This window comes from Papaver somniferum, chromosome 10 (assembly GCF_003573695.1).
Source record: "Papaver somniferum cultivar HN1 chromosome 10, ASM357369v1, whole genome shotgun sequence".
NCBI lineage: Eukaryota > Viridiplantae > Streptophyta > Magnoliopsida > Ranunculales > Papaveraceae > Papaver > Papaver somniferum.
In genome coordinates, this window is record NC_039367.1 from 96,418,955 (window position 1) to 96,491,043 (window position 72,089).

Consider the following 72,089-nt stretch of genomic DNA (forward strand, 5'->3'; position numbering starts at 1 on the left):
CCTAACTTCTCTCTTCGTCGGGTTAATGATTGTCTTAGTCAGGGAGAGGTTGTGATTTATATCTGTGTGATATTTCTCCCCTACATTTTGCCTCTTCTCGTGTTATTATTATCTAAGAGGAATGATGCGAGAATCCCTAATCAATGCTCTGTATCTGTTTTGTCTCTGTTCAACGCATCTTCGTATTTTCCGCGTTTTATTGCACGTGTTTCTAGTCTCCTCGACTTCTGGTGATGTGTCTTCATTGCTCTCTGAATAAATACCCATGGGAAGAGAGGGTGTTTTTTCTCATTCTTCTCACGTTCATTCTGACTTCTTCTCCTCTCATTGATTTCTTGACTTTCATGGTAGTTTGGAATGTTTCTCCCTATTGTTGTTGTATTGTTTCCTCGGTAATCTCTTTCCTCGGTTCTTCATATTTTGTGTTTTTCTTGTTGTCTTTGGGGTTTTGATGTAGTTTCGTTTCTTATTTTGATATTTCTTTTCTCCTTCAGATCTGGATTTTCCAAGAGTTCTATATCGAGTTTTCACCATGATCGGGGACCTCCAGTAGATATGCCTCTGTCTTTTAAGCATGACGGTATTTCCTCTCAGTTACTCAATGCCATGTTCAGTTTTCAAGTCGCTATTCATAAAGAGTTGTTTGTCGAGCTCGCTGGAAGGATCACTCTTCGGAAAGGGCTATCCACCGATTCTGTTGGAAGGATCTTCTTGGTTGTGGTTCGCACTCTGAGCTTGGAGTCACCTCCGGTCACTCTTCGGAATGGTTGAACCGTCGGATCTGTGGGAGGGCTTGTTTTGCTGCATGCGCCTTGATAATGATCCCAATTACTCTGGTGGATTTGATGCGCTGGTGGTGGTGGTGGGAAGTCAAGGAATAATTGCATCCTGCACTTTATGCTTATCCTTCTGACTGGTGTTGTTTAGAAATAGAAATAGATATTTATTCTAAATTGCTCTGATCGTATCACGTTGTAGATGGGGAAAAACGATTTTCTAGTTTTTAAGGAATTGAGGAGACGATCGTACGGAGGAGACTCCTCGAACCGAGCGAAATGTTAAACCTTACACAGATGCACCGCTGCAAAGGGGGTGCAGATTCGAGAGATCAATCTGTAGTACTCTGGCATAAATCAAGACAATGACCTTTCCATAGTAAATTCGGTCACAAGAGAGGATGGGTTGATCTGTAGGAGGGAAGCTGAGAAATGTGTGAAATCAATGGTAATCAAAGATTGTGGGTGTGTGAATTCCGAATACGATAAGCTCTGAGTGATTGAAATTGCTCAATCGAAAGTAGTTGCTCAATTGAAGAGTTGATGATCTCGTGTTGTAGATGATACGTGAGATTGATGATACTGATGATGATGATTCAATCATGATTCAGAGACTTATTTATATTGCTGGAATTGTAGACACCATGATTCCATGAAGTGTGACAGTTGATGGAATCAAGGAGTGGGGAAGTGGAGTTCGTGTTTGAAACCAGTTGCTCAACGTGTGGAGACTTGGTCGATTTTCCACCCACTACCTCGTGAATTCCTTCAACTGATTGCACGACTTGCTCACATTCCATCACACGTGACGTAGACCGCCAGACCAAAACCCGAAGTGATATCCCCCCAAGTGACACGATTGACGTCTCGTGGTTTGTTAGTCAATTGATGACTTCGTGGTTTGATGGGACGATGAGTCCATGTAGTTGCTGAGTGTCGAACATGATGTTCTGAAACTCATGAATTGAACATGCCATGAGACAGAGGTATAATTCTTACCATGAAGTGAGCAAGTGTTTCTCATTCGATGGATCGCTGAATATTGATTGTTGAACCAATATTCCTTGGTTTGAGAAAATATTTTTCATCTGAGCAAGTGTTGCTCATGTGATAAATTGTTGAATATTTGATCGTCTGAGCATGTGTTGCTCATCTGATGGATTATTGGCAGCGTACCAAAAATATTAATTAGAATACTGGTCGTTGAACCGAGCATAATTAATAAAATTAATGACCATGAGGCCGTCGTAAAATTATTAAGGTTGGAATCTGGAATGATGATCCTTGGATTCAGAAACCATAATTTGATCAATTGATGATCAATTCATGGTTCGTCAGAAGTTTAACCATGGGACGAAGGAGGGAGCGACTACATGAGACCGTGGATCAACCATGTAGTGTCCGTATGCTCACGTGAGCAAATACGAAGAACTCCTGAAGAGTTGACGATTTGTTGGTGGAAGAATGATTAAATGCTGGCTTAATCATTTATTCAAAAATGCTCGTATGAGCCTTAGGTGAGAAAAACTAATTAATTATGACGAGGCGAGGGACCGGCCATGGAGTCATGAAAACGGCCCTGGGTTGTCACGTGACCGCCTGACGATCACTTCATGAAAATCCAAAGTGTTTGGAAGAGTTTTGTACCTAATACGAGTAATTGTGCAAATTAGGTCAAAACTGTGAAAATTGATGAGACCGGCTTCCGTGAGCCAAAGAGCCAATCTTGGTCGGTCAAGATAGCGTTCTCGTCTCCCCAAGGCGTCCGCATCTCAGTCCTGAGAATTTTGATATTTTCTGACGTGGGATTGAGCATCCATTCGAGAAACTGAGGAAAACACCATGAGATGATGAAAAATAATTATAAATAAGGAATGAGGAGGCGTGGCACCGCCGTGGTCAAGGCATGGTCGTCCGGTCGTGACCACGCTCCCTTAGTGCCTTTTCCTAATATTTTGATGATTTTATGAAAAATTCATGAATTTTGAGAAATTTGATGAATTTAGGGAGTTTCCATGAATTGAAGGAGTTTTCATGAGTTCAAGGAAGCAAAAAATATTAAAATAATAAAAACAAGGGCGCATGGGACCGTGGGAGGCATGGCCGGCCGGCTTGGGCCCGGTCCCACGAGTTTCCGTAATTTTTATGTATTTTTGATGAATTGAGGGAATTTTTCCTAATTTGAGAGAAATACTATGACATCAAGGAAAACTAATAATAAAATAATAAAACAAAGGGGCGTGTGGGACCGGCTAGGGAATGGCCGGCCGGCCAAGGTCCGGTCTCACAAGTTTTTATAATTTATTTTATTTCATTATTATTTGATGATTTGTGCAAAAATACCATGAAATCAAGGAGTTTTTTCATGAAATTAGAGAAATAATAATATAATAAAAATAAGGAACCGTGGGTGTGGGGCCGGTTGGGACCAAGGCATGGCCGGTTGGCCAATGGTCACGCCCCACACTCCTTTCCTTAATTTATTATTTTTTTTATGGATTTATGGAAGTACCATGAAACCGAGGAGTTTCCTCGAGACGAAGGAGATTTGATAAAATGAGAGAATTTTCATCAAATCATGGAAAATAATAAAAATGCATTAAAAATATAAAACTGGCGTGGGATTGACCACGACACGGTCGGTTGGTCGTGTGTCCGTGCTCCCAGCACCCTGGTCAATATTTTTAATTATTTATTATTTTCTTCTCTATTTTGCATAGGTTCATCGTTTCGTTGTATTTTTGAAATACTCGTTCGTGCGGTGACTGTTAGTGTATCGTTGAATACACCTTCACCATTTGAATCGGGGCTTACTTAGAGGTAGCTCAGACGCCCGGTTGTTGATTATTTATTACTAATTGTGGAATTCAGTGGAGAATAATTCACAAAACTGAGTAATAAGATGTTTATTATTAATTCATAGGATCAGCTGAGGATTCGACTACGAATTCAGAATAATAAAGTGAGCATTACCATTCCATGGGATCGTAGATTCGACCATAGAATCAGAGTAATTAAGATTTATCTATTACCATTTATGAGACCAGTTGTGGATTCGATCATGAAATCGGAGTAATGAGATAATATAGTTATTGCTATTCTATGAGATCAAGTGTGGATTCGATCATAGAATCAGAACAATTGTTATTGCCATTCCATGGGACCAGTCGTGGATTCGACCATGGAATAGGAGCAATTAGGAATAATTAACTTTGTGGCTCTATACTAGCAGCAGAGCAAGCTGTCTAGGAGCATTAATTATCCCGATATGAGCTTGTCGGTAAGTCATATCCTTTATATAGTCAGGGTAAACTCGTTGTTTGTTCCTGAAGACGTTATCGCTCTATACTAGCAGAGCAAGCTGTCTAGGAGCCGTCCATCTCGTGATGCTATATAGAAATAATCACTGAAAGTATTCAGTATTCATGAGATATGCGTTGTCCAGTCGTGAGACTACATATCTACATGTACTCTGAGAGAAGTACTCTCCGTTGAGAATTCGATGAGAGACCCGTGTCTCGATACTCACGTCTGATTGCTGAATCAGAGCTTCGTATGAGTTTGAATTTAGCCTTTGTCGAAAATCCACCATCTACATTAAGTCCCCTGCTTACTGAGGAAAGCTGTGTTCCTCAGTCAGCATTAAATGGTGATTTTCCGGCCATAAATAATAATACCAGTAATTGAACTTAGTCGTAAGTTGAGACGTTACCGGATTTAGAGAGCATGAGCAAACCACGACTTGATGAAGGCTTCAATGTCATGATTGGAGCGTCGTTTGATGAGCATAAATTGGTGTTGAACCGCTGGTTTGGACGACGAGTCCGTGGTCGGTTAGGATTCGCGGGTCGGGCCCAATAAGGAAATCCTTAGAAAATTAGGTTTTGGAAATAAAATTGATATAAAAGGGATTAATCCTTTTTTTTTTTTCCTCCCTCACGACCACACCTTATCAACTCTCATCTTCATCACGCCAGCAGAGGAAGTCGCCGAGTTCCAGCGCCGCCGCCGCCGTCGCCGTTGCCGCCGGCCAATTTCCGGCCGAACTTTCCAGGTGCGTTTTTTTTTTTTTGATGTTTGCTGATCTATGACCCATGAATTTTCATGCTTTGACATGATGAAATAATACATGTGTGTATATTAGTGTGAGTTTTATGAAAAACCCTCGTTTTTGAAAACGTACGTTCGTTCGATCGTTAGTTTTGAAAACTAACTATAATCCCTGATTTAGGAGAGATTTTTTAGTATATGAACCTAGGTCCAGTGATAAAACTTAGTGTATGAGTTTCATGTGTACCAAGGTTTTATCATAAAAGAAGTGAATTTTCATGAAATCGGAATAATCCTTCGTTTTAAAGACAAATAATGACACGAAGGAAAATATGTATGATGAACTTGTGTCCAGTGATAAAATTTTGCTTATGAGCTTTCATGTAAATACAAAACTTTATCATATGTATGAGATGTGAGCTTTCACAATATTTTTTGAAATAAACCTTCGTTTTAAAGACAAATAACGACGATACGAAGGAAAAATTTATATATATATGCAGCCGTGACATATATTGTGAAAATATGATGATATATTTTATTTGCATGAATTTGTTTTCATTAATAAAATCTTGAGAATTTATGTAAGCAAGTTGCATTAATTGCTTTTTTTCGAAAAATCAAAACGTGGGTTTTGAGGAACCTTCGAAGATAGACAATATATTTATGATGAAATATTTTATTGTTGTAAACTTCATAGGTCAGTTGTGTGAATGTTCACATTATGAAAATTGTGTCCGTGATTTCATGAAAAATCAGTTTCGGAAATTAAATAAAGTTTCGTTCGTTTTTTGCAGTTTTCGAAGAGACGAACGATTTTGAGGGTTAACTCTAGCATTACTATCACTATTGTTAGTGGAAGTATAAAAGGTAAGAGTTAAGAGTTACCATTTTTTTGTGTATTTCCTTGATTTATCTGGACGGCATACTGAAGTAGAATGTAGTGTGAACCTTTTCAGCTACTTAGCAAAGATGTCCAATTCCCAAGCTGACGACGCCTCGAGGGAAGAGATGTGCGTTGATGATGGTATCTCCAGAGATGAGACATGCATGGATGAAACTTCCGTTGGGGGAGACGAAGAAAATCCCTGGGATTAAGAATGTCCCGAACATAGATGATGCATTCTTTGAAAAAGATATTCCAGGAGCTGAGCAACATTTGAAATCCCCAGTGTATCGTCTTTTGATAAATCCCAGAACTGTTACTCAGAAGAAATTGGTGACTCCTAAGACAGTGATTCGATTTTGTCTTGAACGAGGGTCTTCACCTCATCAATCATAGAGTTTAAGCTTTCTCGACGACCTTTGGAGAAATTTGCCGGCTGGGCGAGGCATATGTTGGGTTTTCCTCATGTGAGGACTATGCTCGACCAGGCGCAGGTGACGAGAGCTATTCAAGCTTCTGGAGAGTTGTTCATTTATCATGACGCAAGTGGTATTGTGGCTCTGTTTGCTCGCTGGTGCATTCCCACTCACACTTTCATATGTAGATGGGGAGAGTTTACCATTACCTTGGAAGACGTGCGGCTCTGATGCATCTCCCATCACGGGAATCTTCCTGGGGATCTTTCAGATGAGGAGACCGCCGTTTCTCATGTCTTGACAGCTGCAATGGAGAAAGCGAATAAGGCTGGTAGTAAAGGATGCTATGCTTCCTGGTTGACACACTGGTGGCCCAAAGACGAGGTTTCTGATAAACCCATCGACGGTATGTTACCCATTGCTGCTTTCTTATGTTTATGGTTGTCCAGAGACGTTTTTGAAGACAGTGGAAACTTGTTGAAGCCTTTTGTGATTCCCTTTGCTATTAAGATGGCTCAAGGTGAGCAACTTCCGATAGGTAGTTTATTCTTAGGCTCCTTGTATTACAACCTGGACTCCTTGATTATAGACTCCAGTGTGTCGAACGGCTCTATGAAGATTGAGTGTTATGCCAACACGATGTTTCTTCAAGCTTTGATGTGGGAGCATTTTAAGAATTATGCACCTACTCCACGTAATGTTCTGCAAGGACCGAATACTGATGCGCGCCATACTTTCCCTGAGAAAGATAATGCTAGGATCATGCGTTGGTCCACAAGCAGCCTCGTTCTAAAATACGTTTATTGATGTGTTAGATGAAGAATCTGAGTTCAATTTTCGCCCGTGGGTGTCAGTCCCTGATTATGTTTCTCAGCCGATGACTTTCAATACTGGAGAAGGCACGAGTTTGACGTCTGGTGCGCATCTGAGTGATGGCGAAAGATCTTTCATGTTGAGTTGCACTCCTGGTCATTTGCTATCAGTCACGTTTGGAGAGCTTTCAGTGGAGGAGTATAACATTGATAGAGCAGCTCGACAAATGGGTATGGATCAGTGTGTTCCAACCATACGGAGGGAAGCCATCAGTTGAGCAACTCAGGACTCATTTGGATCATACTCACGTGGATGGGAGTAGCTACTGGTTTCCTGGTTCTGATAGATTCGCCTATGTAACCCCAGGTTATGTAGAATTCTGGGATCAGCACAACTTGGGCGTTTGCGTGGCTTTGTAAGATTTCCCAGACCTCCATTCAAGGATCTTCCTTCGGCTGAGATGATTTCCAGTCGACCAAGATTGAAGTATCTTTCTGGTGATAAACGAAAGTCGTCTCCAGGATGCTCTCAGGTATGTTTTTCATATAATCTTCACGAAATTATAAGAACTGTATTCTGATTATATTACTGGATTTCACCACAGGACGGTCGTAATATACGACCTCGAATCGGTGTAGATTTCTCAGAGACTGAGGCGGTTATTCATGGCGGAGAAGGCAGGCATAAAGGTTATAAGTTGTTACCCAATACCGTAAAGTCCCCAGTTGGTGCTTTGGTGAGTTCCCAATATTTCTCACCGTGACTTTCATTGCTATTAACATTAGAATCATGAAGCCAATGTTGTTAATTTTGTTGCAGAATTTTACTCCATCGAGTCTTGAAGGTCTTCAATTTTCTGCTACTGAACAAGCAATCGCTGATTTGAGTGACGAAGAAACTGTAAGTATTTCTTCACATGTTCAAATGTGGTGCTTCATGATGAAAATATTGATTGTAAAGGACGTGTACAGGAGGATGTCGTCATGGAGATGGAGAATTCTGGAACTCAATCATCCTCTGGGAAGGGAATGGAGGTAATTCCCAAGATTCGGAGCCGGATGGAAGTGATGTTCCTCTTGTCGTTGATGTGGACAATTCCAACCCCTTGGACACTTTGGAGACTCCTCAAGTAAGTATATATCCTGTATATTCTTCATAGAAGTATAAAAGTGTGACTTGTGAATGAATGAATGATAAGTCATTGTGAATATATGAAAACTTAGTCGAATTTCATCGTCAGAAAATTCAGAACCCAGCTTTTTAGTAAAAACGCTGTAAAATCCTCGTCCGGAGTCGTATTTTGATGACCTGCATGTGCAAATTCAATCCCGGAAAATTTCCAAGCTTTCACAAAGAAGCTTTTTAAGTTTTGAGTACGTTCAGAGCCTGAAAAAGACGAAATAGTAAACTTCCAGGAGACTTCCAGAACTTTTTCAGATTGCGCATCACTTGATATTTTGGCCACATCTACTCACTCGTTCATAGGATTGTCATGAAATTTTGACATGTCATAGGGGAAATCCATACGAAGAGAATGGAATACGACCCATCCTCAGATTCCTTGTAGTTTCTCCCAGTTGGTCTCCTAGTACAGGGAGGAGTTCAGTTTCTTCGGTTGGACTCATCGTAAAATGTGTTTTGATTACTTTCATGTTATTTGATCGTGCCTTGAATGTAGTATGATGAACCTTGATGATGTTGCCTTGCTGTTATACTGTGTTTCATAATCTCCTTTGGATTCGTGATTCTAACCTCATGTAATCTTCGTATTAGGTGCTAAATACCGAAGTTGAGGATACTGGAGCCCATGATGACAACTCTAACCCTTCCGAAATTATTGATGAAGAGACAACCATCCCTGCACTTCGAGGCCATGATATGGTCGCTGCTGATGTTATGGAAAACCAGATGGTTGTTGCCTCAGTGATAGAAGAAACCGAGATAGCAGCGGAGAATACCGAAGGAACTGTTGCTTTGGTCGTGGGAGCCGCTCCAGTGACCGAGAACCGTATAATAGTGTATGAATATCCAACTGCAGGGGTCGCTTTCGATCCTCCCTTTAACACTTTACTCCCGTATCATGAACTGGTCGGCGGATTCAGCGTTCCCATTAGATATGCACACTTGTACGAGACGATATGGAAGAAGTTTTCCCACATGGTCGTTGACAGGAACCCTGGGCGTGCTTATGCTTTAACCATGCAAGTATGCGTTATCTTGCATTTCGTGAGTGATATGCATACGAGACCCAGGAATACCGTGACTCCAGATATACTCTTTGATTGGGAGTTTAACTTGGAGAATTCAGAAAGACTTGGCCTCAACGTGAAATGGCTTCGTAAGCAAATAAACATTATCAAGGATTCATGTGAGAAGAACATACCCTTTCCCAATGATGTTGTGAAGGAGAAGGAGTACAAGATTACCAAGTTGACCGAGGAGTTGAACAAGGAGAGGGCGGCTTTGCAAATCTTGAAGGATGCTGATGAGCGAAAGCCTTTTCTTGCTGATCTCTTGAACTTCTGAACTTCTGAGAGATGTGAGGTTTATACTTGGGTTTTGATATTTAGATGGTTTTGGATTGACTGATGGTTGAGGATTTTCTTGTAGATTTGATAGAGATTTCTTTTACGAAATATGAACTGAATTTTGATAAATTGCTGAATTCAAATACTGATTGCAAGTATTGCAAATGTTTTGGAGGAATTGAAATACAAATGAAAGAAAATCCTAAATGTTAAATCCCAACCATGAGTGCTTCAAACGCCCAATACCTTAAATGTCCAATAATTTCAGATAAACGCCTTGAGCCAATTTTCGTGAATTACTGGTAGGGTTCTGCCATCTGTGTTGGTCAATTTGTAGTATCCTCCGGCCACGGATTCAGCGACCATGAATGGTCCTTCCCAATTGGAGTTCCTTGTAGAATGAAGACCGCGCTGAACTGCTTTGAGAACCAGGTCCCCTTCATGAAACTTGTTAGGCTTGGTCGATCGTGCCTTGAATATCTTCCGCTGATTCGGAATTCCCTGTTTGATGGAATTCCTCGATTGTGGCCCGTATGGACACTCGGCGGAAGAGAGTATCCAGCATAGTGTTGATCATGCTTAGCCAAGTCTTCAGCAATAAACCTCTCGATGGAGTGACCGATTTGAAGAAGTTCTGAACCCAACCATTGAGTGTAATATTGCTGAGGTGAAGTTACCCACTCGTAGCTTTTGATGACTGCTAAATTATTCATGGGGAGAAGTCCTGGACCATAGTAGCGTATTTGAACATTGGTAATATTGGAGCAAGAGGAGGAATAAGACTTGCCTGAGCTCGAAACCTTCTGACAAAGGTGTGCGGATTTCTCCAAGTTCCTGCGTAAGTCCCATCAGAGTTTTACTTCTTCCAGATGCTCAAACGGTGGTGCGTCCTCTGCTTCGTCTTCCGACTCGGAATCCTTGTCGATGACAGGATGTGTTGAAGGCATCGTTGTCCTTTCAGCATGAATCCAAGTTCTCCCAAGGACCATGTCGTATCCAGGGTCTTCCCGGATTATGAAAAACTTGGCCTCAGTGCAGATATCTTTCCGTAACTTTGAGAGTGATGAAGCCGTATGCGTTTCTGGAGATTCCTTCGTGGTCCCTGATTGCTATGGGAGCGTGGGTGGCTTCCCGTCGAGTAATACCAGCAGCTCTGAGAGTTTTCAAAGGGATGATGTTGACGCGGGGTACCAACATCGATGAACGCCCTCTTGAACTCATTTCCTTTAATGTGCACTGTGGTGAGCAGTCCCCAGTCATACATTTCTGTGTCGGTGGCTGAAGGTCGGTGGGTCTCTTGGATCAGCGGACGTCTTCCGGACACGATGTGGTTCCACAGCAAACATGTCTTTCCTTTGAGCTTTCGAAAGATACAACAGCTCGCAGACATGTTCGATCAGAGATTGGACCGTTTCCTTGACAGGAGGTTCGGAGATGGTAAAAGTTCTGACTGGGAGGGGTTTTTGTGCACCCCCTCAGTCCCCAGGTTGAGCTCTCCTGATTCGACCTTTTCTTTGAATATGCGCTTCAAAATTTTGCAATCACTCGTGGGATGGCTGACGTATCTATGGAAGCGACAATACCGAGGATTTTCCATGGCCTCTTCAGTTGGTTCCTTCTTGACATAAGGCAATTTGATTGCGCCGTCTTGAATCCAGGCATCGAGTAGTTCATTAACTTCTTCCATTGAACAGGGAAAATCAGGTGCTTCTGGATCTTCCGTATGCTGAGGAGGGATTTTCGAATTCTCCTTCTTGTGTGTCTTTGAAGGGGTGGAGGAAGTCTGCTTGTGTTGTGGTTTGCTTTTCGCTTACTCCCTTCCGCGACAGCATTTGTTGAAGGTTGCAGGTTATACTGCTTGTTGATCAGACGCCTGCTTCCTCGAGTGTCTTTTGAATCTTCAGTCTTTGTAGACTTTGCTCTTTCCAAAAGAGCGGGTGCAGTGGTTGCCGACCTCTTCGCAGCTTCGTGAAGCTCTGAGAAAGTCTGGAATCGAAGGTTTTCTAGCAAGGCCTGTAGACCGGGAGCATGCCATTGATGCACAAGTCCACCAGTTGTTGCTCCGTGACGTTTGGGTCATGACAATCCAGGGCTTGGACTCTGAACCTTTTCACATAATCATTGGGATTTTCACTGACCCTCTGAAACATTCTTCCAAGGTCGGAGAGGGTGACTTGTTCTGACACGAAGAAGTATTTCCTGTAAATGCGTTAACCATTTCTCCCCAATTGTTGAGTCCCTGGTGATGTTGTTATACCAAGTGTATGCTCTGCCTTTCAGAGATTTTGAGAATTCCTTGAGATTATGTTCATGTTCTCCAAGGGCTTCGAGAAAACGAGAGACATGTTCCCGAGCATTGCCAGTTCCATCATATAAGGTGAAGGTTGGAGAAACTAAACCTTTGAGGAGTGGAATCCTCTGCGTAGCGGAAGCATAAGGAGGTTGATGACGATGGTCATGCGATGTTTTGTCTTTTCCATGGTTCTCCAAAAGGTGCTCCAGATCCTCGCGAGTGATGAAATTCAATGATCCCTTCGCTGATGAGCTGTCTACGGCAGTTTTGTGGACACCGTCGTCTTCTACTGTATGGATTGGAATTACTTCAGGACCGTCGTATGAGGATTTCTCCTTCTCCTTTCCCTTCTCTTGAGTTTTCTCTGACATCTTGTCAGTAAGAGTTTTGAGATAATTACACAGCTCCTTATGTGTAGCATCCATGTCAGTCTGATGTTGTGTTATGCTTGTCGCGTGGTTGTTCTTCGTGTTTCTTTCTTCTCATCGCGTAATTACTCTTCGCCTAACTTCTCTCTTCGTCGGGTTAATGATTGTCTTAGTCAGGGCGAGGTTGTGATTTATCTCAGTGTGATATTTATCCCCTACATTTTGCCTCTTCTCGTGTTATTCTTATCTAAGATGAATGATGCAAGAATCCCTAATCAATGCTCTGTATCTGTTCTGTCTCTGTTCAACGCATCCTGTGTAAAAATTCCTTAGGTACTACTATAATCTTTAAGAAGAAAAACACAATATTCAATTGATCTTGCTAGTTTTTATAGAGTAAATAAAGATCTATCTTTTGATAAAACTAACAAAAGACACAGTATATGTATTATTTTTATTATATGATTCATGGATAATTTAGTAATTAGGTAATAACTAATTATTAACTATTTATGAAAATGTTTTATTTTTCCAGGAATAACAGCATGTCATTTATACAAGATAAAGTATATGTATTATTTCCATTATAGTGGGAGCATGTAGTACCTATACCTCCCAGCAACTAACTCCAAAGTAAAAGAGATACATGTGTGAAAACATGATATCTCGTAACCCTTGTTTTGATTGCTGAAACTTTGATATTTAAACTAGAGATAAACATGAGAGGATTTCGAAAATAATAGCAATGGAGAAAGTTATGGGGAAGAAACCATGATAGTAATAGAAAATATTGATGTTATCTTTGAGATTTTCCTTCGTATTAGCTGGAGATTAATCTTCCGATGCAGTTCAGTTTTAAACCATTGTATTCAATTCTTTCAAATCCAATCTTCATTACTACTTGGATGAAAATCAATAATTTTAATCCATGGACATCGATTATTCTTGATAATAATTGCTCCATAAACAATTAGGTCACACTTCATTAACAAATATTTAATTAAAATTCCTCATATCTGATATATTTTTATTTATATTTTGTTTCTTCCCAAATAAATATAGTATAAGTTATATATTTGAACATCTTCAAACGATGGTTTAGTTTTATGTTCAACAGTTGACATACTAGATACTATGTATCTAATCTTGTTTTTAAGAAATTGGTTTTGTTACAAAGCCACTTGATCTTAGAGTATTTTATTTTCGGGTTTGATTTCTGATTCGTTTGGAATCGATTAAAAAGTGACTCGTATAGTATAATTTGTCAAAAAGAAGAAAAAGAAATCAACATCGAAATATACTCTTCTGATATATATAAATGTAGTTCTTATAAAGTTTTTTGTGCTCGAGGTATTATTATGCCAAAATGCTTACAACAAAGAAATAATATGATTGGACATGATAGATCCTTGTATTGGAGTGAAGGACAAGGTAATAGAATTGTATCTCTTTCCATCAAAAAAGACGCTGATCTGCAGAGTTTCTTGCCAAAGTAAAGTTTGATTTGGAAGTACCTGCAAGGAGATTAGCCAGGACACGAGGAAGTGTGTTTATGTGGTTAAAGGTATTGTAATGGGAGCCGCCGAGACTCGAACTGTATGGGAAAACCTGGATATTAGAAGGTACGTTCTGAAGCACAGTGTTACCGACAAGACTGCATTTTCATAGACCAGAAGAGAATGATCCTAGCAACTTCTGCGATCTCGCCACTAATGAAGAAACAATTTCTGCTTAGGGTTCCTTTTACCGAGCTCCGTGATTTTTTTGTTTTTTCTTGGTTAGCCGCCTTTCGGTTCCTTTGTTTGTATCGCTTTGAATTTTGGATTTGATTAGTAGGGATTGTCAGATGACTTGATGGATACTGCCATTTGGAATGGGTCAATTGTGAACTAATGTGATCTCCATATAAGTTGTGATTACCGAATGTCGTGTAGTTGCGGAAAAGCACACAACTACACCCAATGAAATGATAAGAACACTAAGTATAAGTCATGGAGTAAAACTTAAACGTTAATGATATTATACACTTCTAGACACTAGATATGATCTTCAAGTAAGCTTTTCTATGAAAGATATGAAGTTCTTACAAAGTATCACAAGGATTCAAGCTCATAACAATGGAAATAACAAGTAGGATAAAACCCTAAAGATGTCTTTCTCTTCTTCTATAATTGAAATTATCCTTACTAATTGACTGAATTCTCTCTCAACCTGCCTCTCTATTCCTTACTTGAATCCTTATATACGTTAATATCCTGATAGAAGACAACTGGATTCACGTGAAAAATATCTGCTAGCTGATATCTGTTCAATCTGTCTTATTCGCCAGACTTTAGAGAGATGTCGTTGTCTCTTGCGTTGCTATTTTGTACTCTTCCTGATAGATGTTGTGCTATGCTTGTCGCGTGGTTGTTCTTCGTGTTTCTTTCTTCTCATCGCGTAATTACTCTTCGCCTAAATTCTCTCTTCGTCGGGTTAATGATTGTATTAGTCAGGGAGAGGTTGTGATTTATCTCAGTGTGATATTTCTCCCCTACATTTTGCCTCTTCTCGTGTTATTCTTAACTAAGAGGAATGATGCGAGAATCCCTAATCAATGCTCCGTATCTGTTCTGTCTCTGTTCAACGCATCTTCGTATTTTCCGTGTTTTATTGCACGTGTTTCTAGTCTCCTCGACTTCTGGTGATGTGTCTTCATTGCTCTCTGAATAAATACCCATGGGAAGAGAGGGTGTTTTTCTCATTCTTCTCACGTTCATTCTGACTTCTTCTCCTCTCCTTGATTTCTTGACTTTCATGGTAGTTTGGAATGTTTCTCCCTACTGTTGTTGTATTGTTTCCTCGGTAATCCCTTTCCTCGGTTCTTCATATTTTGTGTTTTTCTTGTTGTCTTTGGGGTTTTGATGTGGTTTCGTTTCTTATTTTGATATTTCTTTTCTCCTTCAGATCTGGATTTTCCAAGAGTTCTATATCGAGTTTTCACCATGATCGGGGACCTCCTATGGATATGCCTCTGTCTTTTAAGCATGACGGTATTTTCTCTCAGTTACTCAATGCCATGTTCGGTTTTCAAGTCGCTATTCAGAAAGAGTTGTTTGTCGAGCTCGCCGGAAGGATCACTCTTCGGAAAGGGCTATCCACCGATTCTGTTGGAAGGATCTTCTTGTTTGTGGTTCTCACTCTGAGCTTGGAGTCACCTCTAGTCACTCTTCGTAATGGTTGAACCGTCAGATCTGTGGGAGGGCTTGTTTTGCTGCATGCGCCTTGATAATGATCCCAATTACTCTGGTGGATTTGATGCGCTTCTGGTGGTGGTGGGAAGTCAAGGAATAATTGCATCCCGCACTTTATGCTTCTCCTTATGACTGGTGTTGTTTAGAAATAGAAATAGATATTTATTCTAAATTTCTCTGATCGTATCACGTTGTAGATGGGGAAAAACGAATTTCTGCTTTTAAGGAATTGAGGAGACGATCGTACGGAGGAGACTCCTCGAACCGAGTGAAATGTTAAACCTCACACAGATGCACCGCTGCAAAGGGGTTGCTTTAGATTCGAGAGATCAATCTGTAGTACTCTGGCATAAATCAATACAATGACCGTTCCAGAGTAAATTCGGTCACAAGAGAGGATGGGGTGATCTTTAGAAGGGAAGCTGAGAAATGTGTGAAATCAATGGTAATCAAAGATTGTGGGTGTGTGAATTCCGAATACGATAAGCTCTGAGTGATTGAAATTGCTCAATCGAGAGTAGGTGCTCAATTGATGAGTTGATAATCTCGTGTTGTCGATGAGACGTGATATTGATGATACTGATGATGATGATTCAATCATGATTCAGAGACTTATTTATATTACTAGAATTGTAGACACCATGATTCCATGAAGTGTGACAGTTGATGGAATCAAGCAGTGGGGAAGTGGAGTTCGTGTTTGAAACCAGTTGCTCAACGTGTGGAGACTTGGTCGATTTTCCACCCTCTACCTCGTGAATTCCTTCAACTGATTGCACGACTTTCTCACATTCCATCACACGTGCCGTAGACCGCCAGACCAAAATCCTAAGTGATATCCCCCCAAGTGAAACGATTGACGTCTTGTGGTTTGTTAGTCAATTGATGACTTCGTGGTTTGATGGGAAGATGAGTCCATGTAGTTGCTGAGTGTCGAACATGATGTTCTAAAACTCATGAATTGAACATGCCATGAGACAGAGGTATAATTCTTACGATGAAGTGAGCAAGTGTTGCTCATTAGATGGATCGCTGAATATTGATTGTTGAACCAATATTCCTTGGTTTGAGCAAATATTTTTCATCTGAGCAAGTGTTGCTCATGTGATGAATTGTTGAATATTTGATCATCTGAGCATGTGTTACTCATCTGCTGGATTATTGGAAGCGTACCAAAAATAGTAATTAGAATACTGGTCGTTGAACCGAGCATAATTAATAAAACTAATGACCATGAGGCCGTCGTAAAATTATTAAGGTTGGAATCTGGAATGATGATCCTTGGATTCAGAAACCCTAATTTGATCAATTGATGATCAATTCATGGTTCGTCAGAAGTTTAACCATGGGGCGAAGGAGGGAGCGACTACATGGGACCGTTGATAAACCATGTAGTGTTCGTATGCTCACGTGAGCAAATACGAAGATCTCCTGAAGATTTGACGATTTGTTGGTGGAAGAATGATTAAATGCTGGCTTAATCATTTATTCAAAAATGCTCGTATGAGCCTTAGGTGAGAAAACCTAATTAATTATGACGAGGCGAGGGACCGGCCATCGAGTCATGACACCGGCCCTGGGTTGTCACATGACCGTCTGACGATCACTTCATGAAAATCCAAAGTGTTTGGAAGAGTTTTGGACCTAATACGAGCAAAGAGCCAATCTTGGTCGGTAAAGATAGCGTGCTCGTGTCCCCAAGGCGTCCGCGTCTCATTCCCGAGAATTTTGATATTTTCTGACGTGCGATTGAGCATCCATTCGAGAAAATATGCCAAAATTAGGGTTTCGACGAAACTGAGGAAAACACCATGAGATAATGAAAAATAATTATAAAATAAGGAATGAGGAGGCGTGGGACCGCCGTGGTCAAGGCATGGTCGTCCGGTCGTGACCACGGTCCCGTGGTGCCTTTTCCTTAATTTTATAATACTTTTGATGATTTTATGAAAAAATCATGAATTTTGAGAAATTTGATGAATTTAGGGAGTTTCCATGAATTGAAGGAGTTTTCATGAGTTCAAGGAAGCAAAAAATATTAAAATAATAAAAACAAGGGCGCGTGGGACCGTGGGAGGCATGGCCGGCCGGCTTGGTCCCGGTCCCACGAGTTTCCCTAATTTTTGTGTATTTTTATGTCTTTTTGATGAATTGAGGGAATTTTTCCTAATTTGAGAGAAATACCATGAAATCAAGGAATTTGATGAATTCAAGGAAAACTGATAATAAAATAATAAAATAAAGGGGCGTGTGGGACTGGCTAGGGCATGGCCGGCCGGCCAAGGTCCGATCCCACAAGTTTTCATAATTTATTTTATATTATTATTATTTGATGATTTGTGCAAAAATACCATGAAATCAAGGAGTTTTTCATGAAATTAGAGAAATAATAATAATAATAATAAAATAATAAGGAACTGTGGGGTATGGAGCCGGTTGGCCAATGGTCACGCCCCACACTATTTTGCATAGGTTCATCGTTTCGTTGTATTTTTGAAATATTCGTTCATGCGGTGATTGTTAGTGTATCGTTGTTGAATACACCTTCACCACTTGAATCGGGGCTTACTTAGAGGTAGCTCAAATGATCGGTTGTTGATTATTTATTACTAATTGTGGAATCCAGTGGATAATAATTCACAAAACTGCGTAATAATATGTTTATTATTAATTCATAGGATCGGCAGAGGATTCGACTACGAATTCAGAATAATAAAGTGAGCATTACCATTCCATGGGATCGTAGATTCGACCATAGAATCAGAGTAATTAAGATTTATCTATTACCATTTATGAGACCAGTTGTGGATTCGATCATGAAATCAAAGTAATGAGATAATATAGTTATTGCTATTCTATGAGATCAAGCTGTGGATTCGATCATAGAATCAGAACAATTGTTATTGCCATTCCGTGGGACCAATCGTGGATTCGTCAATGGAATAGGAGAAATTAGGAATAATTAACTTTGTGGATCTATACTAGCAGAGCAAGCTGTCTAGGAGCGTTAATTATCCCGATATGAGCTTGTCAGTAAGTCATATCCTTTATATAGTCAGGGTAAACTCGTTGTTTGTTCCTGAAGACGTTATCGCTCTATACTAGCAGAGCAAGCTGTCTAGGAGCCGTCCATCTCGTGATACTATATAGAAATAATCACTGAAAGTATTCAGTATTCATGAGATATGCCGTTGTCCAGTCGTGAGACCACATATCCACATGTACTCTGAGAGAAGGTACTCTCCGTTGAGAATTCGATGAGAGACCCGTGTCTCGATACTCATGTCTGCTTGCTGATGGTATTTTTACAGTGGTTATAGAAGTGGTAAGAAAGTGGTTCATTAAGACTTGTGAAGGTTGTGATTTTAGATGTAAATTTTAAGAATAAAGAAAATAAAGCAAGTAAAAGTTGATGTAAAGATTAAATTAGAGAAACCGGGGTTCAGGATTTCACCATTCACCAATATTCATGTGATTCAATGTTAATTTTTATCATGCAATTCTAGACAATATTACTCCAATTTAAAAGAACTTGTGATTCTAATCATTGCCTTAACTAGATTTTCAAAACATTAATTGTTAATCGCAAGCATGCAGTATCAAAAGTCCTAAACTAAGCATACTTCATCAAGAGAAAACACAACTAATTAATAAAAATCATTTACTCAATTTTCATTCGGTTTAAATAATCATAAAAGAATTGCGTAAATAATTTTAAATAAATTTTACCACATAATTATTGGAAGAATGGATTCCTCCATCGCCCCGAAGGTTGGGTTTAGCTCCTCATATTATTCACTCGCTCAAAATATTGGTTCATAGCTCAAAAGTGTATAAAAAGAGGTGAAAAGAGCTAATATACGGGGATTCACAACAGTTATAAGTGTTGCAATTACACTGTTACAGAGAACGATAAAGATGAGCTGTCGTTTTTACTCTAGCAAATAAGTCTTCCTACAAAGTGTTGCTGTTACTGTAGCATGGACGACAGTTTTTGGTGGGTCGTCGTTCTTCGTGTTCTTCACAGCACCAGCAAAAAACTCGTCTCTGCAACTCTGATTTCACGCCTCTGTGATGCTCTAAACTCCGCCCAAACTCTTCATAACCCCTCTATGCTACCCAGAGCCTTATTTATACTCAACAGGTCTAAGAATAACTCCTCATTACTCCACAAAATCTCCCATTATACGGCAGTGAAGAAAAATGTTCTCGGGAATATTTTCTTCCCTGATTTTTCTTCTCATGCGTCTGTTTTATCTCAGCACACTCCTTACACGCTAAATACAACTCCAAGACGGAGTAAAACTCGTGCACGCATGGAATATTCACGTAATCTTTTTAACAGAACCCCATGAAACTCTCATGCTCTGTTTTCTCTAATACACGTAACCATCCCACTTTTCTCGATTCCAACTCATATACCAGCCCTGTTTAGTCGAAACAGGGTTATCCACATATCTCATTGAATCCGGCCAAAGCTTATTGAAATTTAATGCTGAAAATATGACCAAATATCCCGTGAATATCACACTCCCTGTCTTGCTTCGAATGGATTATCCAGCCAATTTTATTTGTATCCAAATCCCATAGCATGCCTGTTTCACTCATAGGAACAAACCCAATTAATCTGAGCCATTGAGTCTCACTCTTTCACGCCCAAAAATCCGATCAAAAATCTGCCTTTGTTGCTGCCATTTTTCTCGCCAAAAATCAGTTTTGAAAGGTAGAAGATGGTTATCCCTTATCCAAAATATGGGCGCCTTTAACAGCTGGGGCGCATGGGGGTGCCCTTATCCAAAATGAGGGTGTCTTTAACACTTTTCTGGGGTGCCTTTAGTAATTTTCTCCGGGGGTCCAAATAACACTTTTCGAGCAACTTATTCCGCGCAAATTTATTTCTCCAAAAACACCTATCCAAACACAAAAACACCATAATTAGTACAAAATCGAGCACTAACAATACAGAACATTGAGGACAATTCAGACACAAAAATGTATTTATCAAATACCCCCAAACTTATTATTTGCTAGTCCTCGAGCAAATCTAGAAAATAAAAAGACCGAGTTGTAAACTCGAGAGGGTTTACCAGAGGTGTACCCACAAAACCATGACTTCTAATTGGTCACAAGTATCCAAAGAGCTATGAGGACATACATATTCTCAACCTATCTCCAAGTAATTAGAATGCCAGAGAAATTAAAGGTGTCAGCTCTAAAGCTGACTGAAGAAAAGGGGAGACACATCCGCAACACTGCTAGATAAAGAGATATCCGCTATACAGCTAGATAAACATTGTAAGATGCGTCCGCTGCTTTACAACTGGATAAGATTAGGATAGAGATAAAGATGAGAGGGACATCTGCTACACAGCTGGACTAATAACGTGTGATGAGTTAAACCAGTGCTAGAAAGATCTTGTGCCAAATTGAAAGCGGACTAACAAAGCAACCAAAATGCATCTTTCTTCGACTCTCTCATAGTACGCAGTAAAAACAACGTCTTCTTCGGTCCTCAACTGTTTATGATAAACTCTCGAACCTCGTAGAACCTTGACAATTTAACTTTTCTCCTTAATTTCTTGCTTGAAACTTACTTATAGAATTCTACTTCTATGGCCTTATTGAACAAAACGTAACGATGATTTTTTCATTTTTCATTTTTCAATTTTTCATTTTTTCATTTTTTTTTACACAAAAATTACAAGACAAAATTTATATGGCCATGAGAGAAGAACTTTAAAACTTGGGTCTTCGCAACTTATGATGTCTTGGTATCATGAACTTCAACAACTTATATCATTTGCTCTTATAACTTCTTGTAACTAAGTCTTCAACTTTGATTTTTGAATCATTATTTTCTATTGTTTCTTCTAAACCTTAAACGTATTCAACTTTCTTCATAGATTTTGATGTCGTTCCATCTGTTGATAAGTTTCTACTGAGAGAGAGTCGTAATCCAGTAACTAAGACTACATGATAGGTTGCTTTGTCTTTATGGCATTTCCTTATGACCTACTTTCCTTTCTATCATGGATGGTTAGGTTCATCACGGTTACCCTCTAAAAGGAACAAGTTCTCTCCTGAATTTCAAGGATCTCAATGTATTTTTCTCTAATGTCTCAATTGGTTGTTATCCCTAGCATTCTAATTTCTATCTTTTCGGTGAGAGCCTGAATGTAAACTTAGCTAACCGGATACCATGTGACGCTATAAGTTTCTCCCTTACCCCCAAACTTAAATCTAACATTGTCCTCAATGTTCTAAAGATGAAATTAAAAACATGAACAAGGATAAACTGTTACCACTTGAAGGAAAATAAATAAGGAAGGATATTACCGTAAGCATGAGCGTAGGTGCCCACCAGAAAATGCTAAATTTAAAGTCTTTAAAATGAATTGTCACCTTCCAAAGTCGTATACCAATAGTCGAAATAATTATGGGTCCATAAGACCAAATAGGGCTAACACAAAAATGAGACAACTGCACTGGTTTAGAAAAATGAATAGAAGGATCACATCCTCATCTAAGGTTTCTGTTAAGACAAATGGTTTTTTCCGGGGGACATAAGAGAGCTTCATATGTGTGTCTCGATAAAGAGATTCATCTGAAATACTGGTATTTAATAACCGGGCCACCTCCTGGACAGTATCGGGAGGATCGGGTTGCGGAGTCTGAATAGACTCAATTAATATCTCAGACACACAAATATCGAGTCCCAAGTTAGGGACTCCAATTAGCGAAACTTGACGATCACAAGAACCATCACTACCCCCAAACTTATGGTTTTCACTACTCACAGACAAACCTCTAACTATTACTTGAATTTCTGGGTCCGTAAAGTCTTTAAAATACTCAAGGGATTCTTCTAAAGATTGATCACATATCTGGTCTAAGAGAATGGTTTCCTCAAATTCATCTAAAGAATCTCCCAATAGAGTATCATGCCAATTATCCTGAACTAAAGTGTGATCATATTCATCTTCTATTCATCATTCTCAGAAGGTTGTCTAGTAACATTAAAGACATTTAGTTCAGTGGTCATATTACCAAAGGATATGTTCATAAGCCCGGTCCTACAGTTGATGACAGCGTTAGCGGTGGCTAAAAATGGGCGACCTAAAATCACTGGGATTTGAGCACTTGGGTCCTGAACTGGCTGGGTGTCTAAAACAACAAAATCCACTGGATAAATAAACTTATCAACCTCAATCAGAACATCCTCTATCACACCACGAGGGACTTTGACAGACCTATCAGCTAACTGTAGTGTCATTTTAGTCGGTTTCAACTTACCAAGACCTAGCTGGGTGTATACATGATACGGGAGTAAGTTAACACTAGCTCCTAAGTCAAGTAATGCCTTATCTACCATGTGATTACCAATTGCACAAGATATGGTGGGGCACCCAGGGTCCTTATACTTAGGGGGTGTTTGGTTCAGAAGAATTGAACTTACTTGACCAGCTAAAAAGGCTTTCTTATGGACATTCAGCTTACGCTTTCGTGTACAAAGATCTTTAAGGAACTTGGCATAAGCGGGCATCTGCCTAATTGCTTCTAATAACGGAATGTTGATGTTCACCTGCTTAAATGTTTCCATTATCTCGTTGAAAGTCGACTCCTTCTTTGTTGGGGCTAACAAATGTGGATATGGGGCTCTAGGCACATAGGTAGACCTATCAGGAATTTCTTGGGAATCCTTAGAGACTGTTTCAGTTTCCTCAGCTACATGTTCCTCCTCTTGGGAAGTAGAAGGTGGAGCTACAGTATGTTCACTAGTCATGCCTACCTTATTGTCTACTGTTTTACCGCTCCTAAGGGTTTTTATCGATTTCACATGGTTTGATGATTCCTCACCAACTAAAGATATTTGATGGACCCCCCTAGGATTAGGTTGTGGTTGACTAGGAAACTTTCCTTTTTTCTCAAAGTCTCATTTATCTGACTAACCTGATTTTTTAACTCGGAAATGGCCTGGGAGTTAGCATAACCTATGTTTTTACTTTCTTTATCCCTTGCGCAACCAGATGGTTGATCTTTTCAGAGCTTTTAATAAACGAGGCGAGAGTTTCTTCTAAACTCGAGATCTTTTTATCTGAAGGGTTCTGAGTTTGTGCTAGTTCTGAAGGATTCTTATGATAGCCAAAACCTGGGGGAACCTGAGAGTTACTAGACTGACCTTGATTATGGCCCTTGGACCAAGAAAGGTTTGGGTGGTTTCTCCAACCAGGGTTATAGGTTTCTGAATATGGGTCAAACTTCTGCCGGTTTTCAAATCTAGTGTTATTATAAAGAGCATTGGCTTGCTCTTCAACCATCTGGCCCTCCCAAAAAGGCTCCATTTTACCACTACTACCACTAGAATGACCTAATTCTAAGGCTTCTAACCTTTTGGCTATGGCAGCTATTTTAGCATCTGACTCATAATATCCTTCTATCCTATTGACATTTCCTCTACTTAGAAGAACTGTTTTCTTGGGTTCCCTACTATTTTCCCATTGTTGGGTCTTATCGGCGATTTCATTCAAAAATTTCATCGCCTCATCAACAGTTTTATTCTCAAACCCACCAGTGCATAAGGACTCAACCATGGTTGTTGTTGAATAATCTAAACCCTCGTAGAGGATCTGAACTAGCCTAACTTTCTCTAAACCATGATGAGGACATTCAGATAACAAGTCATTGAACCTTTCCAGATACCTATATAGAGATTCTCTCTCTTGTTGAGCAAAAGTACAGATTTGTGTCCTAATAGACGATGTTTTGTGCCTTGGGAAAAACTTATGTATAAAGGCAGAAGTAAGTTGGTCATAGGTTTCAATTGACTCAGAATCCAAACTATATAGCCAAGATTTGGCTTTATCTTTTAAGGAAAATGGGAATAACCTAAGTTTCAACTCATCATCACTAAGGTTTTTAATTTTCAGAGTACTACAAACTTCCTCAAATTCCCTAACATGAAAATAGGGGTTCTCATTCTCTTGGCCTAAAAAGATTGAGAGCATCTGTAAAGTCCCAGGTTTGAGTTCATAATTTGCCTCGGTTTCGGCTAACTTGATACAAGACGCACGAGAGGTCCTAGTTGGGTTTAATAAAGTTTTCAAAGTTGCCATTTCTGGCACTACCAAAGGACTAGGAGTACTTTCTTCACTAAATTTCAAGTTTCAAAGATGAAATTTCCAAAGACAGGGCTCTCAAAAGAAGAATCTTCGAGCTCCCCTCCTTTACAAGAAGAACTACTAGGTTTGTTACTAATCAAATGACCTAGAGTATTTATTTTCCAAGCCCGTTCTTTAATGACCTCGGGCATACACTAGAAAAACAAAATTAAAAAAAAGAAAAGCCCTAAAAGGAACGGAAGTTCTATGCAAACACAAACAAGGCTGACTCCACCACAGCAAACCTACTGAATTCTAGCAAACAAAAAGCATGATGGATCCACTTAGATTGTTTCTAGACCAGCTTCTAATCCTTCGAAATGGAATTCGTTACAATTTAAGAAAACCCATATGGAATCAATCCGAGTCAAATTAAGTTGAATTGAGGCGAGGGAATCTCAGTGGAGCTTGATACCCAAGGCCTCACCGCTATTACAAGGAGGCGCAGTCACGCATTCAACTCACAGAAACCATCATGAACTTCGAAGTACGCTTAAAAGAGTAACCAATATTTTTCGAACGACTTTCCTGCGTTACCCTATAGGTCTCGTTCTATTCCAAATTTTAAAGCTTAGGTTCGCGTTTGGTTCCGTTTTCCTAAGGCGGGCAAGAAAAGAACGGTGATGAAATCCGAACCCTTATCTTGTATGGACAGTCATTGCCCTTTACTAGGAAAATAAAGCAGCCGTTTTCAGTTCCTCAGCAAATATGCAAACGAAGGAATACAGTAACTCGCTAGCAGGGATTCGCGAGTGTTTCGACAAACTTACCTCCCGTTCCAGACGGGGGATGAACCACTGAAGTCGACTCGGACCACGACTCCTATGTCATGTACGAACCTGAGGGGCCGAGGCGATATCGTAATCGTCGTCCTTCTCTGCAAACAGTTTAATATTTAATACTACCCTTCCGTAGGGTTTAAAAATTAAAAGAAAGTCCAAGTGTCCAAAGTCCAGAAGAGAGTCCAAAAATAAAGTGCAAAAAGAAAAGAAAAAATACAAAATAAAAAATTCCTAATACAATCTAATAAAATAAAATTCTCTCTCTTTTTTTTTCTTCGTTCTTTTCGGTTTGTCTTTTGACACCCGAATCTTCAAGTAATCACCAACAGCTTTGGCAACTTCTTCTTTCGCTCCGGATTACAAAATATGTAAAGAAAAGACAAAAAGCCAAAAACGTAAAATAGAACAAATAAAATTAATAAAAATAAAAACCTAAAAAATAAATCTAAAAACTCTAGCCTAAAGAAAAGTCCGCGTCGGCGGCGCCAAAAATTGATGGTATTTTTATAGTGGTTGTAGAAGTGGTAAGAAAGTGGTTCGTTAAGACTTGTGAAGGTTGTAATTTTAGATGTAAATTTTAAGAATAAAGAAAATAAAGCAAGTAAAAGTTGATGTAAAGATTAAATTAGTTAAACCGGGGTTCATGATTTCACCATTCACCAAGATTCATGTGATTCAATGTTAATTTTTATAATGCAATTATAGACAATATTACTCCAATTTAAAAGAACTTGTGATTCTAATCATTTCCAAAACTATAATTGTTATTCGCAAGCATGAAGTATCAAAATTCCTAAACTAAGCATACTTCATCAAGAGAAAACACAACTAATTAATAAAAATCATTTACTCAATTTTCATTTGGTGCAAATAATCATAAAAGAATTGCGTAAATAATTTTAAATAACTTTACCACATAATTATTGGAATAATGGCTTCCTCCATCGCCCCGAAGGTTGGGTTTAGCTCCTCATATTATTCACTCGCTCAAAATATTGGTTCATAGCTCAAAAGTGTATAAAAAGAGGTGAAAAGAGCTTATACAGAGATTCACAACAGTTATAAGTGTTGCAATTACACTGTTACAGAGAACGATAAAGATGAGATGTCGTTTTTACTCTAGCAAATAAGTCTGCCTACAAAGTGTCGTTGTTACTGTAGCATGAACGACAGTTTTTGGTGGGTCGTCGTTCTTCGTGTTCTTCACAGCACCAGCAAAAAACTCGTCTCTGCAACTCTGATTTCACGCCTCTGTGATGCTCTACACTCCGCCCAAACTCTCCATAACCCCTCTATGCTACCCCAGAGCCTTATTTATACTCAACAGGTCTAAGAATAACTCCTCATTACTCCACAAAATCTCCCATTATACGGCAGTGAAGAAAAATGTTCTCAGGAATATTTTCATCCCTGATTTTTCTTCTCATGCGTCTGTTTTATCTCAGCACACTCTTTACACGCTACCTACAACTCCAAGACGGAGTAAAACTCGTGCACGCATGGAATATTCACGTAATCTTTTTAACAGTACCCCATGAAACTCTCATGCTCTATTTTCTCCAATCCACGTAACCATCCCACTTTTCTCGATTCCAACTCATATACCATCCCTGTTTAGTCGAAACAGGGTATATCCAATCCACTTATCCCATTGAATCCGGCCAAAGCTTATTGAAATTTAATGCTGAAAATCTGACCAAATATCCCGTGAATATCACACTCCCTGTCTTGCTTCGAATGGATTATTCAGCCAATTTTATTTGTATCCAAAGCCCATACCATGCCTGTTTCACTCATAGGAACAAACCCAATTAATCTGAGCCATTGAGTCTCACTCTTTCACGCCCAAAAATCCGATCAAAAATCTGCCTTTGTTGCTGCCATTTTCCCCGCCAAAAATCAGTTTTGAAAGGTAGAAGATGGTTATCCCTTATCCAAAATATGGGCGCCTTTAACAGCTGGGGCGCATGGGGGTGCCCTTATCCAAAATGAGGGTGCCTTTAACACTTTTTCTGGGGTGCCTTTAGTAATTTTCTCCGGGGGTCCAAATAACACTTTTCGAGCAACTTTTCCCGTGCGAATGTATTTCTCCAAAAACACCTATCCAAACACAAAAACACCATAATTAGTACAAAATCGAGCACTAACAATACATAACATTGAGGACAATTCAGACACAAAAATGTGTTTATCAATTGCTGAATCAGAACTTCGTATGAATTTGCGAATTTAGCCTTTATCGAAAATCCACCATCTACACACGTACTTTATGCTTTTCCTTAAACTGAATTGAATTTCTTAATTGTTTCTCTCATAGTATTATGCGAAGTATAGTTTGGGTATCTGCCTAAGGAGGTGGGAAGCACTATTTCCCTATTTGCCTCTGCTTTATATCTCCTTAGGGGAGTTCATGCGAATGTTGTTGTGTGCATTATAACACGCGATATTAAGATAATATGCGAAGACTAAATTTTTGAGAGAATAGGTCATAAGACCTGCATGCTTCTGTTTATATCATATTTCCACGAAAAGATAGTGAGCATGCTTCTTATGTGCTTCCTATCATGTTCAGGCTATTAAAATTTGTGAGTTGGTTATACTTAGCTTGATTTGAGTGCGTCTTCATCCTGCCTCAGTGCAATTTTGATATCTTTGCTCCTTTCGTGCTTTTGAGATGGTATGTATTTTTACGAATTTTTATAGGTCTTAATTGCCTCGTAAGTAAGGTCTTACCGCCTTTCCCATGTAGAACTTTTAAAAGACTTATGGTTGCCTTGGGTAGGGTCTTCCACATGTTGGGCGGCGAGATCTCAGTTCCATATGCTCTTGCGAGTCATTGTCCATTGATCTCGCCTTAACTGTGTTAGTATTTTTACCTCCTAAGGTTATTCATGCGACAATATACCAGACCTAAATACTCCCGTGAGTAAGAAGTCCCAGCACATTGTCGTTTTTAACACAATTCATCTCCTTAATGGAGGGTGTCATGCATTTATATTCCCCCTGAATCGCCCCTTCAAGGAACTCACCCCTAAACATTTTGGTTTAGCTCCTCTTATCCGGTTATGCAACGATCAGTGTTGTCGCAATCCCATGCATTTCGCCTAAGTGGCTTAATGGGCATGAGATCACACCCTAGATGGGGTTTTTTTGGACCGGGTGTATCACAAGTTCCAGGCCATCTTCTATCTCCACTGGCATGCTTTTACACCCCATACCGGAGAATTTATTCGCTGACTGGTGCGTTCTCAGTGGCCTCCAGTGGATGGGCTTTTTTTTCACCCAATAAATATATTTCTCCCATGACATATCATCTATGACGCGCGTTAGAGCTTAAGGGTCACCTCTTACACACTGTGCAGTCCACCTGTCACACAGTAGTGCGAACTAAGTTGACCCGCCATAACTGTATTCCCAGCCTCCGTAAGTAGAGGTTTTAATAATATCATGATGTCCCCTATTGAGGTCTTATGGAAACTTTATAATTTGTCGCGTTGCTTTCATTTCGTTTTTGGCTTGTCTGCTTTCTTGCTTATCAAAAGGACTTGTTTCATAACTTTTTAAGTTGATACATGGCTCACCTTCTCATTTGCATTATGGTACTTAATGGCATACTTTATCCTCCCCGTCTTCAATTTTTTGCCATGACACTAGTCTCAGCTTTTTGCAAATGTTTAATGATCTTCCCCTTTTCTTCGCGATTATCAGAATGTTGGCAATCAATGCGACTCTTGTACCTGTCGCATTGTATTCTCCACCTCGATACCAAGCTTTCCAGGCTTTCTCCTTGTTTTCTTCTTAGATTGAATAGGATCTTTGTCCCCGTCCTGAGTAATCTGAGCTGTGTATGGGTGTTTATGAACAGTTCTTGCGATGTATCGCCTATCTCCGCACATTCCTCCACTCTGTTTGATTCTCTTATTTCCTTGGGAATTAGTTTTTACGACTGTCCGATCATTTTTTTTCTTCTTACCATGCCTGAATCTCTCCTTCCTTGTTATTTGATCTTCTCCTTCTTTCCGTATCATGTTAATTATTAATCTTTCTGCACACCTATCATCCTTCACATTTTTCTTTTGTTTTTCCTTTAACTTCGCTCTCCCTTCATACTGTCGCACGTCCGCTTCGTTACATCTTTTCGCATTGATACAATCTCCCACGATTTCTCCAATACATGTTGGCATGGGGAATCGAATTATCCTTTACAATATTGACGCGACCCCCATTACCCCATGTATCTAAGGACTTCCGATGATGGCATTATAGGGTGACTCCACATTCACTACACAAAAAGTAACTATCGTTTCTAGAGTTCCTGCGGGTACAACTAAGGTTATCTCGCCCTTTGGCCTTGAGGCAACGTTATTGAACCTATAAATCGTGTACGTAGATGGGATCAAGTCTGAGTCACAATATCCCATGGTCCTAAATGCATGGTAGAACAATATATCGACTGAACTCTCGGTGTCTACTAGGATCTTGTTTATCATCCACGATTGCTTCCTTTCATCTTCACTGTCTTCCCATTTAGAATGGGGTTGCATAGTCATAGTGACCACCAAAGGATCAGAAAGTATCCCACTTCCTGTTTGCATATCCTCCGTCGTGAAGGAGATCGGTTGTTTCTTTCATTCTTCGAGAGCGCGACTTTTGGTAACCAAGTGTATTTCTTCGCCATTTCGATCGCTTTTGTAAACTCGGCTCAAGACGTTATCATGTAAGTCGCTAATGTTTTTAGGGGAGTGGATGATTTAATTTATCTGACTTGAGTTTTGTCCAATTTCGATGCGATGGATTGCAGCTTGTGCGGGTTGAGGTGGTTCCCTTGGTAACTCGCCTTCTTCCAGATATTGATTTAACCTTCCCTTCTCAATTTTTCTGATATGATTCTTCGCGTTTTTCTGCAATTGGCGATAGTGTGGCGGTGGAATCGATGGTACGTGCAGAATATGCCTGTTCTTATTCCATGCAAGGGTTCATTCCCCATGTTGAATGGCACCGGTATTTCTTGGGTTAATTTGATCGTCTCCCAGACCTTTTCTATCGGAGCGTTTAACCTAGGTAGCTTCACATCATCAAACGGTGGGTAGTTTGGTTTTCGCTCAAATCTTGGATTAGGATTATATCCATATCTCCTGTCATTGTTGAACCGTCCTCCTTGATTATCGTACCTCTTTGCAGGATAGTTGTACGCATGGAGTCTACCCCCATACTCTCTTCGAAACCACTCTTCATCCTCTCCTGATAGAGCTACTTCTTTCGCGGCCCTCTCCATGCCTGGCTTCTCTGTCCATTGTCAGGGGTACTTCCGGCATTATTTTTAATTCGCGGCATGAGAGTCGCACTTCCTCCCTTTGCGGCTGTTATAGTCGTCATGCTGGTGTTCATCTTTCTCTGTTTATCTTCCAAGGTTATAAATTCCTCCTGATATTCCCTTAGTTCTTTCATATCAATCTGATGCCGGATTCGGAATATCTCCACGTACAAGAGATCAGTTGGATACAAAGCGTTGACGAAGGCGAGGATTAGATGTCGTTCTGATACTTCTCCTGTTGATTCGCTACACATGGTTCTCCATCGAATGACCAGACTTCGCAGACTTTCCCCATATGCTTTCTTCAAGTTGAATCCGTTCTCAATTACGGTCTTGGTGCGTTTACTGGTTGTGTAATTCCCCAGGAATAATCTCTGCAATTGTGCGAATGAAGTCATTGATCCTTCATTCAAGTTGTGGAACCATAACGAGGCCTCCACTGTTAGACTCGCTGGGAAATACTTGCACAACACCCCCTGATGTTGATCCCATGGAATTAGTGTTAGGTTGTAGGCTTTCATGTGTTGTACTGTATTTCCGGTCCCATCAAAGATGCTAGAAATGTAGGAAAGACACACTTTGCTGGGTTGGGGGCTTGTAATATCTCACGCGAGAATGAAGATCGTTCTGCTTCTTCGATTGCTTCTGCCAACTTCATTGTTCCTCCTCCTCGTCTATTATTATTCCTCATGGCTGCTTTAAGTTCCTCAAGTTGTTGCAATATGGTTTTGTTTGCATCGGCTTGTTCTCTTTCTCTCTGTGCGACTACCTCTAGTGCTCTTTGTTCTGTTGCGCTTCTTTCTATAGCTATTCTCGTTTCTTGTTCCAGAATAGTTTCCCTCCTGTACCTTTGGTTCTCGCCCTCTGAACTACTTCCTCTTCTTTCATCATATCTCCCTTGTTCCTAGAACTTTGTCCTTCCATGGTTCCTTCTTTTCTCTCTTCTTTCATGCAACCATCTTTCAAGATCGCGGGCATCTTCCCTTTCGCGTTCTCTTTCTCGTACTTCGAGTTCGTACTCATCATGATCGTTTTGTTCTTCCCTTTCCTCACTATGACGTCTCCTCCTTCTTCTTGATGAACTTATACTTGTTTGTGTTTCAGTTTTCCCAGTTTGAGTTCGCATTAGCATATTCTCATTTAGTCGATGATTTTCTTTTACCAACAAGGCGTTTTGTCTTGCCAAGTTCGCTCGTTCTTCCGCAAATTCTGCATCTCGTGCTCTGCTTCGTTCTAGTCCTTGCCGCAGCTCTCTTTCAATTCTCCTGTCTCTTGCGAGACGTTATCTCAACTGTTGGATGGTTACTTCCCTCTTTGTCCTGTCGCTTGTTCTTCATCCTCCATAGTGTCAAGGTCAGTTGTATGCATACTTCCCTCTTCGTATATGGTTGCCTCCCCGTGATTAATTTGTTGTATTGGATTTTTAGGAACAACACCGCAGTTCTGTTGATCTGTCTTTATGATGGAATGTAGGGTACGGTTGCGATTTTGTTGCTCTGCTCCTCGTCTTTCTCCATCGGTTGAAGTCTTAGCTTCATTCTAGCGCTTCTTCTGTATGCCACTCTGTTGCTTCTTGGTGTGGCTATGACGCGAGTTGCTCTCGACGGAGTCAGATGTTGGGAACAGTATTTTCACAGAAACTTGGCAAGGGTTTGATTGTTGTTTCAGCCTGTTTTGGCAGGGATAATTTGTTAGAGTTCTTCTCTCGACGGTTTCAATAGTTCTTGTCCCTACACTACTTCAAGTGACGGTGTGTTTACGAGGGTTTCATGATAATGAAGATGTTTCAAAGTAAGATTTATGTAGGTTTGACGAACTGCTCTATAGGTTTGACTAGGCTTCCATCTACTAACTAGCAGGTGAGGATAATCTTCCCTGTTTCTAGCGCCAAAATGTAGTTGCGGAAAATCCCACAACTACACTCAATGAAATGATAAGAACACTAAGTCTAAGTCATGGAGTAAAACTTAAACGTTAATGATATTATACACTTCTAGACACTAGATATGATCTTCAAGTAAGCTTTTCTACGAAAGATATGAAGTTCTTACAAAGTATCACAAGGATTCAAGCTCATAACAATGGAAATAACAAGTAGGATAAAACCCTAAAGATCTCTTTCTCTTCTTCTAGAATTGATATTATCCTTACTACTTGACTGAATTCTCTCTCAACCTGCCTCTCTCTTCCTTATTTGAATTCTTATATTGGCCAATATCCTGATAGAAGACAATTGGGTTCACGTGCAAAATCTCTGCTAGCTGATCTCTATTCAATCTGTCTTATTCGCCAGACTTTGGAGAGATGTCGTTGTCTCTCGCGTTGCTATTTCGTACTCTTCCTGATAGATGCCGTGTTATGCTTGTCGCCTGGTTGTTCTTCGTGTTTCTTTATTCTCATCTCCTAACTTCTGTCTTCGTCGTGTTAATGATTGTCTTAGTCAGGGAGAGGTTGTGATTTAGCTATGTGAGATATTTCGCCCCTACATGTCGAACCTTTGGCGTCTCATACATGGCGACTTAAGAGATTGCGCTTCAGTTTAGTGCCACATCTTTTAGTTTACAGATGTAAGGTTCGTATATACTGTGAGGTGCACCATCAGCTCGTCCCTTCGGGGACATCTGATAAAATTGGAACGATACAGAGAAGATTAGCATGGCCCCTAGATGACACGCACAAATCGAGTAATGGTCCAAATTTTTTTGTTTTTATTTTTCAAATTTTTTTGGTGCACTTTTTGGGTTTTGTTTTCAATTTTTTTTGGTTTCTGCAATGTGGTATTGTATTGGTATAGTCTCAATAAATTAGAAGAGAAAGATCAGAGCAGCTTCGGTAATCTTGCCAGTAGGAAGGAATAATTGGAAGTTCAACAAGTCTCGGTTTAGAGTTCCTTCTCAACTGAGCTTCCCTTCCAAGCTAATCTTTCTTTTAGGAAAGGAGTAGAGCATTATACCCTGTAAATTTAGTTTCTGACACGTTGAAGAGTGTTTCATCTCTAACATTAATAATAAGAGCCGAACTGTTAATAAGAAACAAACAGAAAATATTACAAGGAACGGAGGCCTACAAAAAACCCTTAGAAGAACCATAAAAGCTTGGCGCCAATGGCTGCCTTCCTGTAGATTTAGAATCCTCCTCAGCGCCATGCTTGGCAAGAAGGCCAGCGTCTTAAATTTGCACCCGTGTTTTAAAGGTCCAGGATTTTGCAATTTTTACTCCATAATGCACCCTATTTACTTTGTGAACAGATTACGATTGGCCAATACCAATTAATCTCAGAAAGTTGTTTTCAGGTTCCTTCCAATAGAAACCCTGTAAGAGGATAGGAAAAACATTGCATGCTGCAAGAATATAGATCACCAAAGCATGCTTTCCCATCCATTCAAAAACCAAAGTTGGTTTTCTGAAACCAAGTACATCAACCATCACATAAATTCCGACAAAAAGAATGCCTGCAGCACCACCTGTAACACATGTGTAGCTTAAAGAGTAGAGGGACTTGTTTATGTGCATTCCACATAAGTCCGAAACGAATCCCACAACAACTAGACCCGCAGCAGACATCGTCCAAGATAGTATCCTATCCTTGTGATCCTTGAAATGTAATACTATATGACCAAAATGCAAGCCAATCATGCAGGTAACAATTGCCATCACAGAACTTAAAATTCCTTCTGGATCAAATGGGGTTGACACCAGCTAGGTGCATTCGATGGAAGTGGACCGTTACCTGGTGAGTTCATGCTGCATTCTTTCGTCCGAGCGTAGGTCGGCCTCTTATGTAAATGTTGAATACCAAACAAATTACGGTCAATCATTCCAACAGCATTACAGGCAGGTCCAGTATCTCCACGAACTCCACAATTTACCGATGTTATGTTTGAAGAGAAAGAGAAGTTTTCACTAGGAATCTGGTACTCCCAGTCAGCAACATGTAGCCCGTACAACAGTGCAGTATATGTCACAGTCAGCACCACAACATATATCCATTGGAGCTTATACTTCTTTAGCATAGATCGTCCTGATTTCACAACGCCATCCCTCTTGAGCCAAATCTCACATACAGCTGTTAACAGATATGCTATTGCAATCCTCTGTAGCGTACCCATCAATCTAATTTGTTGAATATCAACACCATAAGTTAGGTTGTTGATGCCATGGAAATAACCTCCTTGAAGCACAATGCCGAAGATAAAAAGTTTGAGTGTCCGAAGTGTAGCCTTCTTTGTTAAATCAACTCTGCACTTGAACCTCTTATATGCAAACGAGAGAGCAACTCCAACAATAAACAAGAAGAATGGCATGACAAAATCAGCTAGACTAATACCATTCCATGGAGAATGATTAATTCCAGGTAGGATACCACCAACATGATCTACAAGTACCATAAGCGCCACCGTGAGTCCTCTGAATACATCAAGAGAAACTAAACGCGGCTGCTTTAAAGAAATATCTCTCTCACTAGTAACATCTTCAGTTTTGCCATTACTAGTACTATTAATTTTATTGATTGTTGCATTATTAGAAATCTGTATACAGTGATGATCATTAAGAGCTGTTGAAGAATTCATTACTGACAACTCCTAGCCAACGCAAGTTGACACAAATATTGCTATTCAGAAGAGCTCAGCATCCAATATCTATATAAGTTTAGACTTTAATTTGTCTTTCCTCCTCCTCTCTTAAATAGAAAGAAATTAGGAACCAACTCTCCGTTACATTATGTTAAAGGCCACTCTAGTACCGCTAATATCTAACAACCTAATTAAGCCCGACCTACTAATACGAAATCATGGTAACGAAAAGGAAGATGACATAAGAAACGTAAGCCTAACCTCTATTAATTTGGGTGATAGCTAGCGCAGAAAAAAGATTACCTGAGTTTTGATTTCGTGGCGTAATTCGGTAAATTGGAGTGAGCTAGCTGTTGTTAGTTCTCTAAGCTCGAATAACATTACGTAGCGGCTGATTGCTTTTAGTTATGCAAAACGATGGATGGCCGTTCAATGAAAGAAAAGATACCCATGTAGATGAAATATTTGTCCTCAAGTCTTTGTTACTTTGGTAGCAGGCATGCTTCACACATATCAGGTTAGCGCATGTAGCACCAGTAGGTATACATTTAGGTTTTGCTAATTTTCTTTTGTTACCGACCCATTAGAAGTTGCATTGTATGTATCAATTATTGGAGGTAGGTTCTTATGTCATCTTCCTTTGCAATACACCCGGCAGCAAGTTAATTAGCTATTTTTAGTGTTTAACATTGTCAAGTAACTTAGTACTAGGGCCGTTTTAGGCCTAGGGCTAGATGGTCGACCGCCCTAGGCCAAAATTTTTGAGGGGCCCAAATACAATGTTTTGAGCATTCCCATTAGATTGCCTTATATAAGAAACATATTTTGAGGCATACTAGATAATGCCAAAATAGTGTCACTAAATAAAAAACAACATCACCCCTTATCCACCATTTTTGATAATGGCATAACTATCCTAATATAATTAGTGTAAATGATTATGATTAGAATTGATTAATTATGAATTTTAAGGATTGATTAAACATTAAATTATTAGTGGTGAATTGGTAGAAAAATCAAATTTATGTGAGAGAGTTGGGATTTTTGAGAGGAAGAAGAAGAAGTGAAGAAAAAAAGTTTGGGTTTTGATTTTTGAGATTTTAGTGATTAGAAGTGACCAAAATGTGTGATTCAAATCAGAGGTAAACTTCTATCGAGGTTTAATTTCCTTTTATAAGTTGAATCTGCCAAAAAAATGAATTTTTAAAACCCAGATCTGCTGACCAGATGAACAGTTCGGCTCAAAAGTTATCAGCCGAACTTCACTCAGAAACTGAATCATCCACTAGGTTCAGCTTGAAAAATTGAGGTTCGGCTGGAAAATTGAGGTTCGGCTGAAAATATTGTAAAGTCGCATTAGCTGAACATAGTGTTTCTCTAAATCATACACTAAGTTCGGCTCAAAATTGATACTGCAAGATCAGCCGAACTGATCTTCTGAAAACCCTAATTTCATCTTTGAAATCATATTCTACCGGTCAAACAAAATAAAATCAATCAAAAACAAGATGGGTTTGTTAGGCATACATTCTAAAATACATCTAAGAACAATTGAGATTTGGATTTCGCATTCCAACATCGCTCACTTCGATTCGTGTTTCCTTTGTTTGATTAATTTCTTTATTGAATTGGAGTCCTAGATGTTTAAGTTTAAAATTTATTTTGATTTTTAATTTTAGGTTTTTGAGGATAAGGGAACTATGAAAAATTGAAATTATTTAGGGATATATAGATAATTACACTACCTTTAGACACCCCTTATAAACACACCCTAGATAATATAATGGATGAGTATGCCTCAAAAAAAATGAGTATGCCTCAAAATAGGTTTCTTATATAACATTCGGTCAGTTTAGATGTTTGAAACTTTCTTTGCATCTTAAATTACATGAAGAACGAATCTATGTTTGTGACTGTGATGATATATGCATTGAGATCGGTACTAACCTTGATGTGGCCGTTTAAATCACCAATGGTGAACAACGAAACTCTGAAAATGGGTGATTTCATTCAAAATAGTACAGTTTTTCTTAAAGAAAAATTGGCTTATACCTATAATATTTTTTTTTACTATTTTATAAACCTAATGATATTTCCATGTATATTATTTGCTAAAGAGATTATAAAATTATCGTAAGTCTCCGAATTTTATCTATATACCTGATAAACACTTCCCACCTTTTATAGCATGTTGGTGACATATAACTGTGCATTTTATACGTAAAATATCTATTATTTTTGAACTTGTGAAACTTTTATATGCATGTATCTAATGGATTGTGGATGTTTAATTATTCTAAATAATCATTAATTGAACATTAATCATTTATGCACATGTACTTTGGAAAAAAATGCCTACTTTTGGAACAATCTTGGTATAGGGGCGGCACGATTTAGTAGAGGGGCGGCATTCTAATAGGACAAAAAGGGTCATTACATGATCATTCAAGGTGTCTCTTATAAAGAAAAACTGGAAATGACAAATTAGCCCTCATTATTGATAACCTAGTTCAGTGATGATAATCAAGTTTAGTGTTAATGATTAATTTCACTTATATTAACTCAAAATCAAAACAAAATCAGATTTTTAGAGTTAAAAAAAAAAGTTAGGAGGAGAAGAAAAAGAAAAACTTTTGTGATATTTGTGAAACCATAGATTTTGATTCACTCAACCAAAATGAGTGATTCCAGTGACCCGGTATACTTCTAATTAGTTCCTATTAGCTTTTTCTCGCTCAAAATTATCTAATGTACGTAACAAAATCAAAACTTTTAAATTTTCAGAAGAACTTACGGTTGGAATTTTTCTCGTGACCAACCGTAACTCTTGGTTACGGTTCGTAATTTATCGAATACCAACCGTAACTAGTTAAATTTGGGGAAGATCCAATCATAAAACCAGTTACGGTTGGTAATTAAATTTGGCAACAACCGTAACTAAATTACGGTTGGTAACTAATGAATCGAGACTAACCGTAACTACCATACGGTTGGTGTGCCAACTTAACTTTTGAACCGTAAATCATTATTTGATAAATTCTTAAGAACATGATTATTTACGGTTGGTATGGTTGTTTGAGTAACAAACCGTAACTCAATCACGATTCATAAATATGATGCAAATACAAACCGTAACTGAACATATGTCTCAAAATTAAGAACTTCCGGTTGGTATTTGAGTTTAAACCAACCGTAACATCAACCCAATCTACAGTTACAATTCGTATTTGAGTTATTACCAACCGTAACTCACATGCAACCAGAAATTTCAATTTCAATTTTCATACAAAACCCTAATTTTTGATACAAAATTAACTTAAATCCAACAAACAAACTAAACCCTAACTGGGTTTTTCTAAACATTTTTCAAACGCCGATTAATCGAAGACGATGAAATTTTCAGTTTTAATGGAGGTTACGGTTGATGGAGGAGAAAATAAGACGAAGAAGAAGATGAAAAAAAAAACTGATTTGGTTTTTTCTGATTCATTAGGTTTAAAAAAAATTGATTTGATTTTGGTTGATTTAAGGTGAAAAGGGTAATCTAGTCAATTTACATCCCCTTTAGGACATCCCCTAACCATCTAAAGGGACATTACTATCACAATGCCGCCCCTATACCAAGATTATTTTAGAAGTTCGTCCTGCACCTTTAAAACGGTAGAGACCTCCTTATTAGAATTGGTAGGGAAATATAACGTTCAGACCTATCTTGAATTGAGAAAAAAACCCGTTAAGTGACTGATATTTCACAGGTGTGGGCTTACACATGCGCACCCGTTATATTTTGGGGAACTTAGGCGCAGGCCCAGAATAATTTTTTTTCTTACCGCCAGGCCCAGAATTACTTTTCCCTACAGTCGCACCCAACATTATTTAAAATTATTAAAAACGTGTAGAGTTCATCAATTACACTTCAGCGGTTCTGGGAAGTTTTATTAACTCCCAAAAACGGTCGGAACCATTTCTTTTCTCTTCTTCTCATTTTTTCTTCATCCGTTCTTCTCATTTTTTCTTCATCTGTTTTTCTATTCCTATTCCTCCATAAACACTGTAACGGATGATTGATTATTGAAGTTGATCAAACCCTAAAAATCAATTTCAAACTCTAAAAAACCTTAACCCTAGAATTCAGTAGAACCAAAATGGATGAAACACCGACAAAAACACGTCTTCAGAAATCAAAAGAGAAGAAATTAGGTACTAAAACTAGTTTAATCGATCTTATTCTTGCATGCATTCGGTACATTTGATTTTATTTGATTTTTGATTTTAATTTTTGTTCTTGATGCTTCAGATGAAAAAGGAAAAATGAAGTCGAAGAAACAGAAAAAACCCGGTGAGATTTATCATTAGCTTCATCTGTTAGTGTTTGATTTTGTTTTTTTTGAATTTATTTTTTTTTAATCTTAAATTTTGTACAGTAATTGTCGATGATGAACCAGAAAAAAAGAGTAAACCTAAAAAGAAAACTGTTTCATCCTGAATACCCATAATTTTTTTTGAGTTATCACTTTATTCTTCTTCGATTTTAACATAATTTTCTCCTCAATGTGATTTTACCTACTGATGTTGAAGATGAACAAGAAGAAATTGATAGTGTCGAAACGCTGAAGGAGATGCAAATCAAGACAAAGAAAGCAAAGAAAGCTGCACCAAAGGAAGTATTGGGTGATGATACAGATAATGAGGATGATAATATAAATGATGCCGAAGATGGTAAGATTTGCTTTGAATCTAATAAGCAATGTGTTGTCTATAAACAAGGTGCGTTGAATTCCTTCTTGTTCCTGTTATGCATCAGTTAATAAACTTCTCTTATCATTTAAATGCATAATAAGTTAAGCAGGGTTGTGTTTTTAAATGCATAATAAGTTATGCACCTTAACAAATCAATGCATGACATATTATTCAGTTCCAATATTATATGCATGACTAGTTATGCATTGTTTAGACTTGCTGCATCACAGGTTATGCATATAAAAAAATGTTTTTATATTTCTTATGCATTCCTTTGTTGTTCTAAAATATTAACTGCATGACTAGTTATGCATTGTTTAGACTTGTTGCATCACAGGTTATGCATATAAAAAAATGTTGTTATATTTGTTATGCATTCCTTTGTTGTTCTAAAATATTAAATGCATGACTAGTTATGCATTGTTTAGACTTGCTGGATCACAGGTTATGCATATAAAAAAATGTTGTTATATTTGTTATGCATTCCTTTGTTGTTCTAAAATAGCAGTTCTAAAATGCATTTTTTTTGTTCTTTTTTTTACGCAGTTAAACCTAAAACCAAATCTGCAGTTCAAGGAGGTACTTATAGAGCAGGTTTCCTTAGGGTAGGTCACTTGTTTAGTAAGATAAAATACAGAGGTGGTTTGAATCCGTTGCAGGCTAACATGATGAATGTGTGTGTGTTTGGAAAGTTCTATAACTGGTTATATGCTGCAAACATGGCATACTTGGATGGTAAGAGCAACAAGCTGATGGATGAAGTCTTTCTATCATATGACCATGAAGATTTGAATCAACATTCATTCAAGTTGTCTGAAAACAAGTCCATAGCATCAACGTCTAGTGAGCTTGTTGTTACATTTTTGATTCCGAGAATTGAAGGAGACAGAGGAAATGATATTCTGACTTCAAAGGCAGAGATAGAGCTGACTCAGTCACATCCCCTCGTCAAGAAATTCCAATTCAAAACAAAGCCAGGATTTATCAGCAAAGATCCCAAAGCACGGGTAACAAAGGTGTGGATATATGATATTGAAAGGTTGGTGTTGGAAAAACTTGATAAGAAAGGTCATGAAGAGGAAGTTGTCTGCCTTATATGCCTTTACATGCTAGTCGTCTTGTTATTTTTTCGTTCAAGTGGAGACAATTTAGATGTCTCGTATGTTGGTTTGGTTAAGGATTTGGAAACCATGGACTCTGTCTCTTTTCCTGATCTTATTCATGAACACCTGATGGAGAGCATCAAGACTGTCAAAAGAAACAATCTTCATATCAGAAATTGCAGTGGTTGCACTATATATTCTCTTGTGAGTTAGTTTTTTTTTTTACTTTCATAACATCTGTCAATAAATATTACTTTCTTGGATACAAAATATCTTATTAGTTATTATTTTTTGCAGCTTTGGTTGGCTGAGCATTCTAACATAGATGAGATATCATCAGACATCGTCAAGGTCATTTCCAATGCTACACCGAGAGTTGTGAAGTGGGACTTGGTATCAATGAAGAAAGCAATTCTCAAGAAGAATATTACGTTCTTAAAGGTACCTGTTTGTGAACATTTCATGATTTATAATTAACCTTCATGCATCTATGACTGTATCTCTAAATTCCTTAAAAATGAATGCATAATAAGTTACGTTAGAAAAAAATGATAACTGCATAATAAGTTATGCACCTTAATAAATCAATGCATAACATGTTATGCAGCCCAATATATGAATGCATGACCGGTTATGCATTTTTCAATATTGAAAAGGAGTTAAGCAGGGTTGTGTTTTTAAATGCATAATAAGTTATGCACCTTAACAAAATCAATGCATGACATATTATTCAGTTCCAATATTAAATGCATGACTAGTTATTAATTGTTTAGATTAGCTGCATCACAGGTTATGCATATAAAAAATGTTGTTATATTTGTTATGCGTTCCTTAGATGAGTGTCATTAATCATGTGGCAGTATAATGAGAAATTTAGAGATGAGTACAGTGCAATGGAGATGGAATTCTGTGAACCAAGAAAACCAAGAAAAAGGAAAGAGATATATGATCTCGTCGCAATGAATCTTGAAGAGAACAGGGACAAGTATGAAGAAGCATTTCTGGATGCGATTAAGATCATTGAACAAGAAACGTGTCCCCCCGATTGTGCTGAAGCAAGGTTACAGATCATTGAAGCAAAGCTGAAAGACATGAAGCAGACTCAGGAGAGGAATAGACAAAGTGGAGTAGACTTCAATGAAAAGTTGTGTAATTACGTTAAGGAATTGCTCGTTGATTGTGGCAACATAGAAGTGCATGAGGAGTATAATGAAGAAAAATGATATAATGAAGATGCTTAGATGGAGACCATTTCAAAAAACCTGGTACCTAAAATATAACATCTTTTATTATGGTATTTTTATTAATGTCAAATCAACTATGTACTACTTATTATTTTTAATCAATTATAAATTGTTTACTATATTGTTGTTTTGTTGTTTAATCAACTATTTACTTAATTTCATAATAAACTGTTTATATCTAACACATTTTGGTTACATGAATCTCTAGGAAAAAGACGTAGAAGGGGAGTTTGTACCAAGAACAGAATTTTTGAAGAGGTCACCGTTGAAGAAAAAGTCAGTATTGAAGCGAAAAGCAAACAAGGCAGAAGAGGATGGGAAGCAACCAGGAAGCAAGGTAAGAAGAATCAAGGAAAGGACAACATGGAATCAAAGGACAACCAGTGTATTACTCAAAGATTGTGAGCTAGGGAAGCAGAAGAAGCAAAAAGACAAGCCTGATGAGAATAAAGTTGGAGAAGAAAATCCCCGTACATCTGTTGGCTTGCCGTTCATAAAATTACCTCCGCTGGAAACAATGGAATGCTTTCAAGATTACAAGGATATAATAGAACCAGCCATGATGGAAGTACTGGAGACATACTTTGAGAATGCCAACAGCCTGTAAGTACATCAAAATTACCTTTATGCTTGTTTGCATAATATGTCATGCAGCTCCCAATGTTTAATGCATGGTTAGTTATGCATTGTTTAAAATATCTACATCACATGTTATGCAGCTCCAATGTTTAATGCATGTTCAGTTATGCAAAAAATGTTGTTATATTTATTATGCTTGTTTAAGAAATCAATGCATTACAGGTTATGCTTCTTATGAAATAAATGCATAACAGGTTATGCTTAAAAAAACCCATGCATAACACAACCCTCTAGTTTATGGTTCTGCCGCATGTCACTTGAATAAAACATCTCACCAATTATTTCTTATGTCATCTGCAGAAATTCGGCTTGGAGTATCAGAGAAGGAGAAGACCCGTACTTGTGGGATATTCGGATTCACGGAGATATAATAAGGCATCTAATGAACAACGAATACTTAGAAGACCAAGTAGTACGCTACTACAGTTATAGGTTGTTCAGGAAGCGGGAAAATGAAGAGATGGTTGATAGTGTTGAAAATAGGTATGCGGAGTCTGCATTCATGACGCCATATGCTTGGGTAAGTCAAGAAAATAAAATCATTTTGCTACATAACAAGTTATTCCTGCATATTATCTTATGCCCATATAATTACTTCAGCATAAAATGTTATGCAACTAGATTGAACTGCATAACAAGTTATTCAGCATTGTTTTCTACACCTGTTGTGCACCCTTTCAATTGCATCCACTAACTTTTTTTTCCTAAAAAATATTTCTTTTGCAGTTCTTTGTTAAAACAAAGGAGAAAGATGGGATTGCCAAATTTGTTGGAGAATTCATCTTGAATCTCCCTATTGAAGTTGAGAGAATGTTCATTCCAATGAACTATATGACAAAGGAAAACCCTGCTGGTACACATTGGACATTGTTAGAGTATGACTTTTCAGAGGGTGAATGGAATTACTATAACAGTGTTGAAGGCTATAAATCTAACTGCAAGAAAGAAGCTCTCATAATGGCAAATGCTTGTATGTCGTATTTGATCCAAAGATATGATGAACTGAATCTATCACCACAAATCGTGGATATAAAGCGGGAACCGCTTGTATACAGGGATATTTTTACCAAGAATGTTCCTGAACAAGGTCATCACCCCGACTGCCTCATATTTGTATGCTATTATATGAAGATGAGCATGAAGTCTCAAGTCAGGGATAAATGGCTGAAGTTGGGAAAGGAAGATGCAGTATAAAAAGCCAACAAGAAAGGAGTAAGTCTGGTATTGAAAATGCTGACGGATCTTGGAAACAGTTGGGAGATAGATTCCAATGAAGACATCTGGGATGATGTTGCGCGTCAATGTGATGAAGCTGCGCGTCAAATGTGAAGATGTGCATAATAGAAAGGCTCAAACATAACTTTGTTTTAACAACCTGTGTGTTGTTGGTAGGTTGAGAAATTTAACTTGAGAGTGAAAACTAATGGGAAAGTAGTTAGTGTGAAGCTTAACTTCAGTCAGTAGTTCTTGTCAGAACAACTTATGTTATCTTGTCGATGTTTATATATATATATATATTTATTATATATCAATGCTGGTTTCAGTGCTTCTATTTGCTGCAATCTTATTTCATTTAATTGTATTATGATATAAATCTTACAAGGAAAATGAAGGAACAACAGGTTACATATAAACATCTAAATAACAAGTTATGGAACAAAATAAACCTGAATAACATGTTATTCCTAATAAAATAAATGTGCATGACTTGTTATGCAGACGCATGACTTGTTATGCAGATGCAGATGCATGAAGGAACCACATTTGCATGAGTCGTTATGACACCATCTTTAAAAGAATAAATGCATAACAGATCGTGCATCGTCGAAAAACAATGCATAAGAGATTATGCATCTTCAAAACAATAACGCATAATACGTTATGCATCATAAAAATTAATGCAGTTATGCATCATCAAAAACTAAAGCATAATCCATTATGCATTTAAGAATAAAAATGAAAACATTATCTGATAGAAGCAGAAAAACACACAGTGAAAAAAAAAGTATTTTTCATAAAACCAATACAAAAAAGAAACTAAGTAAAGAAAAAGTACTTGTTCATAAAAACTAATACATAAACTAATGAAAGAAAAATGAATAAGGTTCAAACTTAAAAGTAATAGTCTGAAGAAACAAACAAGATAATTGCTCTTCTTTAACTTCCCTTAGGTTGCTTCGGCGGCTTCGGAGGCTTCTTGTAACAGGTAGGATTCGTACATATTTTCTTATTATGATGACCAAGCTCAAAACAATTACCACATCGAATAGCTCTCCTGGGCGGCTTCTCATATCTGCTCAAATGCCTATTAGCTTGTGGTCTCCCTGGCGGCCTCCTAACATCAGGTACATCGATAATATCATTACCTTCATAAACTTCAGGCCTGCTATAGTTCGGAATAGGATGAATTGCATGACTGTAGGCATTATTGAAGTATGAAGTAGTGAAATGAGGTTCAACAAAATCATATGGATTAGAACCAGACATTGTTATCGATGCGAAAGCATGCACACATGGAAACCCATAGACTCGCCATCTCTGACAGGTACATGTCCTTGCCTCAAGGTTAACACTATGAGAACTTTCCCCTCCTTCCACTTCATAAACATGAGTATCGGACCGTATAACCAGCCAGGTTAAACCCCCATCAATAAGAGCCTTCATCTTATTTTCATTCTTCGGTGTGAGAATTGTTATGAAACTATTACCCGTATTCCGCCTTTCTGACATCATACTCATCACATCCTTCCTTATCTGATCTAGAAGGGCATTTGCAGGGAGCTTCTTGTGTACCTTCATCCAACTATTGAAGGATTCAGCAAGAGTAGAAGATGTCCTACCATACCTACAACCCTGGAAAAAGGCATTTGACCACTTCTCTGGAGGGATATCTTCAATATAGTCGGAAACCCAACCACAACCAAGACCCCTAATAGTAGCGATGGCAGTTTGGAAACCTTCGCGACTAAGAGCATAAGCAGCAGCTTGAAATGAATCAATAACTGCACCATACCTTTCGTCAGATGCATTAATAGGTAAGTTCATCTTAAGATGATAATAGCAGAAACTATGGAAGGCTACAGGAAAGTAAAATGGAATCGCTCTCTTTAATCCTTCTGCACGATCAGATAAAAATGTGATTGGCCTTTGATCATGATCAAGAACATTACTCAAATTCCTCATGAGTTATCATTATCTTCACCAGGTATCAGGGCCATGGCTAGTGGGAAGAAGCCTGCACAGAAAAAAATATAAAATCAAGCCATCACCCTATATATACTAACAGGATCAACATAACTCGAGTTTAATTCTATGAGTCCCCAGCACCCTATATATACTAACAGGATCAACATAACTCGAGTTTAGTTCCCGTATCTTCTCCATTATTGTTTTTATTCTCCACGGGATAATTTCCTTCTCTGCGAGGATTTTATTCCCTCTTCAAGTGTCTGCTGATGTCGACACACACCCAACATGCTATGTTCTCGTACAAGATCGACTCTAACTCGTTCCAGGAAGATTTCTACACGCTCCAAACAAGTAAAACTCATCCAACAGAATCCCGAGTATATCTCGTGCTCTGTTTTCTTTCTTCTTTTTTTTCTTCCGGCAGTAATTCTTATACCTTTCCTTTTTTAGTAAAACAATGTCCTTCCTAGTCAAAACCGAGAGAAACTCAGAAAAACTCACGTCCAATCTTGCCCTGAAAGTTACGCAGCTACAAACTCCATTTTCCCTCCAAAACTAGGTGAAGAAGAAGGACGCCCCCTATCTAGAATATGGGTGTCGATAGCACTGGGATGTGAACATTAACGAAGGTACCCCTTATAAATTAAGGTGCCCCTTATCCAAAACTGAGAGTCCGAATAACATGCGTCCTCCGGGTGCCTTTAGCAACTTTTCGAGCCGAATTTCCCAAAAATATTTATTGCCCAAAAATACCTACAAACACACAAAACGACAAAATTAGTACAAAATCGAGTACCAACAATACGAAACATTGAGGACAAATTAGACAAAAAATGCGTTTATCAGATACCCCCAAACTTATTATTTGCTAGTCCTCGAGCAAAACTAATAAAAAAATAAAACCGAGTTAATCTCGGGAGGGTTTACCAGAGGTGTACCCACAAAACCTTTACTCCTGACCCTAGATATCTACGCAGAACCTTGGAAGACACTAAAGAATCTCCTTGGTTGGCATACTTATTGACTACAGGAGGAAGTACCCTGATGTGAAATTCCAATTGTTGTACACGAGTTTGCACTCAAGCATACTAAAATTCATATAAAGTGACAGAGCTCTACTCAGATAGTTTCTGGACATCATAAACCGGAGTCAACCAATCACATGGATAGATTAAGAAGATGGATGTAGAAAAACGTGGATGATGTTGACTAAGGTGAACCTATCCTAATGGACTGAGATACTGGTCTGGACTAGTATCAACACACTGGCATATACAAGGGAACCAGTGGTGGATAATCCTAACACTAGGTCAACTCAGCTGGCATTTACAAGGGTACCAGTGGTCGACTTTATTGTATTTATTCCGGATGGTCAGGTGGTCTGGTCTCAATAATTTTTTGTATGCATTTTGGTATTTTTTACTCAAAAAGTGCTTACAATGGTGAAAATGGAGAAAATAATCAAAGCAGCTAGTTTGCAACACTTTATGAGCGTTACAGACTCGTTGTACAGAACGGGTGTTGCCAACTGAAGATATACGTTACTGATGGATTGTTACAGACTTGAAATATACGACCCTAGAAACGACTGTCCTTAACAGCTAATGTTCTTCATGTTCATCTTCTCTGCAGCAGCAGAAACTTCTCTCTACAACTCGTGATTTGATCACTCTGTTGCTCTCTGTTCTAATCCCTAACTCTCCATCCCCCTTCTATGAGTCCCCAACACCCTATATATACTCACAGGATCAACATAACTCGAGTTTAGTTCCCGTATCTTCTCCATTATTGTTTTTATTCTCCACGGGATAATTTCCTTCTTTGCGAATATTTTATTCCTTCTTCAAGTGTCTGCTGATGTCGACACACACCCAACATGCTATGTTCTCTTACAAGATCGACTCTAACTCGTGCCAGGAAGATTTCTACACGCTCCAAACAAGTAAAACTCATCCAACAGAATCCAGAGTATATCTCGTGCTCTGATTTCTTTCTTTCTTTTTTCTTCTGACAGTAATTCTTATACCTTTCCTGTTTTAGTAAAACAGTGTCATTACAAGTCAAAACCGAAAGAAACTCGGCAAAACTCACGTCCAATCTTGCCCTGAATGTTACGCAGCTACAAACTTCATTTTCCCGCCAAAACCAGGTGAAGAAGAAGGACACCCCCTATCCAGAATAGGGGTGCCGATAGCACTGGTATGTGAACAGTAACAAAGGTACCCTTATAAATTAAGGTTCCCCTTATCCAAAACTGAGAGTAATGGAAAGAAGGTTCCATTTGTTCCTAAACACACTCATCAGTGGTACCAAAGAAATCCAGTGATGCACTAAGTGTCAAAAGGAATGATTTCCTAGTAAATTCCATGATGTTGGAAGTTACAAATTTCTTGGAAAAAATGAATTTGGACATGAAAGGTTCTAAAAGTGATGTCTTTCATGATAATTCAAAAGTGGAACACAAGAATCGGTGGAAGAAAAAATGAAATAAACCAAAAACTATAGATTGTGAGAAATCCATGGTTGCGAAAAATTCGGTTTCTGATACCTGCGGTTTTTAAAGACATTGTTCACCACAACACAACACAACTTTATTGTGTTGAAAGTGCATCCTCACCAAGAAATACCTTGTTATGTATACCGTGAGGGAAGCACAAGAATAGGGGCGCACACATTATATTGGGTATAATTTTGAATATTTGGTAACATTGTAGAATTCGATTGGATTCATCTAAAAAGGTATGTCTCTAATCTTGAGAAAGATTTATGTTTTTGTTATTTGTTTGAAGTACTTATAATGATTCATGTACCTTGTGTTTCGTTCATGTCTACCTAACTTGATTTTTGTTTAAGGTTCTTAAATGTTCCGGTTTGAAAATAGTTGTTCGGGATGTTTGGCCTATTTGGTACACTTCAGGAATGCATACCAGTTTGCAAACTGAAACTTTGTAATAAAATCCAGAGAAATTAGTTTGCATACCCGTTTGCAAACTGAAATATCAGTTACTTCCATTTGCATACCCGTTTGCGAACTGGCCTGTAGATGTCGATATTCGGTAAACTTATTTTGGCCGTAACTTCTTCGTACGTACTCGAAATGACCTCATTATTTTTGCACTCTCTTACTCTTTGAATTATCTTCAAAATGAGGATGAGAACTCCTGAATTTGGATGAGTTAAATTGGTATTTGTCTCGTATCTTATTTTTAATTGTTTTGCTTTGTTTCGTTACAATTGTTTCATTTCCCATGGACTTGGATTCTTGGAGTACTTCTTTTCTAAGATCTTTTTTAGCTTTGTTAAGAATGTTGTTGGTGAATAAAAAAGAAGAAAGTTCCAGAATGGGCAGTAGTACGCATTAATCTGGGACTCTTTAATGTTCACAATCTTCTTTTGTGAACTTCGATGCATGGTCGTTAATGACTTTGTATTTTCTTCTTTGTTAAGAAAATATTTTTATACGCATTTGGTAGACATTCTTGATGTAAATCCTTGCGAAATATATTGATTCTACCTTCTAAAAGCAAAGATTGATTCTAATCTTTATTGGTTTTATATATTGCAAAAATATTATGGGATATGTGTGTTTACGTCCGTGAACTACGATTGTCCCATATATGTCAAAAGTTAAGTCTATTGTGTCATTATGAAAATATTGATGGAAATTAAAATGAAATTCTGAATTACATGTCAAAGATTAAGTCTATGGTATCATTATGCAAGTATTGATGAAAAATAGAATGAATCTTGATCTTTCCCTGATCCACTTCTATGTGAAAGTACTGTACGGATCCGTAAGTTTTCTTATGTTGACCATTTCTGATTAAATTAATCATTAAGGTTCCTTTGTGGTTTATCTAATTGAGTTTTCTGGATACAATCTCATGTTTCATGTGATTTTTTAATTTACAAAGAAATCATTCTTTTCTTGCAAAAGTAAGGTCGCTCTTGTTGTTCTTTCGGGAATGTCATTTTATGGGGGGGGGGGGGGGGGGGGGGTTTCTTAAATGAACTTGTAGTTAATTGTCAAATCTTTGTAGGGAGTGCGGTCGTGGAATATTATAGGAGTTTTCTTGTATCTTTATAAACTCCTTGATGAATACACTAAGTTTCGACTATGTGAAATCATCGAAACAAAGTTGATATGTTCTCTTTTAGTCATGAAGTATCTCTATGAGAATTTCATTATGATCCCACTAGTTTTCGTACCTTTGTCAATTTATATTAACAAAAATGTGGAGAATTATTGTGTAGTTCACACTACAAATACATATGGATTACAGATCATTATGTAAGTGGGAGTGGTTTTCATTGTGATATGAAGTATTGACTAAAGGGGAGTGACACATATCACTGTGGTATTATTGTCAAATTCGTGATACAATTGAACTTTGATGTTTTGTAATAATATTACGACACTGTATAACAATAACTGAGAACAATGGTTTTCTTATTGTTATGGCTATGGATCTTCAACAACTATGATGCTGAGTTGAATACGTTCAGAATCAATAGAGTACTTGGAAGTGACTAAGATTTTGAGTAATGTTGAAAAACCAAGGAAATCAAGCATTTGGATGAGAAGCTACAAAGTTTATTTATTTTGTAATCCATATGTATTGATAGTTTTGTCACTAAAATTGACAAAGGTGGAGATTTTTAGAGCACTGCTCGGTCGAAATCGCAAGCGTTGCTATCTCAAGCTTGTTTGTCAAGTTTAGTTGCCAAAACTATAAGTTTTAATTTCTAGTCTACTTATATATATATATATATCTCATATTAGGATAGAATATGTAGTAGAGATTTAGACTCATGGCGTTCATCGATTGAAGACGAAGAACTACTAAGGGGAGCTTGTGGAACATCATCAAAAAAATTAAGTGGAGAATTGAACTCATCTATCACTCAGAAGTTTATTTCTGTTCTATCTCCTATTGAGACAAAAGTCGTATAGCTATATAGACTTTATGTATACACATTTGATATTTCGAGCTGAGTTTAACTCGCTTACATATTTCTCGAAATATGTGTTGGTAAGCTTTCGCTTTAACCAAGTTCATCTTTATTCTTGACGAAAGTCAAAAGATGATCATGTGAAAATCATCTGGTAACATCTTACATGATTTATGTGAGACAACCATTTGATGTAGACTCGGAATGTTTCGTATTGATCTATCGACCACTTGAAAATTGTTTTGAAGCTAATAGTTTGTGTGAGACAGTTATTCTCGTCTTCCAATAATGTTTCAATGATTAACATGGAGTTTAGAAAAATTACCATTGTTTGGATATAACACAGTATGCATACTTGTATGCTAACTGTTGCAAGTTATTCCAAGTCCGGGAACCATAGTATGCATACCCATATGCGTACTGGTTTGATAGTTGAAGTCCGGAAACTTAGTATGCATACTCGTATGCGTACCGGCTTAAAGTTCAAGTCCGTGAATTCAACTGAGTTTGGTCATGACGACAGCATGCGTACCCGTTCGCATACTGGAGAACCCAGACCAAGTTCGGCTACTTAGGTATGCATGCCTGTTTGCATACTTGAGTGGGTTAAGTTCTAAAATCTGTTTTTTCATGAACAAATACATTTACATAATAAGTAATGCAATCTTTTTCTATATGTGGATGTGATGTTCATGAATTGATTCGAGTGAATAAAAATCGATTTTGCTTCAATTGTGTCTTGTATACTTCTATGAGAATATAAATAATTGAACAACTCTAGAACTAGTTCCATTTGAGTCATTTGAACTAGTTGTGATTAAGATAAACAAGGTTGATATGAAAGTGTTCATATGGCTAACTTCGGTTAACTATTGTTGAGCCAACCATGTGCACATGTTTTACGATTACTCATATCTAAATGAAGTCACATCTCATTTTTGTATAACAAGCTAAGTTCGATCTAACGGCTGAAAGATATTAGCTTAACTCTAATTAGGTTTTCATCTAACGGTGAATATTGAATGTTTTAATACCAAGGTAGTACTGATTGCAAACTCTGATTTAAATACTATATATGGGAGAACTCTAGCAACTGGGAAACCTAATCCACACACCTCATGTGTGATACTAGTTGCGACTAGACTCGATTCTCCTTTAACCTATTTTTTTCCTAAAACCATTATAGGTTAACGACTTAAAGACTTCATTTGGATTCTGAAGCCAGACCCAACTATTTTCTCTATAGTTGCCTTTTCTGATCTTACTTTGGTCTATCGTATTGAGTACTGTCTTCTCTAAGATTTTCTCGAGATTTAATCTCTGATAGGTAAGTGTTGATGGTGGTTTTTAGAGAATGGGGTAAAATCTAAAACCTTATGCATAGCATGATGACACCGGTGACGCTAAACACATTTATTAGAACATTTAATGCACTTATGTAAAAAATTACCAGGGTATCTTTTTTCAAATGCTAAACTAGGGTTTCGACACAGAAAACCCTAAGCCGCACAATCGTCGCGCATCATGGAAACTATGCCAAAACGAAAGCCGCACAATCGCTGCGCATCATGGAAACCATGCCAAAACCAAAGCCGCACAATCGTTGCGCATCATGGAAACCATGCCAAAACCACAGCCGCAAAATCGTTGCGCATCATGGAAACCATGCCAAAACCAAATTCGCACAATCGCTGCGCATCATGGCAACCATGAAAAAACTAAAGTTGCACGATCGCTGCGCATCATGGCAACTATGCCAAAACCAAAGCCGCACAATCATTGCGCTTCACGTCAACCGTTCCAAATTCGAGCTGCACAATCATTGCGCTTCACGCCAACCGTGCCAAATTCGAGCTGCACAATCATTGCGCCACACGCGCCATTGGCACATGCCAAGCGACGCTTGCGACCTAGAATGTCAAGCCGTGCAAACCTAGGGCCAAGCCGCCACACGCGCCATTGGCACATGCCAAGCGACGCTTGCGACCTAGCATGCCAAGTCGTGCAAACCTAGGTCCAAGCTTCCACACGCGCCATTGGCACATGCCAAGCGACGCTTGCGGCCTAGCATGCCAAGCCGTGCAAACCTAGGGCCAAGACGCCACACGCTCCATTGGCACATGCCAAACGACGCTTGCGGCCTAGCATGCCAAGCCGTGCAAACCTAGGGCCAAGCCGCCACACGCGCCATTGGCACATGCCAAGCGACGCTTGTGTCCTAGCATGCCTATCCGTGCGTACCTAAGGCCAAGCCGCCACACGAGCCATTGGCACATGCCAAGCGATGCTTGCGACCTAGCATGCCAATCCGTGCAAACCTAGGGCCAAAGTCGCTACGCGCGCCATTGGCACATGCCATGCAACACTTGCATTTTGGCATTGCCACCTGCACCCGATGCGCAACCTACAACCAAGGCATTCCACACAAGCCATTGGCACATGCCATGCAACCCTTGCACTTTGGCATGTCGCGCCTACATCAAAGGCCACGATTCCTCTCAAGGTGAAAAATCTCGACTGTCGAAGGTCGCCACTGAGCCGGAACATCTCTCAATCTCAACTTATCAAACACCAGCGACATGCTACACGTTTTCCACGAAAACACTCGAGAAATCAAAACGTATACCACAAACTGGGGGATGCTCATTAGGATTTTGGTTTGGCGATCTACAGCGTGCGGCATACACAAATGCATGTTTCAATAAAGTGTCATAAGAATAAAACGGTTAGTAAATGCAGGAAGTAATGGTGAAACTCCCTTTTATTATGGAACATCAATTCCATCAAATCCCATCAACACCAGGCGTTACCACCTCTTCCCATTTAACTCATCCGTTTCTTTTCTTAGAGGCCAGAGTACGTTTCACTTGGACTTGTATAAATAGGTTTTACCTATTTCCACCAAAACACAAGTTTTGGGTCAGGGAGAAATACAATACTCAGAAAGGCAACTTTGCTAGGTTTCCCAAAATCTTTCACCTTATGATACAAGTCAAGTACTACTCTTCCAGAACTGTTCTGGTCTCAACACTCTCTTCGCTTCCCTCCCTAAACCAGCTCTTCTCCTCCTCTTTGTGACCGAAGCAAATCCGGAACGGCCATTTCTTGGTTTAGGCCGGAGTTGTACAGATTGATCTCTCGAATATAAAGTACTCCCGTGCAGTACATTTGTTTAGGGTTTAGATTTGTTTCTCACTCACCTACCGAAATTACCAAAATCGGCAGAAACGATTTTCACCCATAAACAGTAAGATAAAAAGTAATCACAAAGCTCTTCGTCTCATTCTTTGTGATTCCACAATATATTGTTCCGCTACCATACAGTTAGATTATTGTGAGGTGATTAATATTACTCGGCCGTTTTCCGGGAATATAAGTCTGGTGTATCAATTGGTTCTTGTTCACCTTGATTTATCAAAAGATAGAACAAAAACTCGCAGGTATTTATTTGGGAGACAGATTTATCTATCCAATAGACTTTTCTATGTGAGACAGATTTTTTATCAAGTCTTCGATTTTAGGTCGTAAAAACTCTTAGTTGTGGGAGAGATCAACTAAGGGAATCAAGTGCATAGAGTCTTGGTGGGATTCAGAGGCGTAAGGAACGCGATTGTACCTTAATCAGTGTGAGATTGGTTAGGGCTCAATTACATTTCAGTACGAAGTTAACTTAACTGTAGTAGGCTATAGTCTATAGCGGCTTAATACAGTGTGGTGTTCAAATCTGGACTAGGTCCCGGGGTTTTTCTGCATTTACGGTTTCCTCGTTAACAATATTTCTGGTGTCTGTGTTATTTCTTTTCCACACTATATTTTCTATATAATTGAAATATCACAAGTTGTACGTAGTTCAATCAATTGGTGAATCCTACCTTAGGTTGTTGATTGAAATTGATTGACACTTGGATATTGGTCTTTGGAACCATCCAAGTTATTTCTCTTATGAATCCGGCTCACTGATTTCTATTTGTTCGATTGCAAATTGATTTGAGAAATTGATATATAACTCTTGGATATATTTTCCTTGATTGAGTCTGAATGTCTAGTTAATTCTCTTGGAATTGAAGTTCGTCCATACAGATTTCCTAAACGAAATATTGGGTGTGGTTGTTAGACCACCGCTTTTTCAACTTATTTCAGACATTGCATATTTTGCAATTAAGTCTGCAATATGGTTTGCATATTTATGAACATGAGAGCAACACCAGAAATCAAAATCTTATAGAATCACAAGTGCACCACAGATTAGATTAAAAGTAGTCAATCTGACAGCAAAGTTATTTCCACTAAAAAAATGTATTACGTTAACACAATCCCCTTCCAAATGAATTCATCTTTTTCCCATCTGTTTTTCCCACATCCTAGCTTCCAACAGTGCCTTTGCTTCGGCTTGTTCTAGGTCTAGAGCCCTTGTTGGTCTTCCTCACATTCCGTTGCACTCACCTTTATTTGTTCACATATTAGTCCAATTCCAGAATATCCAATATCCATAATATGAGATGCATCAAAATTTATCTTATCTATTAAGTGCTCAGAGTACTTCCATCTTGGTACTATTGCAGTACTGGTACTAGGAGTATTTGAAAGTATAACATTTGAGAATGTCAAATCACTTAATCCAGTTTTAATATTCCATATAATGGAATCTTCGTTGACCTGGATATTATCAAAAAGTTTAGAGCACCTGGATTTTCATATGTGCCAAATAGAACAACCTATTATTTTTATTTTTTGACTTTCCACCTGCAAGTATACTGAATGCACTATATCACCAGTCACGAAAGTGTTGAGTGCCAAAATTTGCATGAATATGGTTGTTATTACCTCCCAGATTATTCGTGCCACAACACAATCAACAAACATATGATGTAAAGATTCAGCACTAACACCACAGTACACAGTTTGTATCTTGATGCTTATAGAACCTAGCTATCCTTTCCTTCACAGGCATACAATTATGAAGACATTTCCACTTAGAATGTTATATCCTAGGTGGTAGCTTATACTTTCAAAAAAAATGCAGTTTATGTTCAGATTATTCTTAATAGGAATATTTCTTAGTTGTGTATATAGTATAACTCTATAGTCCATTTTCATATAAAAAGCATCATTAGTAGCAGGTCTGCATCTCAATTTATTACATCCATACATTATAATTTTAATGTAAAGTATGCAGAGTTTCAAAATTCCAGTTCTTGGTATCTTGGTCAATTAATTGATTAACAAAAATCATGTTTGAAGAAGATAATAAGGAGATAGGAGGACCAGGGAGGTGTGGTATCCAATTATGCTTCCATATCTGTACACTCTCACCAGTACTAATTTCCATAACATAAATTTTCTAATAATTTCTAGACCTTTACAAATACCAGTCCAAATCCAAGAGCCATTTTCTGCAAAAACATCAATCATAGGGTTTTTATCATCAAAATACTTACCTATAATAATTTTAGCCCAACGGGCATCATGTTGTTCAATCATTCTTCAGGAAAGTTTTTTAAGAATACGTTGGTTTATATTTCAGCCCTCCAAATGTTTAAACCACCTAGTTCTCTTGGTAAGGCCACATCTGACCAACATTTTATGTACAAGCCTTTACCACTTTGTTGTTTCCCAAACTAAAAGCCCCTTTGAATGGAGTCAATATCAGAGATAATACTCTGTGGCATTCGGAAAACAACAAAATGGTGATTGGACATGCTTCCCATAACAGTTTGATTAAGAAAAATTTTACCTAGTTGAGCAATGTATTTGGATTTCCATGGAGCAGGTGTACCTCTAAATGTTTTCCACAAGATGGTTAGAAGAGTCAGTTTTACTCTTTTGCAAAAGCAGTGGAACTCCAAGGTACTTTTCCTGCAAATTCGTCCTTTTAATTTGCAAGATAATAGCAATATCAGCTTTAACATTGTCTGGCACTTTAAAACTGAAAGCAATAACAAACTTTTCAAAGTTTACAGCATGTCCGGAGTATTTGCTAAACTGATATCTTATAATGGCTAAATTCCTAGCATCTCTAATTCTAGCTTTTATGAAAATCAAACAGTCATCGACAAAAAATAAGTGTGAAATAAAAGGGAAAGTTTTAGTACATCTGAAGCCATGACGAAGCCCAACCTTTTAATCTTGATTTAAAGATCTTGAAAAACATTCCATGATAGAAATAAACAAATATGGATACAAGGTGTTAGAGCATTGCACGGTCGAACTCGTATGCGTTGCTATCTCAAGCATGTTTTTCAATGTTAGTGATCAAACCTATAAGTCTTTATTTATAGCCTATTTGTAGATGTCTCGGACTAGTACATAGATAGTGTAGTTGAGCTTAAGTCTCTCGAGGTTCATCTCTTGAAGACGAAGAACTACTAAGGGGAGATTGTGCTTTGACAAAAGGTATATGGAGACTTGAACTTATCTATCACTTGGAAAGTCTATTTCTACTATCTCCTATATTGAGACATAAGTCGTGTTACGATATAGTTTTCTCTATACACATTTGAGATATCGAGCTGAGTATATCTCGCTTACATATTTCTCGAGATATGTATTGGTATGATTTCGCTTCGACCAAGTTCATCTTATATCATGAGAAAATTTATGAGTAACATCTTACATGGTTTCTGTGATACAATCATTTGATGTAGGCTTGGAATGTCGACAATGATTATTTCAATATCTTGATTGATACTAATAGTGTGTGAAAACGGATATTTTCATTGTAAAAGAATGTTTCAATGATTGAAATAAAGAGTTGATGATGTAACCATCTTTGTATATAAGCATATATAGTGTGTTCGCACATTAGTGTATAAGTCCATAAACTGGGAGCCAAGAGTATGCATATGTGCGTATACGAAATTGGTGAAGGAGACAGCTTAAGTATGCGTACCCGTACGCATACTGGTGGAAGTTCTCGAGCCGAGAATTTCTGCTGAGTTTGGTTTTGGAAAAACTCTTAACTAGTCACCTTAAGTATGCGTACCCGTACGCATACTTGCGGAGGTTTTCGAACCGAAAATTTCTGTTGAGTTTGGAAACTTAAAAAACTCAAAAACCACTTGCTTAAGAACGCATACCCGTATGCATACTTAAGCAGGTTACGTTGTCAGGTCGCTCAGTCATGGACTTAAACATTTAAATCATAAGGAATGCAATCTTTGCAAACCGTGTCTATAATATTCATGATTGATTCGAGTGAATCAAACCGATGTTATTTCAATTGTGTTTTCTAAACAATCGAACAACTCTTAACTAGTTTCATTTGAGTCATTTGAACTAGTTATGGTTAAGATGAATAAGGTTGTGTTGATGGTGGTTTTTATCTTAGGGTTAAAATCGTAAAACTGCACATCTGACATGACGTCACTACGACCACTAGTGCATTTATTGAATCAATCAGCATGCCTACGCAAGAATTACCAGGGTACCTTTTTTTCTATATGTGTCATGTTCCACGGCAGAACCCTTAGTATTGACCGAGATCATCTTCGTATATAACAAGCCTTAATTCTCACTTCACCGTGCCAATGGAAAACCATGCCAGACACGTCTCCGCGCCAAGGCATGCCAGCCGCACCACATGTGCCAATGGCATGCCGTGCCATCCACATCTCCGCGCCAAGGAATGCCAGCATGCCAGTCGCACCACCGTGCCAATGGAAAACCATGTCAGCCACGTCTCCGCGCCAAGGCATGCCAACCATGCCAGCCACCCCACATGTGCCAATGGAAAATCATGCCAGCAACATCTTCGCTCCAAGGCATGCAAACCATGATAGTCGCACCACATGTGACAATGGCATGCCGTTCCACCCACGTCTCCGCGCCAAGGCATGCCAGCATGCCAGCCACACCACCGTGCCAACGACAAACCATGCCAGCCACGTCTCCGCGCTAAGGTATGCTGGCATGCCAGCCACACCACATGTGCTAATGGCATGTTGTGCCAGCCACATCTCCGCGCCAAGGCATGCCAGCATGCCAGCCGCATCACCGTCCAAATGGAAAACCATGTCAGCCACGTCTCCGCGCCAAGGCATGCCAACTGCACCAAATGTGCCAATGGCAAACCATGCAAGCCACGTCTCTTCTCCAAGGCATGCCAACCATGCCAGACGCACCACATGTTCCAATGGCATGCCGTTCCAGCCACGTCTCCGCGCCAAGGCATGTCAGCATGCCACCTGCACCACCGTGCCAATGGCAAACCATGCCAACCACGTCTCCGCGCCAAGGCAATCCAGCATGCCAGCCGCACCACCGTGCCAATGACAAACCATGCCAGCCACGTCTCCGCGCCAAGGCATTCCATCTGCACCACCATGCCTAACAAACCATTCCGGCTACACCACCGTGCCAATGGAAAACCGTGCCAGCCACGTCTCCTCTCCAAGGCATGCCAGCCACGTCTCCGCGCCAAGGCATGCTAGCTGCACTACCGTGCCAATGGAAAACCATGCAAGCCACGTCTCCGCGCCAAGGCATGCCAGCATGCCAGTTGCACCACCGTGCCAATGGCAAACCATGCCATCCACGTCTCCGCGCCAAGGAACGCCAGCATGCCAGCCGCACCACCGTGCCAATGGCTAACCATGCCATCCACGCCGGCCTAAACCATGTCGCTGGCTGCCAAACGAAGGTTTGCAAAAATCAATGGACACCCTTCCATCTGAGACGTAGATCTTAGCCGTCCAAGATCACCAACCAACGCATGGTAACCTTTGGTCCAACGCCAAATCCCTAGTTTTGGCCACGCCTAAACCACGCCAAGGCATGTCGACCGTGCCGCATGTGCCAATGGCATGCCGTGCCAGCCACCTTGCCGCGCCTAAACCATGCCATGCCGGCCTTCCCTTTATGGCTTCCAAAACGAAGGGTTGCAATAGTCAACGACCACCCTTCCATCTGAGACGCAGATCTTAGCCGTCCAAGGTCACCAACCAACGCATGGTAACCTTTGTCCCAACACCAAAATCCTAGTTTTGGCCACGCCTAAACCGCTCCAAGGCATGCCGACCATGCCACATGTGCCAATGGCATGTCGTGCCAGCCACCTTTCCGCATGATAGACGCATTTATGTGTCTACTTTGTTCTCAATATTCTGTATTGTTGGACTCGATTAAGTACTTATTGTGTTATTTTGTGATTTTGTAGATGTTTTTAGAGAAATAAGCCCTTGCGGCGAAATGGGCTCAAAAAGTGGTGTTTTACACCCCGGAGAAATGTATGGAAGTACCCCGAAAGTATGTCGGAAGCGCCCCATAAATACCCCGGAGGAACCCCGAAAAAAAATGCGGAAAAAGTCCCGGAAAAATTACTAAAGGCACCCAAGTTTTGGATATTTCCGCCCCAACAATTTTATTTCAGCCCCAATTGCTATTGGCACCCCATCAGAGGATAGGGGGCAACCATCTTCAAAATTCAAATCATGCAAATTGGCGGGAAAAATTGCACACATCGAACAGATTTTTGACTTGAATTCTTGGACTGTTTTAACGAGATTCAATAAATGGAAACCATTAGGTTAGTCTTGAATGGAGTTAACAGGCCTGGTACGTCTGTTTTGATCGATTAACTTGGGCTAGAATAGCCGGACTGAGCTAAACAGAGAGACGGGAATATGGCTTCTGTTTTGGCAGTTACGTATGATAAAAGGAAAGATATGGGAGAAGATAACACTAGGTTTTGGTAGATATTCTCTCAGGATACTATACGACCATGTTGGGATAGTGTCGACATCTACAGACGCGTGCAAGGGAAGAAAATCGAAATAAAATACTCGAGAATATTTTCTTTCATTGCCGAGTGATGACAGGATTTTTGGAGTTATTGCGCATGATTTATTCGCCCTGTTGAGTATAAATAGGTTTCCCTGGTTGCTAAGAAGAGTTGTCGAGAGTTGGCAGGAGAAGAGAGGAAGTTGCAGAGGAAGAATCACGAATTCTCTCTGCTGCTGTTGTTGTTCGTGATGAAGATGAAGAACATGAAGAACCGACCAGCATAAGAAGTCGTTTATAAACAGTGAAACGACTCGCGAACGTGGGTCGTAGGTGTGGGTCTTAGAGATACAGCAACAATAGCACTTCTTCTGTGTCGTTTATTTTGGACGCTTTCTGTGGGTCGCACATCCACTGTTTTATTATTTCATCTCCATTTTCATCCTTGTAAAAACCCTTTGAGCAATAAATAAATACTTTGAGCGTGTTTTTATCATGATGAGCTAAACCCAACACTGGGACGACGGAGGAGGTTGAGTTTCATCCATGTGGTAATTTCATTAATTCTTTTATTTACTTTTTGCACTAATTTTAATTGAATTAAGATTTTAAATTAATTACTTGTGATTTCATTTGATGGAGTATGCTTAGTCCTAGGGATTTTTGATATGCCATGCTTAATAAATACAAGTAATATTTTATAAAATCTATCTTGGCAATAAACTAGAGTTAATATTTGTTTTGTTTTGACTATAATCGCCTAGAATTAAATTCTGAACCACTTGAAAATGAAAAATGGCTGAATCTTAGTCTCAGTACTCTTGCCCATATTGTTAATATTTTTTGTATATATTTTTATTTTTAAATCTTTACAAGTCCGAGCAACGAACCTTTACTACCACTTTCAAAACTACAACACCGCACCTAAACCATGCCATGCCGACCTTTCCTTTACGGCTGCCAAAACGAAGGGTTGCAACAGTCAATGGCCTCCCTTCCATCTGAGATGCAGATCTTAGCCGTCCAAGGTCACCAACCAACGCATGGTAACCTTTGGCCCAACGCCAAAACCCTAGTTTTGGACACACCTAAACCGCTCCAAGGCATTCCGACCATGCCACATGTGCCAATGGCATGCCGTGCCAGCCACCTTGTCGCGCCTAAACCACACCATGCCATGCTTTCCTTCACGACGTTAGCTGCCAAAACGAAGGGTTGCAACAATCGATGACCACCTTTCCATCTAAGATGCGGATCTTAGCCATCCAAGGTTACCAGCTAACGCATGACAACCTTTGGCCCGGCGCCAAGCCCTAACTTAGTCGCACCCGAACAATACCAAAACCCTAGTTTTTGGACGCGCCTAAACTATGCCAAAATCCTAGCTTGGCCATGTCTAACCATGCCGGCCATGCTTTCATGCCACTGGATACCAAACGAAGGGTTGCAATAATCAACGGCTACCCTTCCTCTCAAGATGCAAAATCTCGACCGTCGAAGGTCACCACCGAGCCGGCAAGTCTCCCAAGCTCAACTTTCCAAACAGCAGCAACATGCCACATGTTTTCCACGAAAACACTCGAGACATGAACACATGTCACAAACTGGGGGATGCTCATTGGGGTATTGGTTTGGCGGTTTACAGCGTGCGGCGTACACTACGCTCGATGAGGCGGTTAGTAAATACATGGAGTAATGGTGAAACACTTTCCTTAATTATGAAACATCAATTCCAGGCGTTACCGATTACCACCTCCTCCCATTTACTCATCTGTTTCCTTTTCTTACGAGACCAGAGTACGTTTCACTTCGACTTGTATAAATATATCTTACCTACTTCCACCGAACAACAAGTTTTGGTCAGGAGCACACAACACTCAGAAATCACTTGTTATCTTTCCCATCTGTTAGCATTCACTTTCTGATACAAGTCAAATAACTACTCTTCCATAATCAACTATCTTGGTCTCAACACTCTCTTCTCTTCCCTCCCCAAAACCAACCCTTCTCCTTCACTTTGTGACCGAAGCAAGTCTGGAACTTCCATTTCTTGGTTTAGGCCGGATTTGTACAGATTGATTTATCGAATCTAAAGTACTCCCTTGCAGTACATTGTTTAGGGTTTAAGCTCGTTTCTCACCCACAACACACGAAATTACCGAAACCAACAGAAATTGTTTTCACCCTCAAAAAATTAGCGACCACAGTGGGAGATCAATATCTCGGTTGCAATATCGATTTCCAATTTCTGATATCACCTTTCACTTCCAACTTCAACATGGTGGAACTCAGATCCGGATCAGCTGCAAGATCCAAGAACACCAATGCAGAATATGTCCTTGGTGTTAACTGTAAGTGCTTAATTTACATGTTTAGAGTGTCAATTTTGTACTAGTTTTAGTTATATTTCTTTTATATTACCTTGTATTATGATTGTTTTCTAGTTTATGTCTTTTATTAGATGAATCATCCAAAAGAAGTGGAAATAGCTACAAAAGTGAAGTCACAAGTGAAGAAGGGCCAAAGACCCAGTGGAACTCGTTCAAATGGAGGATTTCTAGTCATCATTTCGTAGAGGACGAGAAGAAGAAGTCAATGGAAAAAGAACGGAGTCATTCTGAAATCGTGTGAAGAAGTTATGAGCAACAAAAGAACTTGTAAGAATAAAGGGTAAAATGGTCACTTCAAGGGCCACTACTATTGGCATCCCCACTGTACGTTAAGGGGTAGTCATTCTGTTAAGGGGTGTCCTGTTTCAAAGGAACTTCTAAAGGCAGTCAAGTCAATTGTTAAGGGGATGCCACTTCTTCTTCCCTAACCCAACAAAAGAACTCGACGGAGGTTTGGTTTCCGTAACTATTGTTGTCTTGTTGCCGACGATGGAGTTCGGAGACTAACAAGGAATGGTGATCAATGGAATTGATCAGAGACTAAAGGAGGTGGGTTTTAAGCTCGTGTTGGCAGTGATGAAGTTTAGCTCGATGTGGTTGTTGCTGGCAATGATCACGATGGTGATAATGGAACAGAGTTGGAGATTTTAGTTGGAGGATCTACGGACTGGATGATCGTTGGTATCTGCTGAGAACGAAGGAGTATGGAATATCAGTGAATGTTGCTGTGTTATCGATGAAGTGATGATGAGAGATGACGATTCCGGAGACGAGACGGAGAAGTAATATGTTGCTTCTGTTGACGAAGATGGAGTAGTATGAGCAATGGTTGCTCACTGGAACAACACAGAGAAGGTGAAGCTCGAGCTGCTGGATGATTTGATGAAACAAGAGGAATAATTGGGAGAGTTTGAGCTCGAGTTTGGAGGTGTTAGAATATGGGCATCCAACTAAAAACCAATTGGCAATGAGTGGAGAGGCCCTAAAGGATTATAAACCGCACGATCTTAGATAACCCAACCATGTGAGACTAATAATCTCAGCACGCCCCCTCACGTGTAGCCTCGATGGGTCTAACACGTGGACAATAAATCGGGTGACACGGAATAAATTTGCGGTCAATGACTCATCGCAAATAGCCTGCTCTGATACCATGCTAGAATATGGGCATCCAACTCAAAACCAATTGGCAATGAGTGGAGAGGCCCTAAGGGATTATAAACCGCGGGATCTTAGATAACCCAACCATGTGGGACTAATAATCTCAATAGGAGGTCCTAGTTGAGAAGTTGGTTCTGCCAGAGATGAAGAGCGAATGAAGGAGAAGATGATAGTGATGTTGGTTAACTGTCGAGCAAAAAAGAAGAAGTTCGAGATGGTAGGTGCTGGACATAGTTGTAACCGGAGAAGAAAATGGAAGAGTTCTGCAGGCGATTGGTTGATGGGTTCATGTGGTCGTGCTAAGGGTATTGAGTTCGTTAGAGGATAAGACGAGGGAGTTCGAGCTCAAGCTGCTCTGGTTTTGGAAGAGTATTACAACGAAAATCCAGGGGATAAAGAACTCTTTGTTGCTATTGAATTGAGATGAGTGGTGAGGATTAAGAGGTGCTAATAAGAGTCTATGTCGATTAAGGAAGCTTGCGTAGTTATCTAAACTGAAGACTTGCGAGATAATTCAGCTGGAGAAAGAGTTTTTGATAAGGTTGCAGTCGGCAAAGCAGTCACCAAGTTACCTTGTTGCCGTCGGTTTATGAGATGAACGGTGAAGAATAATCCGTGTTTTAGTATCCTAATCGGTTTGGTGTGAATCAGTGTTTATCAGATACGAATTTGGAGGATTAAAGATATATAAATATAGGCTCAAATCGCCACCAAAAGACATCTCTCTCAACCCGAGTTCATGCACATACCTGTTCGACAGAATTTCTGAAAGAGAACAGAGGTGTTCTACATCACAAGAAGAGAAGGACCTAGGAGCAAGGAATTAGGGTTTACCCCTTAAGAGGAAACCTTGGTATTTTGTAACGTCTTTTCTTCTCATATTTCATATATTTTTCATGAGTTTTAGTAAACTCATGTATAACTAAAATTCAGCGATTAAGGATGAATTGAATGTTCTAGCGTGAAGCTTTGTTTGATATACAAGTCTTTTTGGAGTTTTTATCATCATCGTTTGTTTTCACTATAATTAGGGTTTACGAGTAATTCTTAGATTGGTTTGGGATGCATACTAGATTGATCTATTGATTATTCTAAATCTATTGGAAGTTAGGGGATAAGTAATTGTTTCTTGACTCTCTACACAAGTAGAAATCGCGAGACCTTGCTGAGGGATTCTGTGGAGAAATTGCGAGTGAAAGCAACATCAGCAAGTGGACCTTGATCTAAGAGTTCAACTACTGGGATCAACCTAAATTCACGAAGCTTAAAGCGTTCGATTGGATTACACCTTGAGTGATCTAATACTTGGTGGTTCGTTGAATAGAACCTGGTAGTCGAGAACTTTCGTATCCAATGATAGAAGGAATTTTGGGGATAACACTGATCTAGCTGTTATTTTACGGTTGGTGATTAATGATTCTGACAGAAAATAGATAAGTATACTTCTTCGATTAACGCTTGGTAACAGCGAAGGATTCCTTGATCATCTCTTTCATCTTATTCTTTTTATTTTACTTTAAACCAACCCCCCTTTCACTTTGTTTTACTATCTAAATAACATATCAATTACACAGCTCTCTGTGGGAACGATCTCTTACTACCGCTATATTACCAGTTAATTAATGGGAAATATCTTAATTAATTTGTTGTGGTTACGACACGCATCATTAACGCTACTTCCAGCGGCATCACTACACCACCTACTGACCCCAGCAGCACCGAAAGAACTCCTTCAGGTGTAACACCACCAATCACCAGGGCCAGATCCGCTGCCGCCTCTAATGTTCCTGCGCAACTTGCTAATCCTGGAAGAACCGAAAGCGCTCCTTCAGGCGTTATGCCGCCAGTCACCAGGCCAGAGTTTCCGCTACCTCTCTTAATGTTTCGTCAAGCATGTCTCCTCCAACCGCCACTAAGACTCCAATTACCCCACCAACGGGACGAGAAACCAGAGGAAGCCGGCCCTATATCATCATTGCTGATTTGATGGAACGACAGGAGGTTCTCGCTAGAGCCCAGACGGACATGGTCTCGACGCAGAAGGAAGTACTCGTCTTCCTCAAAGCCCTGATAGAGCGGCTACCATAGGAGTCACGCCCTCCAGAGCCGATAAGAAACGCCTCCAACACCCCCAGCGCTAGCACCTCGGCAGAACGCATCTCCGCGGACGAAGATATTCGTTCCAGAACCCCATTGGAAAGAAATCAGTCGTCCAATTTTGTCACACGAGAGGATCTGGAGCAACTTCTTTGGAATCGAATCAAGAGTGATGAAATATACATGCATCAACATCAACCCCCTTACCCACCTGAAATACAAGAAATTCCTCTTCCAAGAGGATACTCCTCTCCTTAATTCACCCTGTACGACAGCACCGTAAATGCACGTGATCATATCTTTCGATTCTTGGAGTCCCTAGGCGAACACGAATACAATCACGTTCTTCGTTTGCGGGATTTTTCGAAATCTTTTACCGGAAGAGCATACACGTGGTACAACGGCATCGCGCCAAACAACTTCCCCAACTGGGGTGACATGGTAACCTCATTTTACAAGAAGTACTTCTTGGTGTCTGGACAAGTTACTTTCTCGGACCTAGGAAGGATGTACCAATGGGACAACGAACACCCAAATGATTTTGTCAAGAGATTCAGGGTTCAAGCACTAGACTGTCATGACCCAAACATGACCGAGCAACAATTGGAGAATTCATGCATCAACGGTATGGCTCCCATTTACCGAGCCTTGCTAGAAAACCTGCGTTTCTAGACATTCTATGAACTCCATGAAGCTTCCAAGCGATCAGCAAGGACAACACCAACATTATTAGAAATAACTAGACCAACTAGAGCCGAAGACGTACGCGAAACTCGTGGCAATAGACGTCTCATCAAAAAGCAGTACAACGCCGGTCCCTCCTCTATGAGAGTAGTAAACGAGAGAGGAAAAAGGAATACCCCGACTGCAGACCAGCAGCCTAAACGCGAAGCACCAGCACGACGAGCAACTCCGCCACGGAAGGCCGCCGCTAAAGCTCCCATGCGTCATAACGAAGATGAAGGAAATGTTGTGGATTTTCCATTTCCCATTGAGGAGGTGATCGAACTCTTAGAATCATGGATTCAAGATGATGTTATCAGACCACCATCTCCCAGACGCCTACCGACCGAGGCCGAGATGGCAAACCCCAAATACTGCCACTACCACAGATTTTTTCATCACCCAACAAGTGATTGCAATAGACTAAAGCATATCTTCAAAGAAAAGATAGAAGCAGGAGAACTTCAGCTGGGGAACGAGGGAGTACATCGAGCTCCACTTCTCCCTGCACGAGACTGTACAATCCATGATGCAGCATGTATGAGAAATTCTCTAACTTTCCAAGGTGCAGCGTCAAGATATCTTCACGGCTCTCAATCATGTCGTGTCGGGAAAACGGCTTTTTCCTACTACGGAAGCCGCGCCAAGGGCCCAAGCTCTCTTAGGAAGCGAAACTGAAAAGGACGACTGGGGACTGCTGACCACGTCCTATTTAAGAGGTATTGAATTCGGCAACACACTAATCGACGCAGCCTCTGACTTCAACATTGTTACCTCCAAGACTCTGAAAGCTGCAGGATTTTTGAAACAAGAGGCTACCCATTCCCCATCCGTGATTAAGAACCCGGAGGGGGAATCCTTGAACGCGTACGGCTACGTTAACCTCGAGATCAGGATGGGAGACGCTATAACGCATAGCAAGTTCCACATTGTCAAAGAACTAAGTTACGACATGATCTTGGGGCGCTCGTGGGTATCAAACAACAAAGCGAAACTGAGAACATCCACTCTGTCGATATCGACACCAGACAGAATCTCCACCAATCCGTCCAACCTGCTGTCGTGTCAACGACTTACCAACGGAACTCGATCACCCGGAGAAAGCCCGTTGGCGCTGACCCATAGATTCCAAACCCAAGTAAGTCTGGTCGAACGATCTTCTTCACAACCAGTCATTTCTTCTTTTATCCCGTCATGGGGACTCAGCACGATTACCAACACGGATACTTTCAAGAGGTGTGAGTGGGGCGTTGGGCCATTCAAGCGCTTCGCCAAGAATTTGGAAGCTGCAGTCGAAACTGACGAGACCAAGATTCAAGTGGTTGCACAACACCCGAACTCGTTTCAAATCGGAGATATGGTGGTCAAAGCGACCTCGTTTCAAGTCGGAAAGGTAACGGTGGAGATAGTTGTTCAAACCGATTTACCCAAAGAAAAAGAAGACGAGCCGTATCTGGTGGCAGACATCCTTCTGGGTGGTTATTGCAAGCTCATCAACACCGACAAGATGGAGGGCGTGATAGTTCACTCGCGATGGCTCAATCCTTTCAATACCTAAGGCGTTGTATTACTTTCTCTTCCAGCACTCTTCTTTCAGTATTTTCTTCAGCCATTTCTCTTTCCACTCAATATTTGTATCCCCCCGAGATGAATGTGCTGCTTGCATTCTTCATTAGGGTTTCGTTTTTTATTTAAAGCATACCTTTCCTTCCAAATAAGTCTTCCGAATCTCAAAGAAAAAAAAAATACTAAATAAATCCCAAATCATCGAGAAACCATTAACCATCAGATCACAACCAGAAAGACGAAGCAGTGCCAGAAATACCTTATTCAATTATTCGCAACTGAAGGGAATAATGTAAGGGAAAGGAAAGTAGAACAACCTATTCTAATGGAAGATTTGGGTCTTTCAAATAAGAATTTTTATTTAAAGATGAGAAACCGCAAGCGGGATACTAGTTGGCGAAACTCTAAACTTCACCACGAATACAAAGAAGGTAAAAATGGGTCTGCAAAGCATCAGGACGACTACACAACAAATGGAAACAATAAAAATGAGAAGATAGTCATCATAAGATGATGCGCGAGTTTCCAATGCCTCAGTCAGAGCTCTTTCAAGCACTTTCCCCAACAATCTCTTGGGAAGCAAAGTTTCCATCCGAAAGCTGCATCAGCAGTAGCAACCTCAACATCCCACCCGGAAACCGTTTCAGCAGCAACAACACCTGTCTCCTTCCCGACATCCGCTCCAACAACCGACCCAACATATGCCACCATCACTCCCCCAATGTCACCGACAATAGTTTCGTCATATATTCCGAAAGTTGTTTCAGTTTCACCAACCGCAGCATTATCATCTTCCTCGGAAGTCTTCTCAGCGACCTTTCGAGGAGAATTTCCCGATTCATTTACATCAGAATCAAGGGTTATGACACCGTCCTGGACAGGGGAGCAACGTTGATTTTCCCCTAAAAGTTCCACAAACTCGGTCTTCCGCTGTTTCAATTGAAAAGTAAACTGTCCCGCCCCAACAGTGGGCCGTGAAGAAGTTTTGTTGCACCAAAGCCTCTCAACGCACTGGGATGCTTCGCCGACTTCCTGTTCTTCCTCCAAAGGTATGTCCCGAATAATTTCGCCAACTTCACGAAACAGAGATTCAATTCTATTCAATGCCTCCCCATGAGAAGAAAACTGGCTTTCGCCGATTCCAAAGTTTCTCCCCGAAGAGTTGGAGGTACTTCTGTCATTGGAAGATCCCATTATGCGCTACAAAACCAGAGAAGAGGGGTAAGTTTTCACCCTGTCTATACCAACAACCTACATAAGAAAGAGGACAAAATAGAAAACCAGAAGAAAACACGAGACGATACTTGTAGAAAGGATAGACACGATTTCAAGACGACCTGTGCGAATGAAGGATTCAAGATCATCTCTTATATACAGCTGAGTGATGAGGTCCCGAAAAGGAGAGCCTTCCACTAGCCGCGGATTGAGGCGTGACATCAGATTCTAATGGAATCGTTTTCTACCAGTAAATATAAGGAAATGTCTGGCCATGCGAGATAAATTAGGGTTTGGTGAGAAAACGTGGAAGTACATGTTTAAGACACACTTGCCCACGTTGTTACTTCTCTGCGCCAGTACCGAGACTTGAAAACAAAACCGACAAGGTGACATGAGGAGAAGGAGTAACGCCCCCTTTCTATGGGCATAACACTTTCGGAGTTTGAATAAGGAAAGGAATTCCTATTTGAGTCAAGTAAGGAAAAGAGGAAATCGGGCCCGCGAAGACAAGCCACCACCGTGCCAAGACGTCCGCGCCATGCTTGCCTCGCCAAATTGCGTCATGCCTTGCCCCACCATGCCGCGCCATGCCTTGACATGTCAAGCCATCGACCAAGCCCATTCCCACACTCGCGTCGTACCAAGTCCAAGCCAACGCAATGCCTACGGCCCCCTTCCAAACCGCAACAACTCGCCAGGCCAGCGTCTCAGTGTTCCCTAACCCAACCAAGATGACGCATGACCAGACTAAGTCGACGATCTTAAGATGAGAATTCAAGAATTTGTGATATCGAGACATACAAGTTATCGAGTGGTAAATTACTTACACCATGGCCTTTGTACTTGCATTTTTATTTTTATCTTTATTTTGTATTTGTATCATTTTCTCTTGTTAAAAAAAAAAACTTGGGACATGGTCATTATTATGCTAGGTCCCTTGCCAAAAAAAAACAAAAAAAGAAAAAGACAAGAGAAAATTTTTATTAGGTTCATCATTAGTTTTCATATTTTGTTTATTTTTATTTTGTATTTATTTTATTATTATAAAAAAAAATCATTGCATCACATTTTTGTTTGTTTAGTTCGTATTTGGTTTTGTTTTTATTCAATAAAGCCAATCGAATAAGAAATATCCGTAATGAAGTTTCAAGCAACAAGGAATTAGAGGAAAGAATCATCATTGTCAAGATTCTACGAAGTTTAAGAGTTGTCATCAAGAGTTGAAGACCGAAGACGAAGATGAAGACACCGATTGAAGACCAAAGACGTTTCTATGGATGTTGTGAGAGTGTTGCTAGCTGCACATCAAATGGATAACGAGGTAAGTAAGCATATTTCCACCTTCGTTAAGTGGTTGATTTCCTTTCTTAGAGATCGTCAGAAAATGGGTTTTCAAAATGAATAAAAGATGTGGTTTTTCAAAACAAATCGGAGGGTTTTGCCTTCCTACCATTCAACGTGTCGCAGGATTCTCTCTTCATTCCTACCTCGACACATGTGTGACCCATAAAGAGTTGTTTATTATTGAGAGAAACTTCATAAAACCCTTTCTTGTGAGGCAGAGTCGAGGCTTTTGATCACTCCGAAACCGAATTTCTTTCGAGAAGGGATGGTTATTTCTCTCTCAACTTTTAAGGATGAGATTGTGTTCATTTATGTGTCTAACTTCTTATGACTAGTGTGCAGAATCTCTATGTCTTCTTAGCGCGTTGGATGCTATCATTTCGGAGAATTAGTAAGTTGGAAAAGCAGGTTTTGTGGGTATATCTCTAGTAAACCCTCATAGGAGTTGTATGTATCCTTTAGAATAAGTTTTGTTTGGTTTGATCGAGGACTAGCAAAGTCTAAGTGTGGGGGAATTTGATAGGTTTTATAAAACACCTAATTTTATATCTAGTATTTATGCTTTCTTTGCGATTATCCTTGTGAATTGCATCTCTTATGTTTAGTTTTGAGTTATTAGGTGCAATGGAGTCCTTAGGAGCAAAAGAATGATAAAAGCGTCCATTTAGAGCGAGAAAGGCAAAAAGGTCAATTCACACGCGATATTTGGAGCGGGCTAAGGTGCACGAGTAGGATGTGAAGAATAAACTGTCAATTATTCGAAGGTGACAGTTGAGCAGAGAAAGGAATTAGCTTGCCAGTTCTGCGAAACTAA

At 39.4% G+C, this 72,089-nt stretch overlaps 2 pseudogenes; one reads left to right on the forward strand and one right to left on the reverse strand.

The window, feature by feature from the left end:
- Positions 1 to 33,222: 33,222 nt before the first annotated feature.
- LOC113319920 lies at positions 33,223 to 33,319 on the forward strand (annotated as a pseudogene).
- Positions 33,320 to 33,745: 426 nt separating this feature from the next.
- LOC113317329 lies at positions 33,746 to 35,044 on the reverse strand (annotated as a pseudogene).
- Between the last annotated feature and the right edge of the window lie 37,045 nt (positions 35,045 to 72,089).